The 71,911-nt window shown below is 42.2% G+C and overlaps 1 protein-coding gene across 3 annotated transcripts; it reads left to right on the top strand.

The window, feature by feature from the left end:
* The first annotated feature begins 13,714 nt into the window (after window positions 1-13,714).
* On the top strand, window positions 13,715-51,913 carry CXADR (CXADR Ig-like cell adhesion molecule). 3 transcript variants are annotated; one of them, XR_008463794.1, is made up of 9 exons: window positions 13,715-13,845; window positions 30,957-31,126; window positions 31,816-32,020; window positions 32,382-32,537; window positions 34,581-34,703; window positions 35,040-35,178; window positions 35,535-35,721; window positions 49,700-49,877; window positions 50,311-51,904. XR_008463794.1 is itself a non-coding variant. In XM_054185473.1 (8 exons), the coding sequence occupies exons 1-8, from the start codon at window positions 13,797-13,799 to the stop codon at window positions 49,739-49,741; spliced, it is 1,071 nt and encodes a 356-aa protein (XP_054041448.1). In that variant the 5' UTR covers window positions 13,715-13,796; the 3' UTR covers window positions 49,742-51,913. The 3 variants fall into 3 exon arrangements, 2 of the variants coding, with proteins under 2 accessions (XP_054041448.1, XP_054041437.1); XM_054185473.1 differs by having other exon boundaries at window positions 49,700-51,913; XM_054185462.1 differs by lacking the exons at window positions 49,700-49,877; window positions 50,311-51,904 and having other exon boundaries at window positions 35,535-41,610.
* Window positions 51,914-71,911: the final 19,998 nt, after the last annotated feature.

Here is a 71,911-nt window from a genome sequence, read left to right as displayed (position 1 = left end):
TTGGAAATCCCAGGACAAGCCTTTGCTCTGAGCCGTCAGCCTGCCGTCTCCCGGGGTGGTCCTCAGCGGGTGGCACAACCACCACACGGGCAGCTCTTTCCATCTGGGGAAATTTCACAGGGTCATAGTGTGCTTCCAAGGCATTTAAAACAAGGGTCAAAACCTCCTAATCCCTGTTTCCAACCTGATCAGCCTTTGATGTTTCTAGCATGGCTGTGTTCTGCTCGGCTTTAAGGTACTTGTTCATTTTATAACCATTACAAATATAAGAGATAACAAATGTGAGAGATAAGCAGTGGAAACATAAAGATCAGCATCTGGCTCAACTTTTTCCTCTCTGGCATGAAAGAATAGCATTTGAGGGGTTTTATTTGGTTTGGGGTTTTTTAGTAAATATATATCTTAACTGTGATACTGAAGAAAGAAAGTACTGAAAAGAATAAGGTTTATATTTGTGACAACACGGGGAAGTTTGAAGTATTTCTGGTGGAATGAGTCTTGGACGAGGTCTTGAGAAAAATCTTTCTTCTGCATATAGGTAACACTCCTTTTGCCAGCCACAGATTGTTACCGGTGGCCATGGAGGTCCTGAAGGTTGGTGAGAGTAACTGCTGTGTGCTGGGAAATACACAGATACTGTAATATTCATAACAGGCCTCCCAGTTCACATTTGTATGTGAGCAAGGAGAGAGCGGAACATGATACAGGCAGATACCTGAATACAAATTGGTGAGGAGAACACTCTGTGGTCTTCACTTTAAATCCAGGAAACAAAATATAAGTCCATCGAAACACCAGGATTGATTTGACTATCTGAAGAGGTACTAGCCACTTCAAAAATGCTCTAAAAGATACACACCTACAGAGAAAAGCAATAGATTTTATTTGAAGAAAGTGTAAGGCATCTGGAAAGGATCTGACAGGGCAGAGATGGCACAAAGTCTTATCCCGGTCCTGAGAGCACTACAGCAGTTTCCAGAGCCCAAGACACACTTCAGACTCAGTTTATTCCCTGTCTTCAACTAGTGGCGAATTGCATCTGCATTATAAGTAACTGCTGTGAAACTTCATGGAAGGCTTTTCTTAAATTAAAAAGTGTTTGCTTCTTATGTTATAGCAGGGTCACATGGATAATCTGCTGCCATCACTTTTCCCCCAGTTTAGCAGATACAATCTTGTTTTCTAAACTCCAGTATAAACACATCTTTCTTCCAGTCTCATCACTTTGACCACACCACCTCTGCTTTTGTGTCTCTGCATTATTTCCTTCTTTTCACCATGTCACAAATACCGCTTGATTTGGTCCTGTGTTAGCTGAGATCTGCTCTATCTATATTTTCTTATATCCTGTCAATCTTTTCACCTTTCTGGCCTCTGCTTTGTTTGGTGGCATCATCTTTTATTGCCCATAACACATTTCTGTTTTGATCCTCATTGGCATCAAAGGACAAAAAAAAAAGTATTAAAAAAAAAAAAGTAAGGCCACTAAGTTCATTTATTCCACATCCTTGCTTAAAGCCTCTCTCTCCCAGGAAACATGAATAGTTTGCTAGTAAGTAGGCAGTTAGGTGTTATTACTTGTATCATGACCACGTCCTCCTGTCCATCTCATGCTTACTTTAGAGGCACTTAGCAGTTCTCCTCTCTAGATGTCTTTTAACTTTTTGCATACATTGACTAAATTACAAGTCTATGTTATACCCTGAGTTGCTTGGTTTTGTTATTTACAAAAACGGTCAGTTCATTTATGGTATTGAGTATATTTGTAGAGAGAGGTGTACTCTCCATAGTTCTGGTCAAGATTATAAATACTTGGGTTTAGTTCTGATTTGACTGCACTGCTAAGGGGTGCCATGTATAAAATACTTAGCTTCAGGCCAGCCAAAGCAAATGATAAACATGTGCTTAAAAATAATAATAAAAAAGATACTTTATAGAGTGTCCTGCCCCACTCCATCCACTAAGATACCCCACCCCAGCCTCCAGCTGCCAAAAGTTATGTCAGGCAACAGCAGGAACAAAAAGAAGGGTTCTCCTTCCTTCCCTTTTCTGGTCACTGCAGTTCATCCTGAAGCTGATGAGCTGAAAGCTTTTTGACTTGATGGATTTCCAAACTAGAGAAGGTGAGGTGTGGATACACTTGCTGGTTTGCTGCTTCTGATGTTGGAGCAGTAATCTCTGACAGAGGAAAAACAAAAACATTCAGAATAGCACCATCTTAAATGACAGCAAAAAAAAAATATAAAATGCTAGGAGGCTACAGCCATAAGAACGGCCTATTATGAAATAAAGTCGCACTGAAAATCAATCATGTTTGACCTGGCATGAGGTTACAATGCCAGATCAATTATCATCTGAGTAATATTACTTTGTGGTAAAATTAAAGTACCTTATCTTCACTGAGAATGTATCTTGAAATACCTGGGTTCATTCCGATAGCTTAATTGTGCATCTTTAGGAGGACTAAAAAGAACCACTAGCTTCAGAGAACAGAGTAGAGACATTAAGTAGGGCACAGATCAACATTTTGTTGTGCATACTTAGTGAAATAGAGCCAGATTCATAACTGGAGCTTTCGGGCACTGCTGTAGCACAAACAAGCAATAGTATACATAGTTTTGACAGTCTTTTAACAGCAGATTTAGCTAAAATGACAATCACTTTAGCTGATGTAATAATCCCAGCCACATTGTCATCCTTGTCTTTTTGCAAAAATGATCATCTTGTGATGATGCCAGGAACGCGTAAGTTGATCAGAGAATCATAGAATCATTTAGGATGAAAAAGACCTTTAAGATCATTGAGTCCAAACATTAACCTAACACTGCCAAGTCCACCACTAAACCATGTCCCTCAGCACCACATCTATGTGTCTTTTAAATACCTCCAGGGACGATGAGTCATCCACGTCCCTGGGCAGCCTGTTCCAATGCTTGATAACCCTTTCTGTGAATAAATTTTTCCTAATATCCAATCGAAACCTCCTCTGGTGCAACTTGAGGCCGTTTCCTCTTGTCCTATCACTTGTTACTTGGGAGAAGAGACCAACCCCTGCCTCACTACAACCTCCTTTCAGGTAGTTGTAGAGAGCGATAAGATCCTCATATGCATACTCATAACCAGCGGTGAGTGATTCAGGAACCGATGCAGCAAGCAGGTAGAGACGGCCGGTGCCACCAGCAGGGCTGTGTTGGCAGGCGCCTAAGCCATCCCAAGCTGCTGCCTGGGGGCTGATAGGAAGCCACACTTTGCATGGAGAAGCTCTGATGGTGGGACCTGGGCCCTTCATTCCAGCAGTGCCAGGACTTTGTTGCAACCTTTACTTAGGTGAAGTATCAATAGCTTTCATCGATACTGACGTCTCAAGATAAGGTTTCACGAGACAGCTGAGCTGATCTCAAAGTTTGCTGCTGCTGCTGCTGAAAGAGGCAGGCTCCAACCCTCATCTATCCTGGCTTGGTGCTTCCTTCCCTCCTCCTGAACTGTGGGATTTGCCTGATCCCGTCTCCCCAGCGGCTGCAAGGCAATGAACACTGCCCAAGCACAGCAGAGTAGCACAGAGCAGTGAGAGCATGGGGGAAGGGAAGGGCCAGGACTGCTTCTTCCGATGTCCCTGCAGACCGAGCAAAAGCCTTTACCACCCTGTACTGTAAACAGATCTCTGAACTTTCAGTGCGAGGTCATAAAATGCATTAAATTGTCCCACAAAATGGACACTGTAGCACCTGTAACGTTTCTTGCATTTCCAGTATTTCCTGTATGAAGGAGTAGGACAAAGTGTTTTGCCAAGTATAAGTTTAGTTTTTCGCGTTGTCCCTTTCAGACAAGCAAATATTTAATTATACAGTTATTCAGATGAAACAACTGAGGAACAGACAGATAAAGCAAATTGCCCAGAGATTTCAACAAAGAGCAAAGCTAAGACTCTGGCTGTCCTGCCTCCCCACTCTCCTCTCCACATCATGCCATTTGGCTTTGAACTCCTGAATACATTTTGCTCATCCTCCTGGAGCGTTTCACTAATTGATGAAAGATTAAAATATAATTCGGGATGACATTCAGCACTGAAATCTGCCTTAACAAGAGGCAATAAGCTGAAACCATGGAGGAAAGGGATAAAATGCTTCCAGAAAAAAACCCCAAATAACAGAATTTGAAAAGTAGTTTCATTTCTTTGTAGAGGACTACTTGCAGGATGTCCTCATGTACACCACAATTCTGCAATAAGTGCCACTTTCAATACATAAAGGCATTATTATAGTTTGCCATTAGGTTAACAGTGCTAGACTTCCAGTTAGGGGCTACTTCTACTGGACAAATACTTACCTTTCACGGGCTCTCTGGGAGGCCATTTAAAACAGGTTTCACTGTAAATAGTTGCGCAAGACATTACAAAGGTTGTTATCAGTAAAAATATGTATTCCTTACACAGTCAGCATTTTTTCCTGAGCTAATGTAATTACAATGCACTACTGAAACTAACCAAGCCTGTTTATGCAGTAGGAAGGAAAATTACATAACCCTAAAACAAAAACCCCCAAGCCCCATGAAAAAAAACAAACCAAAACCTTCACCAAGTGAAATTTTTACAGATTTTATAGCGGTGTGATGTTAAATGATCCAGGAACATAAAAAACATGTCCAAGCCAACCTGGAACACAAACTGGAACTCTCCCTTACAACAGAATATTGTTTAAATGTTCTGGGCAGAGAAGAAAAATCTCAACAAAGGACACCTGCGCCTTTGCGAGGGCTTGTCTTCGGGTCAGTGAGCAACGTCCATTGCTATCTCAAGCAGCCAAGTCACACGCTCCCTTCCAGAAAGTTCTGTACAGAAAGTTGTTAGACCTTTATTTTTGCCTCCATGGGGGATGGCTCTTCCAGAACTTCCAACCTGGACAATCAGAAATGTAACTCTGGAATAAAAAATGTGGATTTCCTGGGCCAAAGTCCCTGCCGTACCCAGCGGGTGTGGCTGCGATGAGGGAAGCAATGAAGGGCAAAGGCTGGTTTGTGCTGCGCTTGCCAAGGTATCAGTCAGCTGGACCTACTCTCAGGGTACATTATCAGTAGCCAACATAAGGGAAATGGAGGACAACACAATGGAAGCAGAAGAAACATGGGGCCAACGGTATGACTATTTTACTCGCAGTTAGCTATTTAGGCTGTCATATCCATTTGTCTGCTTGTGCAGAACCCCCTTGATACACAACATAATTTAGAGCAGGGACATCTGTAAGTGGCTCGCAACAGCAATTTCGGGATTCTCAAGCTCCTAGGCACCGCTAGACAAAATTTAGTGATTTTAGGGATTGCCATAGTTAAATGTATCCTGGATACATGTCCACCTGGGAAAAAATGGAATTTAAGGAAGGGAACCTGAAGATGCAAGCTTGGGGATTAACCAGAAAAGGCAGGAGTTTGTGGAAATGATGATGATGATGAGGAGGTGGCATCCATCTCAGAAAGGGCTACGAAACCCTATTATGTAGTACTGCCAACCAAACACTTGTAAGTAAATCCCTTCTCTCCACACCCCCAAATACTGAGACTGCATTAACAAAAAAAAATCTTCTTCATAAAAGAGTATTTTTATTTGGTGGGGGTTTTTTTTGTGATTTCTGCAGGTCTTCTTCCCAGTCTATCAGATGCAAACAGGTTCTGATATTTGTTCTTTTTTAACGAAAGTTCTGTTTTTCATTACTGTAGAAGCTGATGCCTTAAAAGAAAAGACCAAGCAGCACAAGGCTTCAAACAAATTGGCGATAATTGCCATTCTTCAATGATACCACATATAGTGACAGTAGGTATTAGATGGAGGTACCATCAAAATCTTCATAACTGTGGGCCCCAACATACAGACCCTCAGCGTTATTTAACTATTCTGGCAGAAACAACAGCAGTTAACATTGAGATACGTTTGAGCAGCTTGGCTGTAGGAACTGTTGCAGTTACCCTGAAACACCTACACTCCTGTGACAAGCAGATTTGACAGCCCTGAGCTAACTAACCAGGCTTCCCTGGGGAAGGGGAATATCAGACACCTACGCAAGAAATATTTCAGAAAAGCAGCCAGATGAGCACAGAGTGTCTCACACGGGTAAGAGTGAAAGGTGAAGTGTGGGATGATGAGTAGTGTGTGGCATCTAAGCAACTGACTCTGTACAACTAGCCGATGGACCTGAAATGGCACCTACCTACCTACCTGTTCTGGAGGTCTTTAGCAATGAACACCTGCCTTACATCAGTTATCACAGATTGGATTGCCAGTACGAGATAAAACACTTTGTTTTCCCATCCTGTGCTTGCACTCCCCATCTCTTATTTTTGCCCTGTTGTTTTATTCCTCCCGCTGTCTTCTGTGCTGACACTCTGTTCTTCCATCCACCATTGGACTGTACCCAACCCTTCAGGCACGTGAGCTGGCAGGCCACAGATGTTAGGAGTGATCTGGGCATGCCTGTGGGATCTGGTCTCACTGTCAGAATAAGCAAATGAATGTCGGATGAAGTGAGCATTACATGCAGTTGGCTCCTATCTTAATGCACCTTCTTGTTTCTTCCGCTAGCTAATGGTTGTATCACAACACAGTTGTTAAGGCAGTCACTAGAAATACCACATAGCAGGCTTGTGCACTCCGGTCACCCTCATACCACTTAACACCTATGCCTCAAGCTTGGTATGAAAAGGTAATTTCCCCTGATTATAGAGGATCTTGCCTCAGGGGTTCTGGGATTTCATCTCAGGAAAGGGCTTTGAGCAGCTTGCTAGTGACTGGGCAACGTCAGGAGTGACAACCAGGAGAAACTGGGCCGCCTAGTAGGACAGTGGCAGCTGAGTAGTAGTTCAGAAAATGTCACTGGTGCCTTAAGTGTCAGATACAGACACCAAAGAGGTTAGCAAGTGCTAAAGCACCGTTTATAAAAGCCTTGCACAAACAAAATATTCTGAAAGTTCATGATGCAGTCCAAGCCACCATCAGCTACTAGTTCTGCACTATTAAAACTGACAGTTATTTTTGGGATTAGGTATGAAATGCCATTGCCTCTGGCATATCTGTGATTATCTTCCTGTTCAACTGTAGTCCCTGAAGGGCTGGAGGAACCCCTTCCCACTGCTCCTTGCTCATGAATGCTCTTGGTTTTCAGATATTGTTTCTCCTCTCTCTCCTGTGCAAGGGTAGATCCTGTTCCTAGTCTTGCCTGTTCGATTCTCACAAGATGATCTTTTTTTTCTCGGCACTAGAAAAACATACTACAGACACTCTCCTTCTATCCACAGATGCCAGCTTCTACAGTGCCCCTTTCAGCCTTTTTATGGGTTTCCATATTTCCCTTGGCCTTTTAGCTCTGTAAGGATCATTTCCAGCCTGGCCATGCAAGAATCCCCCCCAGTGCTGAGCAGCTCCGATTGGAAAACACAAGCCAAACCAAGCATAAGCCACGCTAACCCTGTGAGGAAGCACGTAACTGCTCTCTTTGGCTGTAATTTTAAAGGTCCATGTTAGGGGTACAGCCCCTGCATGGATGCTGGGTGTCCATGCTGAGATCCCTCCATAAACAGCCAGTTGTAGGAGTGGGAATGAAGCACTTCTCACAAGTGTAGTTGCGCTTCAACACAACTGCCCTATGATACAGCTAATTTCACTCTAAAGGCCGAATTTCATGAGGCAGCTGAGAACTAGTTATTGCTACAACCAACAAGCGTGGGCCTGTTCTTCCAACCCTTTCTTACAACTTCACCTCCTCTTAGCTTATGCTTGGGCTGCTTTTGTGTCACCAGCAATGGCCAGTAATCCATTCTGCAGGTAAACCAAGCTGATAAAAAAAAGTGGAGGGGAGTAATTATTTGCTACTCTGATGAGCTAAATTAGCTCACTAAGTTGTCAGATAACTATCACAGCTGGCGCAAGGGCAAGTCTCATGACTGCAAAGCTCCCAGTGGGGAGAGGGGACTGGGACTGTGCTTCTGTGAAATGCTGTCATACAGGCATCAGCAAATGTCACAGCTGAAATTCAATGCAAAGAGAGAGACAGAGAGAAAAGAGGGGAGAGGAATGTGCATGTTACCTCCTGTGGAGACAGCAAATCTTCATATCAGCTGCTGAAGAAGCACTTCCTCATCACTTCAGGAAATCACATCTATTTTTCCTCTTAAGGGAAGTTTTCTCCAATCAAGGTGTGGTGAATGTTAGCTCAGAAAAATAGTTTGCTACAGGACAGATCTGTATTGTCAATTGAATTAATGTTCCAGCCAACAGACATTGCACTTTTACTGCCATGCACATATACAATGAAAGTTTGAACACAAATAAAACTCTGATATATAGCTAATAAAAGATGTGTAGCGCTAATATTTTTATAAAGATGAATCACACAATGCATTCCTCTTTGGGATTTTAAACAAACAAAATCTATCTTATATTACACAGATTTTGCTTCCCTTTTACAAGGTAAGTATGTAGCCTTAAGTTTGGGTCAACTCTTACTGCCACTGCTAGGGAACTAGTGTTCCTTCTTTCTTCTTTCTGCTGTTTTTGTGTCTAAACAATGCAAACATTCAAGTAACCTCTGAGAAAAAAGTATTTGAGGCAAACTATATTTCTAAACTTCAATATCACAGCGACACAAAAGTGTAAATTGCTGCCCTCTTAAAACATCTTCGCCAAAAATTGTCACTCCAAAAGAGGAGCGCAGCAAGGTGTGAATTTTACCCTGATAGCAACTGTCACTTGATTGCGGTGCTAAATGTGAAAGCTGTTATTTTAACTCCGAACAAGACAGTCTGTCTGTTACATTAACCCAAATTAAGGATAATTAAACCCCAGCTATTGTAGGCTAATTTTTCCCTTTTTTCTCCTTATTTTCCTCAGTAATGGATTGAGTTTAGTTATCATTATTAAAAGGCAGCAAGCACATGAGAGCTTAATTGGAAACAGCCCAAGGTTGTTAAGGAACAAGGCAGAACATGGTGGGTCACCCCATGTGTGCAGATGGGTGGCTCCTCCGAGGCACCACCTGGGTGCCCTCCCCGTGGAAGCCAGGGTGAGGGTGAGGATGGCGGTACCCCCCCAGACCCGTCCCAGCAGGGAGCTGCAACTCCCAGCCACTGGAATGCGGTACCCCTCTGGTGCTCTGCCTGCCAGGACAGGACGCCCACGGCTTTATTTGGGAATGCTTCAAGCGCTCTGTAACTCCGCCTTCCAAAATCCTTCGCTGTAATCTAGCCATGCCGATGAGACCTTAAGTGTGGACTATCTCTTCACTCTGGCTGCTATTTTCAGCCTGATTTGCCTTGGGCTGGTTTCACGAATGCTGATAAGGAGAGCTAACGCCAAAAAGCTCAGCAGTACAGAAGTGCCAGTTCCTCACAGCGGGGCACAGACACCAGCATAAACAATGCTGAGAATTATTTTGGAAAGAAAACGGTTGTGCGAGCTAGACCTCGCCCTTCCTTACAGCTCTGGAGGTGGTGCCACAGCAGCTGAAACTGATCTGGGCTAATTCACTGTCCTGCCCTTCCCCTGACTGCCACTCAGCTCCCCCCCACACCCCCTTTTTTTTTCCTTGGTTTTTTTTTTTCTCTCTAATGCCAGCTGGCACTCAGGCAAATAAGCAGGAAAACAGTTCGGGGAGTGCAGCTGCCTGAAAACAAAAGGTAGTAATCTTTGGCCAGCCTGGCTTCCCAAACTAACTTATCAGGGAGCATAGTGAGCTCCAGTGCCAGCCAGCACGAGAGCACAGGTGGGAATACTGGGGCTGGGGGGAGAGCAGGACTGCGGCACCTCCAATTTACGTGACCCAGCTCCAGGCGGATTCACACCTAATGGCAGCAGCCTGCACCTACTGAACAGAATGGTCCCGTCCTCCTACCCCATCTCCTCTCTCCTGGCCAAACACCCTGTGGCCTCCCTTGTTGCCGGCTCTGGCCTGAATTACCAAGCAAACCAAACAATGGAGTCTGCTGATCCAGAATCACAGAATGGTTTGGGTTGGAGGGACCTTAAAGATCATCTATCTCCAACCCCCCTGCCATGGGCAGGGACACCTCCCACTAGACCAGGCTGCTCAAAGCCCCATCCAGCCTGGCCTTGAACACTTCCAGGGATGGGGCATCCACAGCTTCCCTGGGCAATCTGTTCCAGTGCCTCACCACCCGCACAGTAAAGAATTTCTTCCTCATATCCAATCGAAATCTACCCTTCTTCAGTTTGAAACCGTTACCCGTCGTCCTATCATTACACTCCCTGATAAAGAGTCCCTCCCCATCTTTCCTGTAGGCCCCCTTTAGGTACTGGAAGGCCTCTATAAGGTCCCCCTGGAGCGGCTCCCTCCTACAAGTAGAAATCCAAAGTTCCCAAGGTACTATTTGCTCCTTCTTTTTATCTTTCTTCCCTGTTTCTTTCCCTTACCCTTCTTGAGACATATTGTTGTCCCTGTTTGGAAACGCATAGCCCTGTGGGGAATTTCCCCTCAAGAACTGGGGTGGCTGACCACAGCACCTCCTCCAGCACAGGATGGAAACTGAAACAGAAAATAACCCCGTGTCCCTTGTGCAGCACAGTCCCGTCCCATGTGATCTGTGTAATGCAAGCATGGATGATCTCTGTTTCATGGTTTCTGTAGGTCCTGCCTATGGTGATACTCTTACACCCTTCCCCCGAAAAAAACCCAAACCAATAGTAATTTCACTTTGTGGAAGGTCAAGCAGATAAGGAAGAGTTTCCAAAGCAAAGAACACAAATTATTCCCAACCCGAAGTTGAAATTGGAGGATAGCTAAAAGCAGAGGGACGTTGCAGAAATATGCAAACCATTTTATTGTAAGTTCTGAAAAGTTTAGTTTTGGATATACCGCGTATTACAAAATACACCATTTTGTAAACTCATTTTACAATTTCTTCTGAATTTGTGCTTTTTGTGTAAAAACCTATTTAAACAAAAATAAAAATTGTATTGGTATTGTTTTATTTCAAGATACCTATAAATTTAGGCTCATACTGAAGTTTTTCTTGAACACATTAAATGATTTTTTCCCTATTTAACATAAATCTTAAGATCCCGGAGCATGAGAGAGCATTCTTCATAAAAGACGTGCTAAACAATTATCCATTCGCAAAATGTGGGTCTGGACCATAGGCCTCTGCACAGTGGACCTCTCCTCCTTGTTGACTGGATTCTGCCTTCACGAAGGAAAGAGAACTTGAGGAAACGGCCTCAAGTTGCACCAGGGGAGGTTTAGCCTGGATGTTAGGAAAAATTTTTACACTGAAAGGGTTATTAAGCATTGGAACACGCTGCCCAGGGAAGTGATTGAGTCACCATCCCTGGAGGTATTTAAAAGGAGAGTAGACATAGTGCTTAGAGATGTGGTTTAGTGATGGTTTTGTCAGTGTTAGGTTGATGGTTGGACTAGATGATCTGAGAGGTCCCTTCCAACCTAGGCAATTTTATGATTCTGTGATCCACCCTGGATTCTTTTTTGGGCTTGATCCAAAATGCTGGCATGAGTAGACATCTGTTCAAAGAGTTTTGAACTTGACCTTTTCCTTTGTTAGTGGAACAGCGTTGGTCGTTTTCACAGTTATCTTTTTCCCTCATTGTGTTTAGTGTACCAGGAAGTATAGGCCACTCAAAATCTACGGAATGTCACATCCTCTAATAAATCTGGTAGCTTTACACTTATTAGCCTGACCAACATCGGCAGTGGGGAAGCAGGGATTTTTCGCTTTCTAAAAACAATTATTCTTTAAACATTGTATTTTGATGTACTCTTAATTTGCAGGAGGTGAACAATGTTCAGGAGTGTGAACATGACTGCATCCATGGCGCTTTTGATTTAAAAGAAATGGGTCTGGCTAGGCTAGACAAAGTGTGGACCTCATGTTTCCTAAATGCAGTACAGTATTTATTTTAATTACTAGCCAGGATTTATTTCACAGAAGGGTGAGCATCTCCACTCTAATGACGAATCATTTTCTCTTTCTGTAATGACTGTGATTGCCTCATTATACTTTCCATGGTATATAATTTCTGTGTTGACACAAGTGGATGTACAGCGAAAAACCTCGCTCGTCCAGTCAGCCTAGGAGACTCCAGTCAGATTAGCCTTTATAGCACATATGAAACAACAGAAGGAAACAAAACCTGAACATCCCCACTTTGAGGTTCTGGTTTCTTTAGCTTAATATTGTACGAATAATATTTTCTTTCCTTCATAGAAGGGAAAGACAATTCTGTTCTGTCAAATAAAATGCCTGAAATCTCCCGATTTAAAATTCTATGCTTTGCATATAGTATCCAGCATCTTATTGGGTAGATTTGTTTCTAAAAGGAGATCTAACAGACACTGTGAATTGTCATGTCCTTATGAGATGGAAGCAGTACCTACCTGGACCCTCACGGAAAATGACAGTGCGTTTACCCTACTTATCAAAACGCTAATTCTGAGCTGGCAGGTAAAAGCTGCTGCTTTACGTCGAGTAACCAACCATTTTGAGAGACGTCAGTGCACGTTCACATATTCATTATTCCAGCAAAAATGGAGACGCCGCTGATTTCATCACTAGGAATCCTATATTGAAATGAAAGCTGTAACACTTCCTTTTTAGATAAGTATTTGGGAAAATACCCTTATGAGTAGTTACCCATTTGATCTAATGTTTTCAATAAGGGCAGAAAGAACTTTCTGTTTTAAACTCTCATCCCATACATACAGAACATAATCACATAAAAACGTATTTGACCTTTATTTATTATGGACATCAAAGGAAAACCAAGGAACAGTAATACGATTCCTTTCAAAATTTGTTTGGACTGAAAAATCTGGACTACATCGCTTTGGCATTTGTGTAAATATTTGGTTTTTCGGGACCCTTTCTTAATGTAGAGAGAGCTGTGGACATAACAAAGGAGATGGTACCCACACAGCTTAACCCTTTGCAAGAATAAACCACAGCCGTAGAGGCGCGTTTGTGCCAGCTCACAGCTTCGCTGTTGCAGTCTGTAGCGATGCGCGCGTAGCAATGAATTCACAGCGGGGAGAATAAACCTGGGCTTTAGCTTCTCACAAACGTAACTGCGGGTTTTGCCGCACGTGGAGTACAAACCATGGGCTTTTCTTCGGTGATCAGCCGGGGCTGCCATTTTGGGCGCCGTGCGGCAGCTCTGGCTGTCCCCTCTCGAGTGGCCCTTTGTCCCCTCAGCCACCGTCCCTCGGTTCCCCACCTCTGGGCCAGAAGCAGCTGCTTTCCTGCCAGGGGACCCAAGGCCCTGCCGCCGCGTTGCCATGGGGACCGATGGAGACACGCGGCTTTTTCGGGTGCCTACAGCAATGGCAATGGCCGGGAACCACCCAGGGCACCGGCCACCGCTCCCAGCGCCCCGGGACTCCCCGTCTGCTGTCACCGACACCCTTCGCCCGCCCGCCCGCTCGGGCCAACCCGCCGCCACGTTCGGGCGGGCCCCGGTGAGGCGCGGAGAGCCCCAACCGGCCCGGCGGCGGGCGCTGCCCCTCGCCGAGGTGCGCGGCTGGGCGTGTGGCCACCCCAGGGACGGGGAGCGGCGGCAGCCCCGCAGGCTCCGTGGCGGGCGGGGATCGGCGGCAGGTGCCGCCGCTGCCGCCGCCGGGGGCGGGCGTCGCCGAGCGGCCGTCGCGGGGGGCGGTGGTGGGTGAGCCGGGGCGGGTGTCGGCCGGAAGTGACGGGACTGGGCTGATTCACCTGCTGGGCGGTGCGCGGGAGGTGCCCGCCGGGGGACGGAGCCGCCGCCGCCGGTTGCTCGTTGCTCGCACCGCGCCATGGAGCCGCCGCTGCTGGTGGTGTCCGTCGTGCTGCTCTGCTCCGCAGGTGGGCGACGGGCGCAGGTGGAGGGGAGGGGACCGGACCGGACCGAAGGGAAGGGAGGCGGCGGCGGCGGCTCTGCCGGGTTGGGAGAACGGGCGGCGGGGGACGGCTGCCCGCCCCGCTTCTCCCCCGCTGGCCGGGGGCGCCGGCCCCTCCGCCGGTGTGTGAGAGAAGGGAGGTGGCTGGGCGGGAGACGGGGGGGCTCTGTCGCCGCCCGGCCTCTGCCCGCCGGCGGGCGCGGCCGGGGAGCGGCGCCTGAGGCGCGGTGCCTGAGGCGCTGGCGGCCGGGCGGGCGCTGCGGGGCCGACCTGGGCTTTGTTCGCCGCCCGCCGGCGGGGCGGCCAGCGCCGCTGCCGCCCTTCGTCTCTTTCACCTCCTCCGCGCCTCCTTCCTTCGTGGGGAGGGCGACGCGTCCCGCTGTGGGCGCTCTCCGTCTGCCGTGGCGTGGCGGCGGGGGCTGTGGGTGCCAGGCTTTCCTCGCGGCCCCCGGCGGCGGTGCGGTGCCCGCCCGGTGTCGCTCCCGCCGTCGCGCCCCGCTCCCCGCGGCGGCGGGTGGGGGGTGGAGGGGAGGCGGTGCGGGGCCGGAGCGGTGCCCGCTGCGGGCGTGGGGGCGAGTCAGCGCCACGGGTGGGAACCGAAGTGAAAGAGCAAAAAAAAAAAAAAAAAAAAATTAGATTTAAAACCCCAACCCCAGCCCCGCACGTGTGATATTTCCGTATTAACCGGGTCTGACTTGAAGGTTGGTCTTGTTTCGAGAGGGTGGAAGGGGCCGGGTGGCTTCCAGAGAGCCCTGGCCACTGGGCTGTCTCGGGCTCGGTGTCTGTGGCCGAGCTCTTTGGAGAAAATGGGAGAGAATTTGCGGGTGGGGGGAAAGGAGTTGAGTTAGATCGATCTAAACTCGTTTGTTTTTCTTGCCGAGAGAAAACAAAGGGGTAGATACTCTCAAACAAACAAACAAAAAACCCCACCAAAACATAAACCAAATGTGACTGGGCAACTAAAACATAGCCAAATATTTTTCATCTCAAACATTAGATGTTATGAGGTTCCTGTAATTAACTCAGTTGGAGTGCCATGCTAACATTTCCTAAAAATATCTTTTAAAAAAAACCCCACTAGTTTCCATTAAAGTTGACCCAAACTTATGTGAAAGTACAAAAGATGACAAAACACCTGTGGTGGTTCAGGTTCATAATAAAACATATATCAGTGGTGTCAGGAGGCCAGCTTTGTTTCCTGTTGAAATGTTAATGCCTTTGTTGATATCACTGCTGTTTTGGGAAGTTACGGGATCAAAATTGTGTCACTATAATGGAATGATGAACTCTGGTGTCCTGCATGAAAGGATATTGGTAGTTCTACATTAACTCTGTTTGTCTAAGCAGGGTTAGAAACAAGGGAGATGCGGTGTAAAAACTATGAGTTACTAGTATTTAGTTGATGAGGTTAGTGATTAAGATTTATGTAGAAACACTTGAAGTAACTAAATCTGTGGAAAAAAAGCTTTTTGTGAGTAGAATTATTATATGTACCACAGATGAGCGGGATCACTGCTAGGATATTAAAGGCTATGATACTATAAAGCTAGGAATAATTAATATATGATGAAATGTATAACCAGAACAAAATTTTACACTTCATCTTTACTGAAGTATACAGGTGTCTTCAGACTTCACTGTGAAATTGGGTTACTTTGTAAAGAAAGTAATATATCTGTATTTTGATTAAGAATATCTTTTACATGGTTATTTAGATGACTGTACCCTGAAAGACATACACTTCACAGTTCTCTGAAGGAAATAACTTAATAATCTATGTATCATAGGAGTTGATAGGTCATCTGAGTTTGCTTGTGGTGTTTTCCTCTGTCAGATTGAGTTAATATTTCTGGGTCTGTGTTTCAGGTAGACATTAATTCCTTCGCTAAGAGAATGGAGGTCAGTATGTTGCAGTTCTCCAAATGGACCAAACTTAGAGGAAGGAAGCTAATTTGTGTGCAGTTGAGTGAAAGCTGTTGGCAGTGGAAGATTGTCTAGGTGCTGAAGTCTTTACTTAGGTTTGTGGTACTAGAGTTATTTGTCGTGGTATTTTATGGTTTGCACTATGTGCTCTTTTCACAGCTTTTTTTTTTTTTGCCCTCTGTAAGCCCCACTTTCCTTGTTTCACTATTGCTGAAAGTACAGGATTCAACATAACTGATATTCTATAAATAAGGAGACTTACCTTGAATTTGCAGAATACAACTTCAGCAGGCAACAGGGCCATACCATTACGTGTTGAAGTAGGAAAGTGTACCCGAACTCTGCTCAGGGGTTTAATCCCTCTGTTAAGGTCAATTTCACAGTCATAAATAACTGAATGGGGAACTTCTTTCCTGTGCAGGAAGGGAAGAGTTCATCCGTGAGCACTTCAGGGTACTAGGGGAGAACAGTTCTTTTCTGCTTTATCTTTGTGATTTGTAATTAAAGTAATTCTCTATCTAAAAATGCACTCCAAGTCTGTGGTGACTTGATGGCCATTTGGTGTGTATTGCAGTTAAGTGTGATCAGTCATTTCAAGTAGCTGGGGATTCCCAAAATATGCACGTTCTGTTTAACTTCAATGGACAGAATCATAAGTCATCAACTTGTACTGGAACAGGGTAATAGAAATGATGTACCTCCTCAGATCTTCAAATATTTTATTGAGATAATTGATATTAAACTGTTTTTCAAAGGGCAGTACAGAATTCTGAAGAGGAAAGCTCAGTTGTGATGATAAGTGTTGCTGGATCGTTTTGTTAAATCTTATGGATGTGTCAACTGGTGTTCAGGTGTTGTTTTTCTTTTTTTATTAATTCTAAGCTTTCCAGAATGCGTGGTAATCACAAGAGCTAATATAAAGAAAGCCTATTGTTTCTCATCTTCATCGTCAGTGGCACTGAGCGTGTGTTTGCCTGTGCTGTGACTTCAGGGGAACTGTGTACATACTGGTGACTTTTTCCTGGTTATGCAGTGTTGGGGAAATCATCTCATTCCATTTGGAGCAGATTCAAGTTTCTGTAGGGTCTTAGAAGGCTGACAATAAATACAGGTGCCTAACTCGTGATCCTGATCTAACAAATAAGATAGTGACTTATGGCTGTTAAGCTTTTAAAAATGTATAATGGCAGAACGCAAATTTGCAATGACTATGAAATGTTAACATAGCTAGATTAGTATTATCTTTGTGTAAGTATAAAAAAGTGATTACATCTGTGGTGATCATTACAAAATATACATATATATAGCAATGCTGTGCACATAAATGCTCAAATTGATGATAAGAGTTTGAGTAGACTTTTAAGGTAAATAACTAGGCAAGAATTTCTTTAGTCTGTAGTGTTGTTGCTGCTTTCATGGCTTTTTTTTTTTACAGTAATAGTAGGAGGTAATTTTGTACTATATTGAAATGTTGCAATGTGTGATGCTTTATTCATAGAATATTAAGCTTCTGCAATGTGTGATGCTTTATTAATAGAATATTAATCTTTTAAATAAAAATAGAGTTCAGGTAAGCTTTGAGCAAAAGTCTGTGGTTATTGCCCACGTTTATATGTGGTTATCCTTAGAATGCAGGAGAATAACCTAATGCAGACATGGTAAGTCAGCATTTGGCGGCTAGTGCACTTTGCCAGATAGGTATAATAAGGAATTTAAGCCTGTTCATGTTTTTTATGCATGCAATAGGATCTTGCAGAAGCTTAATTTAGGAGAAATTTGACTACCACAGGAGTTAAGAGACTGGGATAGGAATGATCACTTCATTGCCAAACCTGGTAGGCTTCATCCCTTGCAGAGTAATTGTAACAATTTGGAGGGTTCAAGTTTGTCTTAACTTTTAATGTTAACAGACACTTATCACAAGTTCAGGGCTCCTTTCTGAGGTTTCCCAGATCTCAATGTTTCAAGAAGTATGAAAAACCGTAACGAGAGGTAAGTTAATCAACTAGTTACTGGTGTGACATTGACCATGAGATTTGGATTACAGTCATTTTTCCTTAACTAATTTTGTGTTTATTGGAAGGCATTTTATGCATTCAGAATGCTTCTGCACAGATTATTATAGTTTGTCACTTTGGTCTGCTCTGACTGCCCTCCCGCCGTGGTGGCTTCCCCTGGGTTGTGTCAAACCTCAGCTTCCTGTCTGTCTTCACTTCCAGCGCTTGTCACAGCCTCTTTGAAAGCTGTCTGCTTAATATAGAGATGAAACTACCACTCCTAAATGGCTGGATTTGCTTCCGTCGCTGCTTTACAAAAATTACATTTTCATACGAGCACTTGTATCCTTTGCTACTGATTCCATTCATGCTTCGAGAAATTCCTTGCAAATATCTTTCAATCTGCCTCAGTATTGGAGCGGTTTAAAACTCATTTGCCACTGTGCCTACGGAAATTCGTACAGACTAGGGAACTTGTTTTTGGGGGCAGTATTGGTTTCATCAAACTTCCTAACTAATTTAATCATTTGTTGTTTGCATTCATTCATAAGTTTTTAATGTCAGGGATTCTCTTGTTGCAATCTCTGGTTCATTTCATAGAGCTTTTAGATGCTATGTGAAACATAAATAAGAAGTTTCAACAGTGAAAAACATTCATACAAGCTGTGGCTCACCAGCTTGTATGAATGCTCCCCCCCATCAATTTAGTCACTACTAGACCACTAGCTAAATACAGAGTTAGCTTATGCTGGCTCTTCCTTTTTTTTTTCTTTTGTCTTTTTTCTTTTTAGGGAATTCCTCTTATTACTAGTTTGCATCTTTCAGGGGATGGTTGTAAGAAGAGCCATGTCAGCCTGTTGCCATGGGAGTAAGTGGCAGTGAAGCTGTGGTTCTGTGGAAACCTGTTTCAGTAGCGGCTTGAACGTGAGCAGCCCCGGCATCCTTGCTGGTCACTTCCTTTACTGAATGACTGCCTTAGCTGTGTGAGTGGGTGGTGAATGGGTCTGAGTTGAAGCTGCTTAAAACTTTCATTAATTTTTTTAACCAGTTAGCTTAGATTGCAGGATTTGAAACAAAGAGTTTTGCCAACAACTTGTCCTGGTTCAGGGCGGGAATGAGTGACAGGAGGGATGGCAGAAGAGCATTAGGAGGGAAACCCATTCTGCTTGGTCAGTATTCTCCCATAGGTGAGAAATGCCTGTATAACCTTGGCTTAGCCGGTGAGTCTGACTACATCACTAAATCAGGCGATCTGTTCAATGGCTAAATGTTACCTCAAAAATTATTTTTTTCATCCCATTTCATGTTTTACCTGGCATTCATCTGGTTTCATGGCGAGCCAGTTCAGGGAGTTTCAAAGTCAGAGAAATACTAAATTTTTGTACGGTCAGTTTTCTACCCATTTCTTTTGCTGATCCAACTCAGTGAGATGGACTCTGAGTTGTTACAAAAGAGTGTCAGCTGGAACGTGAAACCCATGCGGGTAGAGTATATTACTATTGACTTTTTTTTTTTTTTTTGGTCACCTACTTGTTGGGCCATATACTCAAAACTTGTGATGTGACAGAGAGGCAAGATTTGGCACTTTGTTGGCTGTAGGCTGGAGTCATTCACCAGTGCTGTGGTGTCCTTTAGCTGCTGTTAAGCATCTAAGGTACTTGATGGTCACGAGTTTTGCAGTTTCACTTACTGCTACATTTTTTAAATAGATGTGTTTTTCATGCCCTGTAGCTAAAACCTACGCTTAATATGTAGAAAGGTGATTAATCAACAAGAAATGTGGTGTGCGTAGAAGGAAGGATGAGAATTTCATAAATTCACAACTGTTTTAACTTTTGCAGAGTAACCTTGTATAGGTAATTGAAATTTCATATGTTCACTGATCCTGCGTTTTCAGTTCTTCCTTTTAGACGTATTAACAGCATAAGCTACAAGGAATGTTTAATCTCGGTTGTTTAAGGCGTGTAAAAATAATGTGTGTGTATATATATTTTAAAACTTCCCTAAATTTTTAAATGACTAGTTAACTTTGTGTCTAGTTAGGGTGGATGTTCTATTTCTTTGAGCTTATTCCTTTCTGTCTGTTTCTTACATGGGGGGAGGGGCAGGACAGGGACAGGGAGGGAAGCAAAAGCAGGCAGACAGCCACTTCTGTCATTGTGATGCTTCATCTTTTTATTTTAAAAACCAGCAACAACAAAACAAAACCAAAAAACCCAACCCTGTGTTACTGAATGAAATCACTTTTAATGCGAAGCGTGCATGTGCTGGGAAAAAGCATTGCTTGTTCAGTAGCTCGGAAGAGCCAAAACCCCTTTACTCAAGTGAAAATAATATGGCTGCTCAGTTAAGTGTTTGATTGTACTTAACTCTGTGATGCATTGACTGACAGATGTGCCTAACGCATTCACACTGCAAAAGAGCTGCTTCATTCAGTTTCCTTTTAAATGCCATCAAATTGGCAGGAAAAAAAAAATCGAATTGTGTGACTTGATTGCTTAGTTACTGCGTAAGCCTTCAATATCAGTTCGTAATGGGAAAATAAGTGGCATGCAGGGCTAAAAGCAAAAACAACCCATGCAGTTGATGTGAACTTGGGTAGAGGAGAGGCAGGCTTTTTATGAATAAATCATGTCAGGATTTGGGTTCTGATTTTTTTTTTTTTTTGGCTGAAAAAAGTCTTTGTAACCTCTGGCACTCATTTCATTTTACACTTCTTCATACTATTTCTGAATGGTTCCTTAATGGCTCTTAAGTGCAGTCTGAGGGTACAGTCTCACGTTACACCTAGTCACATTACGGATGTGATGCGGTTACATCTGGTGTCACTTTGTGTGCCCGTCGAGGTTGTTGCTGCTTCCAGTGATGGTGTTGGGTTCCTTCTTCCCTCCCTTGTGTCAGAGCAGCATCAGGCAGCTGCTGCGCCAGCCCGTTCAGCTGATACAAAAGAAAATGCCTTTTTTTTTTTTTTTTTTGGAGTATGTTGTTCTCCTATTGGGCCAGTTCCCGGATTCAAACCACTGGGTGGCTGCGCGGCTGGCTGGGAGAGCTGGCGGGAGCGTGGCTGGTGTAGGTGCAGTGTGGAATTGCTCTCTGCAGCTGGGATTTTCCCTGGCAGCACAAACAAATCCTAATGGAGGACTATGGCAGCATCGCTGCTTCTCTGGCCTTGTGCTCCCACCAACCTACCTTGTGCTTGGGGTGGGGGAGTGTCTCCTTCAGAGAACCCCACCTGGAGAGAAAAAGCAAAGCTTCCCATGCAGTGTCAGTTTTTACTGGAGTCAGCTCTTTGTTCCGGGTTCCTGCCTTTTTGCCTAAAGTGTTATACTGGCACAAAGGGAGGTGACGGGATCAAGCCGGAAGATGAGAGGGCAGGACCTCAGCAAATCCAAAATATTCTCGTTGTCGTTCCCTTAATACTGCAGGTTGAACTAGATCATGCTGGATCATTTAAACGTGACCAGGCATTAAAAGAACTCAGCGATTTTCCGTAGTTATTGGGCTAAACGGTACTCTCATGCTTAAAATTAGTCTTAATCCCGATTTGTGTTAGAATATCCCCCCAACCCCTTCGTGTTGCCCTCCCCCAAAAGCGTATCCTTTCCTTCAGTACTGGGATACAAATGCTCCCCCTCTCAACTTGATAAGCACGTCCCTCTTCAGTAAGGTCATCAACTGCTGCAGTTGCTAGGATACTCGGCTGGTGACTTCGGGTTTAGCAACAAAAAAGCTTCAAGAATGTGCTGAACAAGTAAGGAGCACAAGGACAGTTGGAAAGGGACATTGGATAGAAACTGAAGGCAAAAGGGGATGTCAGGGAAGAAGCGAAAGTAAAGAAGAAAAGTAAAAGATCAGTAAAGCTTTAGCCATGATTTTTAGTTTTTCTTGGTTGCGTGACTGTTCCACCTAATCTCAGTGAATTGCGGTTGAGAATGAAATTAAGCTCATGCTATGTAGTTAGCAGGGTTGGGGTTATTTGTAGTTCTGTTTATATAAGTCTTAAGAATTTTTTTAGTAGTTTGGGAGGAAGAGTAACTTCTAACTTAATTGAGCTGTACGTTTTAAACTGCAGCATGGGTACTATATGAATTAGAGCCAGTTATTTAATGCTGTCTGAGGACATCCAGACTGAAAGAACACTTTATTTTTTCTGTCTTTGATGCAGTATGCTTAGTCCGTTTCCTGTTGTTTTAGGTTTCTTTTTTCCTTGTGTGATTTGACAGAGGATTTGTGGATTCAGGTGAACTCTGGTAGATACTCAGTAACTTAACAGTTATTGTTGAATTGATGTATTTTGTCACATTTTTCAGGCTAGACCAATGCAAGATTGCTTCAGCTTTGGCTTCTGTTCGAAGCAGGTCACCGTAAGGTAGTGTTTGTGGCATTCTGAAGGGGAATAGTTCTTTTTGAGCTGTTCTGCAGAAATTGTGAGCTTAGAGTGGCAAAAGTGCCATTTTTTAGAACCAGTCAGATTTTAGTGGTTGCTGTTTCTTCTGTGAGTCTGGGGATCAGACAGTAGAAAGGAATATCAGACTTAGTAGTGGAGTCCTCTTTAATTGTGGAAGCAGATGAAAAAAGTCAGAAATAGGCGGGGAGGAAGTAAATCTATGATTTAAAGTAATGTCACACTGGTTACTTAAAGGGTTACTGGTTACGTACAGCGAAGAGACTTTGCCTGGTAAATGTGCCTCAGAAAAGTGGTGCTTCCCCTCCAGTTAGTCAGAGGAAGTTAAGTTTTAGAAACAGAAACTCACTGTTTTGAGACCCAGCAGCAGCAGAGTTGATTATCCAGGTGGTAGAACTTTGCCAGACTTATTCTGACATGCAGGTTTTTAATGTATTTTGCTTTAAGTGCTGCTGCTTTTTCATCAGCCTTCTCTTTGTAGCTTATGGCCGAACCATCCTCCATGCACGTAAGTCTCTTAGCTGCACAACCTGGGGAAAAAGTGTCCTGAAAACTTAACCAGACCAGAGCTCTGGGAATTTGGTCACTCAGCACCTTTCTGCAGCTGAGATGAAATATGAAAGAGAGGGATTTAAAATCTTGCATCTACTAACATGAAGTGTCCATGTAAAACTCAGGCTCTTTTCTCTGGAAATTGCTTTGTGGATTTAGTTTCCTGAACTATTTTTATATTTAGTCTGGGACTAAATGGACTAGGAAGGAGGAGACAGTGTTTGGAGAAAGGACTGGGAGCCAAATATCATCTTTTCTAGGTGAGTGCTTTGATTCCTGGGTTGTCTTCACTTTCTCTGGCTCCATAAACTGTATCTTTTCTACATAGTAGAAGGGCTTCACTAAGATGTGTGACTCTGATTAGCTCAGAGCGCGCTATCCCGGGAGGTATGAAATGCAGGTGTGAACATCTTTTGTCTGAATGTTAAACCTGTGTCTTCGGGGATTAATCCCTGTTCTGCCTAGTTGGACTTAGGCTAGTATAGGGAGGCAAGTTTTTATCTTCTCCATAACCTTTTTGGTTTGGAGCTTTTTGAGGTTTAAGTAGAGGGATATGTAGTATGTTAATGTCAATAACTTTGGAAATGTTAGATTTAGAAGTGCTTGATGCTTTTGCGAAGATGGTGTGGGTTGGTTGTGGTTTTGTGGTTCTTTTTTTTACCACTTACAAATTTCATAGAAAAGCACAGTTCAGAGTATTGAGCATTGTATGATAACCACAGAGTGTCAAGTGTGGGAAAAATGTGGTCTGTGGAGCATATCAAAGATTAACTTTTTAACACTTTTGATACTAGCAGGACAGTACTTTCTTTGTTAGAAGAAGCTGTTCAATTTGCCTTTATCAGCAGTGGATTATCCTAAAAAGCTGAATTCTCTGCAGGGTTCTACAATTATTACATACTAAAACCACACCTGCTCTTTAGATATGTATCCACTAGAGACTCAGGTGCAGTAATGCTGAGACATTTTTTCTTTCTTGTTTTGTTCATTGCTGCATGATTACTTAGCTTTTGGTAGTTCATTGCCTGTTGCTTGTTAATTTCCCTCATCTCTTGCTTATTCCTACCTCAGATAAGGTTGCTGTGAAGGTTAAATGGTCTTTGGTACCTAGGTACCTGGTCATGGAAAAAACAGTGAAGTTAAAGGCAACTTTTAATCCAGTTACTTCATTAGCAGCACCCTGCCTTGCAGAGGCTTATTTTGGCATCACTTGAGGATACTCAAGTTTTGTGTAGTGAGGAAGCAGGAGAAGATTATGAGATGGTGGCTTCTTGTGGGGATTTCAGCCATGAAGGAGACTTAACATTTGTCTTGGATTGCACCAGTAAACACTGGGAAGTCTCCCTCAACTAGGGACTCCGCAGTGTGTACCTGCTTTGGTGTGTACTCCCTACTTGCCAAGGCTGTACATTTGACTCCCTCATTCTGCAGGGCTTTATTTCAGAAATGCTGTTTTGAAATAAGATGTTGTAGAACTTCTGAGTGCATGTGGTAAAGAGAATTGGGGAACTTTGCTTTATAATATCATTAGAGCTAGCTGAATAAAGTAGGAGATTAACTGTGGATGAGAGGCATATTCGGAAGTAAAATGTGGGTGATGGGAAGGTGGTTCTTGAGACTGAAGTCTATCAAGTGAAAAGATTTGATCACAGGTATGTCTGTAATCTGTATTTGGAAGAAGAGTCTAAGCTGAAGCATCTCTTAAGTGAATTTTATAGCTCTAAGCACTAACATGCATTTCTGGGTGTCATTGTTATTTGATACTTAAGGCCTCATTCTGCGAAGAAAAACATTTTTGTATTTTAAGCCATTCCTTGTTTACAAGCAGGTATTGGCAAACAAGATGGTTTTTGGAGAGCCTACCAGTAAAGCTGAAGTACTGTGCAAATGCAGATTGCAGATGGATGACGTATGGCTTTAAGTATAGCAGCATCTCTTTACCCCATGTAGAAGCAGTCTGTGCTTCTTTGCACTTGTGCTCCTCAGTGATTGCCATTTCAGACATGAGTTTGAACCTGGCAGCAGTCCTGCTGTTGTGATGCTTCTCCCCTGCTCCTGCCCCTTGGCGTGTCAGCCGCTATACCTTCTGCTGTCCCAGCTGATGGTCTTCCTCCCCTGTTACCCATTTAGGGAAGGGACTGTGTCAGTTGGGCTACGCAGCACTTCTGTAACAGTGCTATCTGATGCCAGGAACATTCATGCCAACTTTGAATGTATGCTTAAATTTATGTAAGCCAGCAATCCAGAATTTCAGTGTATCCTGAACTTGTAACTTTTTAAATTAAAATAAGAAAACACTAAATGCATAAGTAATTCATCTAATGAAAATTTGCCTTGTTATTTCTTAGTATGCATCACAGCTCTGTATCTGTGTTGAAATGGAGGAAGCTTTGCTCCATTTTAATTTTTTGTCTGCTTTGTTGAAGATTCTTTTATACTAGAAAGCAGTTTTCATCAAATTCTATCAAACAATTCATTTCCCTAGATTATTCTTAAAAAATCGATAATGTAGTTTGCTAAGCTGTATTCCACTTGAGTGGTATTTGAAGGTGTGCCCAGATATTGAGAAGGAAATACAGTTTCTCTAAAGATGGTATAGTGGTTTGTACCCCTTCAGGAATCATGTAAAAGACTTGTTCAGTCATGCAGATATAGTTTGCAGTGCTCGTCAGGGTCAGTTTCCCAGAGAAAGAGTATTTTATTCCACATTAAGAAACTTAAATCTGAATGCTCAGAATCCAAAATGTGTATTTACCTCTTACCTTCTGATATAAACCTTTATAAGGGATAATACTTATTATTCTACATCGAGGAATGGTACTTACCTCTTCTCACCCAGTCACAAAGGTTCATTCTTCTGTTTGCCCTGGCAGAATATGGCATATGTTCTTCTTGGAAAATATTTGGAGAACAATATACATGCATTTGGACCAGTTGCACTTCTATGTTGATTGTAGGCACTTGTTTTTTGAGGATCTGTTGCATGCTTCTGAGTCTTAAGTTTGCAGTGCTTTGTTTGACACAATTAAAAATTATATATTTTAATGCTGAGCATCTTTGAATATCGGCATAACTGATTTGAGGAACCCTCATCTTTCTGGTGTGTTAAAAGAAGTCTGAAAAAGGTCTGAAATTTTATCCATGAAACCCTGCTAACCAAAACAAATACAGATCTTCACTCAGCTTGATAAAATGTCTGCCTGTCATGTACTAGCAGTTAGATGCCACAGTTGATCCACTCGTGTTTTGAGGAGCATACTAGGGGAGTGAAAAGAATCTTCCTGATTTGAGTGGAAACTGAAGGAGGCAAGGCTTGGGAAAGCTTGGAGAAAATACCATCTTGTCACTATGTGCATTGGCTTCATATAGATCTTTAATGCACTTACAGAATTGTTTGTGTTGGACGTGACCTCAGTCATCCAACCTGCTGCTCCAAGCGGAGTCAACACTGAGTGCTTTGGTCTTGTCTGTGTCAACTGTCACTATATCACCTGTCCTGTTTTCCTTTTTGATTCTTTACTGCTCTTGCGCTAGTAGAAGCTTTTAGAAGCTAGTAGGAGTGCAAGTAGAAGCTTGCACTGAAGTCCGCCAGTGCTTTCAGTTTTGGTTGTGACTTCCCTAGCAGGGATGCTGCATGCCTGGGCAATATTTCTGTATTGCTCCCTTGGTAGACTGTTCTCGCTTCCTCCTCCTTAGGCAGAGGTGCTTATTGATCTGCTCATTTTCCCTGAGTGTTGGGATGTACTTTTCATGTGGTTAGAAGCAGTGTCCTTAAATTATCCACCAGCTTTCTTGAGCTGTTCTACCTTTCAGACCTGGGTCCCACAGAATTCTGCCCTTCTGAAGTTCAGGGTCTGTACTGGATGTGCCTTCCTCATTCCGCTGTTTCATGGTCACTGCAGTCAAGGCTGTCGTTGATCCCATCCCCAACAAGTTCTTCCTTTTTCTGTTGAAAGCAAGTCCAAGAAAGTATCAAATGGGTCGACCCATACAGCATCTGTTTTTTCCTGAAATCTTCCAGAAGCCTCCTAGATTGTTTGTGTCCTGCTGTGTTGCCCTTCCAGTAGATGTCAGGGAGGTTTAAGTGTCCCACAATAACCAGTCTGTGATTTTTAGAGACTTTATGGAATTGCTGAAATAGACTTTGTTACCCTGATCAGGTGGTTTGTAAACTTTGACCGTGATGTTGCCCATATGGACCTCTCCTTTAATCCTGACCCCGATGCTCTTAACCAGCCTGTTGTCCATCCTGTAGAACAGCTTTTTGTTTTCCAGCTGCTCCTTCAGGTAGAGGGCAATTCACCTGCTCTTCTTTACTTTCTGGCTTTCTTAAAAAGCTTGTATGCGTCCTGACAAAGCTGTAGATGTGTGAATTATCCCATGTGTCTCTGTTACTCCGGTGTCATAGTTCTGTGTACAGATACTTGAGGTGATACTTTATACTTGCCAAGGTCTCTCTTCTTCCCACCAGCCTGACCTGTGTACTTAATATGTCTGAGTCTCTATTCCCTCCCTTAACTGCAAACTTCCATCACCATTTCCTGGTAAACCTCTTATTTAAAGTGCTTGTCACCAGATTTGATGAGGATGTTCCTAACCTACTTTAAGTGCATCTCATCTCTAACATAGCAGCTGTTATTATTTCTCAGGGGTATTTGTGGCCATAAAAATCGAAACACTGCCAGTCCTGCAGCAAGTAGCTAACTCGCAGGATGTGTCTCCACAAGCCTTTTCCCCGTCGCATGAAACAGCAAGGAGAACAGATGTCACCTGGGGTCCGATGTCCTTTGCCTCTGGAGTTTTCTAGTCGCTCTTGGTTTGCTCCAGGTCTCCTTCATTAATAGCGTGGGTGCCTGTGTGAGTAGGTAGTAGTGATGGGGGGCGAGGTGCGGAAAAAGGTCGATAGTGGTGGTAATAATACAGGCTAGTAGTTTAATACTTCATAGTCCAAGGGTCGGAGGACTCTTGGCAATCTCTTTAACATGCTGAATCTGTCCAAACCTTCTTCGCCAGCATATCTGGCAGCAGATGTGTGTCTCTCCTCTGCAGAAGGGAATCTCCAACTAGTATTACCTGCCACTCCCTCATACTGCTAATGCTTAATTCAAACTGAGCTAGCTCTGACACCTACTTTAATTGAGATTCTTGCTGCTTCTTCCTGTCATTCTGATGTTGGGGGGGAAAAAAAAGTGACGGTGGAAAACAGCTTTATATGCTTGTGTTTTTAGCATAAGAAAGAGAGTGTGGAGCACCAGTATAACAAAAATGAGGTGTTGGGAGGTGTGTAGGAAGAAAGGAACTGAGATTTTATGAAAAATCTCTGAGACTTAGAAGGCTCAGGCCAATGTTTGGGTAGCTCTCATGACAGCTAATGTGTACTGCAAGCTTCACATGCAGGAATGATTGTTGAGAGCTATCCTGAGGTTCGCGTGCTCTGTCTTGGAGACATTCAAGGCCAGGCTTGATGAGGCTCTGAGCAATCTGATCTAGTTGAAGATGTCCCTGCTTACTGCAGGGGGGTTGGACTAGATGACCTTTAAAGGTCCCTTCCAGCCCAACACATTCTATGATTCTATGATCTTCCATTGACAGGTTTACGTGTAGTCAATGTGCATGAACATGCTACTCATATTTCAAAAGTTTTAATTTTTGTAACAGTCTTCTATGTTGGATATATTTCCAGCAAGTCACTTCAGGCTGTTGGGTTCTGCTTGTATTTGACTTATGGTTCCTATGCTGTTTCATGTATTTTGGATCAGAGAAATGAGTGCTGTAGTAGAAGCTGAGACTGAAGTGTTTGCTATTTGTGGCTTTCAAAGCGCTTTAAGCAAGCTGCCATGTGATAGGCAGGACTATTGGAGCCTAGTCTCCTAGGAGTGTGTCTCTGAAATGTAGTACAGCCAGCTTTTAACATCACTTTTCTTCCCTATTCCCAGTGTCCCTTTCTCAGTGTTATGCCATCTGAATGAGAAACAGTTTGTGTAATGTCCACTTTGAAATTATGCTCACATGGAGTTGTTTGGCGATGAAGAGGCAAGAGATAACGGAATAATCTAATGCTGCTTAGCTGTGTCAGAACAAATTAATAACTTCAGGGACTTCTGGTTTCACTGGACTGTTATTTCGGCTTTTGTGTTTGTTTGAAATTGTCAGAGAGATGAACAAGTAATGACAGAAGAGTGAGAGAAGGAAAGTAGGAGTCCTGTTTGTTTAGAAAATTAGTCAAAAAATCAACATAGGCATACTCACTTCTCTAGTTTGTTTCATCCGTGTTGTGTGTGTCAGCAGGTATCAACTAAAAATCAGAGATTTCATACTTTTTAGTAGTACAGATGTGTCATAGCATGTCCAAAAGATGAATTCCGTTACCTGCTACCCACTGTGAAGAGGCAGATGTCATTGTGTTCCTCTTACCTGAATTACTGAACGCTATGTGAAATCCTCAGCAGGTCCCCTCGTGGGGAGGGGAAAGCAAACGTGTGTTCTGTGGTCATCTGCTGTGGAGCTTCAAGTGGCAAAGTAACCGTTGCCGGAGATGCTGTCACAGAGCAGCAGTACTGCTTCAGTGATTAACTCTTACTGCAGAATGAAGGCTTTTGATTTCCTGGGTTATAGACTTGAGGGAATTAGTTGCTCAGATGTGTTTATTGTGGTCAAAAAAGAGGCGATACAAACCTGCTAGAACTATCTTTGAAAAGATGTTTGTGGGTTGGTGAGAAACATTGCACCTATATCTCTTTTGTACCTCAAAGTGATGTTTCTTGGGTTTTGTTGGGGGTTTTTTTTGTGTTTTGGGTGTGTGTTTTGTTTGGTTTTTTCCCCCCTGGAATGAAGGTAATACTATGCAAAGTAATACCATGAATGGTAGGAAGCAAAATAATCCTACCTATTTTGTAACTGTATGTTTGTAATTAACAATTATGAAGGTAATTTCTTGCAGGCTTTTGTCTGGTATTTAGTATGTCAGGTGCTTTCTCTTTCTAAATGTTTTCATTTTTAAATAGTTGTTAAAGATCCCTTTGTTTTGACATCAGGAAGACAATCCAGACTTAATGCAGAGCAAAATTTTAATAAGGCAGAAGGATAGCTTTTGCAGTGGGATCTGTATGGCAGAAGTGCACTACAGCTTCTCTACTGTATGGAGGATTGCAAGTTAGATAATAACTTGAGCTAGCACAGCAGCGCAAGTTAGAGCATAAATGCAGTGTTTATAATAGTTTTAAATTTTATTTCATCTGAGGCTATGATTCTACAGATGCAGCGAAACAATCTATCATCTTCGCACGGGCTGTCTTGTGGCCTTGTGTCTGTTGTTGCTGTGGTAACATATGTGGGACCATCTTGCTATGATGGGCAGCAACCTACATGTGCAAAATGACGTGAAAATCTAAGTTTGGTACCCAGCAAGGTGGACAAAACAGTGGATGTCCAAATGCCAAACCTGTTTGCATAATGAGCAAAGGGAGCTTTCCATGTCTTGACTGCGATGTATGGGTCTGTACGCTTCATGAGGGAAGCCTGTGTTTGTTGTAAAATGGGGGGAATCTTGCTTCAGGCCTTTTGAGTAAGTCTGTTTGTGTCACTATCTAGATTGTTCTTTATGGCTGAATTGAGGAAAATTTGTTGTTTGGAAATGTGTTTTGCTTAGAGGCATGCAGATCAGGATTAGACAACCAGAGGGGGTGAACAAATCTAAAAAAACTCATTGAGATTTTTGGAAGGGATTCATTTGTCCACTCCCTGTAGGTAGAAGAGACCTTATACCTTAAGGCAGAGGTACTTAACTTGCTCTAAGCCGGGACTTCACGACAATTCTGTCCATCCTGGTGGACTTCATCGCTGTTCCGTGCTTTCATTCTACAGTGAGGCAGTAGTGGTGAAGTGATTATCTAATAACTTGAAAAACCTGCTACTGAAAATTTTTTGATAGCTTCGTATGGGACTTGAATTGTAGAGAAAAAATTGCATGGTTTGAAAGATGTAACTGCCTGTTGGATGTGATTCCAAATGGACAGTACATGACTTTGCATTGTGTTGAGTAACAGACTGCGCAGGATCTCTTAAGTGGTGACAAGTCTGACTAATGGCATGATTTTGATACAGGAAAAGTATATGAGGGATTTGAATATATACTAATATATAATCATGGCAAAAGCTGCACGTGAAGTATTTTTTAAAGCATAAAATATGTTTTTATAGGTCTAACAAGAAGCCTAAGTATAACTTCAGTTGAACAACCAATGGTTGAAAAAGCACAAGGAGATAAAGTTACATTGCCATGTACTTTTGTACTCTCAGAAGAAGATGAAGGCCCACTAGATATTGAGTGGGTATTGATACCAGCAGATAATCAAAAGAAGGAACAAATAGTAAGTAGAGACTTTTTTGGATGGTGTTAATTCAGTTGTTTGAGTAGGTCAATGTATGAACTTTGCTACTGACTTTAAATTAAACTTCCACCTTTTCAGGTTGGGATGTTTGTGATCTTAAATTACTTTGAAGGACCAGTCATATGAAATATAGTGGAAGTTTTGGAATAGCAGATTAAGTATGAAATATCAAGAAATCTGTCACTATAAACTTGTCTTCTAAAGAAGAATTCTCAAATTAAATACACTTTGGTTCCAGAAAACAAACTATGCTTTCGTACCTGCATTATTTTCCTGACTGAAAACTGATTTATGAGGATTTAATATTAAATGTATTAACTCTTTTAGTTATTAATCCTTCCCTTTCTTTGTAAACCTTGTCAATAAGAGGACTCCTTTTAGTAGACAGATCTTACAGAATGAAATTAGAGCAATTTTAAACAGTTTTCGTTCAGTTAAAAGTCAATGCTGATATATTGCTGCTTGGACAGGTGTTTGGTTGGAGTATTTATTAGAGTACTGTGTGTGGTGATATTTTGAAGATTGAGATATTTGGCTACGTCATACTTCTGGGATTATTTCAAACAGTAGAAAGAAACTGTCAAGAATCTGAAGATACCAAATTACTTTGAATGTTTACATGCCAAATGGATTTCTGAATCATATTTCTTTTTTTTTTTTTTTAATAGATAATTATGTATGCTGTAGACAGGATTTATAATCACTATTATGCTGCTATGACTGGGCGGATGCAGTTTACTAATCCTGATCCCAGATCTGGTGATGGTTCATTGGATATCCTGAATTTAAAGGCAGCAGACACTGGCACCTATCAGTGCAAAGTGAAGAAGGCACCTGGAGTTCAAAGCCAAAAAATACAGTTGACTGTACTTGGTAAGATAATGCATTTATTGAATTTTCAGTGGCATTTTTTTATGTGTTCATTTGATCCTGTCGTTGATGTCTAAAATCAAAACTTCTGTTGGGGAAAGTCATACTGAATCTATGATGATGCATCCATTATTGATGCTTTGGGAGGGGTGGACATCATTCTGTTCTGGGGGATGAAGAGAATAATATTCAGAATTTTAAAAAATTTTATGCCTGGCTTGTATTTCATAGAAAATCTTTCCATGCATAGAAATGGTTTGTTGCACAAGCTTTGTCTCTAGCAAAATGGTCTGACCTACTGTACCACAACTAGTAAGCATTTTGATTGTGGCTGTCACTAATTCAGTCATACTTTGTTTGTTAGTAAAGCCAGCAAGAACTAAATGTTCCATTGAAGGATCACAGGAGATTGGAAAAGACGTTACCTTGAAATGTGCATCACAAGAAGGATCCCCGCTTTTGTCTTATGACTGGAGGAGAGTATCTGGCAGACAGGAACTTCCTGCCACTTCGACGCTGAGTACTGTTGAACTTTATTTATTATTCTCATATACTTAAGAAAGATTGCATGCATATTTTTGGCTTATCTTGACTTGTGGGCATCTCACACTTGATATTAGTATAGAGTAGTCAAGATAAGTTGTCATTTCACTGGGTGATAAAACTGACTTTAAAAGAAGTTGGTTTTTTATTTCTTTTTAGTCATACTGGGAAATGTTTCAAGCATTAAGTTGAGATTCTTACCATTTTGCTGCAGAGTCATGCTCACCTGTGCCTCAGTGTTGTGCGTTTTCTTGCTTGCTGATGTTGGCCGCTTTTGTGCTCAAGCGGACAGTAGGAAAGTGTCAGAACAGAGTCTAGACTAGTGGTTAGAGCTGTACTCAGGGAAGTGGAGATAAAAGCTTGAATTTTGTGAGAGACTGAACTGAGGTCTTCCCTTCCTGATCAAGTGACCGAACTTGCTTGAAAAGGGGTATGTGTCTTTAGAAGAAAAGTTGTCAAGAGTAGCAGAGAAGAGAAGGCTTGCCCTCTTCTTACAAGAACTGATGTAAAGGAAAGAGTTATATATTCTGAATTTTAACTGATGGATTCCAAATTATTATAGTGGTGGTATTGGATTTTTATTGTGAGAACTTCATTGTAGAAGGTTAATTGGTGAGTTTTGGCTTTGTGAAAGTTATTCTGGAACATTTTTTGGAAAAGTACTGCTCATTACCGGTTCTTTTTGATCTTCTCTGTAGTTGCGAAACCTTAAACCTTGAGATGGTGGTGGTATTTCATTGCAGATGAAGCAGTTTAAGAATCTGCTTTCAAATAAACATATTTTAACTCAGGTTGTCTAGAACATACAGGACAAAGTGGTATCGTGTCTAAGAGTAACAAAAGTGTATGTCTAGGGGAGAGAGAATAAGAAGTTGTATGGCTCTTCCTCGTGGGGGTCTCCTATCCTCGTGTAATTTATGCCTCAGGAAATTCAGATGTGGCTTCATTTTAATTGACTTAAAAGAAACAAAAACTGACTTCTATGAACTTCTCCAGTTTCCGTTAAACTTTCAGAGTTTCTACGAGACTACAGTATGTCTAAAAATCACATATGAAGAACCTCATACTGTTCTTCATTTTGAACTTGCCTCCTGGTAGTACTGTCTGACATCTCTTGTTTTTTGTTTTGACAGTGAACATTTATCACTAATGTCCTTCCCTGTACCACTCAAGGCCTTAAGCTTCTGTTGTTATGACCCTTCTTTCTCCACAAGCCAAATTGTCTTATGATAACAAAAAAAATCAATTGACAGTATCAGCACTGGGCCATAATGAGTGAGGAAGTACGCAGAAGTGACATGTAACTCGATAAAAGAATGTTTGTTTTGGGCTTGTGAGTGTTAAGTTTGGGGACACTGAGCATGTTCGCAAGAACTGAGACACTACCTAACTTGTTCAGCAGGGAGAGCTAAGTATTAGTGCGGTGCCTTGTTCCTGTGATGTAGTCTTTTGCAGCCGATTGAAGTTCACATTGCAGCATCTCACAAAGGTAGCTGTCAATGGCTTTGAAAACCTTGGGGAAGTAACTGTGTTTTTACTGATTGTTTCCTGGGCTGTCAGTATAGCTAGACTTCATTGGTCACCCGTTGGAGGGCTGTGTTCAGGTTAGATCCACCTCATGGGTTCTGCAGGCATCTGAGTTGGTTTTTCAGAATCAGTTTAGACGGAAAGAAGAGGAGGTGGTATTTCGGGGATGCTGGTAATATTTTGATTTTTAGAATTCTATGTTAGAATGAGAGAATTGGCCGTTTTAAGCATCTGTTCCCATCCATTGACAGAGCAATTAGTTTGTAGGCTTAATATTAAGTCAAATGCTGTGGAGTAAATTTCTTTCAAGGTAAAAGGCTTTTACAAATAATAGTATTTTGCAGCAAGACAGACTTTTGTTTTTATTTAAATATTTCTAATATGGCATTTTTTAGTTAGTATTTCATCTATGTTCCAGATTAATAATTATGTAGTATTGAATGTGGAAATAAACTTTGGAAAACGATAAACATCTACCTTTTGTTGTTTGTAGATAAAAATACAGGGGAACTTCTCTTGAAAAATGCCTCTCAAGACTACTCTGGTACATACCATTGTGTTGCCTCAAACAGAGTTGGCACAGATGAATGTTCTGTTGAGCTGAATGTCACCCCTCGTAAGTGTTTGCTGTGTAACGGTCACATAGTGTTTTGTGTATTAAAACTGAATAATCCTGTTTCTCTAAACTCCTAAAAGGTTAAGAAAGCAAATCCTGTTGTGTAACTGATGGGTGCTGCTTCAAGTCTTTACTTTCCAAAATGTTGCTTTTTATGCAGAAAGCTGCAACTCTTATTATTTTAAATGCATGCAATTGAAGCATACCCTCTGTGATTCAGTGATATATTATTAACCTGGATCATGTGTAAACATACTGGTTTTAACGTTAAGAGAAAATAAGTTGGTCATATAAATTTGACACTTAACAAACAGTATTGTTATTTATCTATTCTAGCTATAAATACAGCTGGTATAATTGCTGGAGCTATTATAGGAACTCTGCTGGGTCTTTCTGTACTGGCTTTTCTTGTCTTCTGTTGCTGTAAGAAACATAGAGAGAAGAAGTATGAGAAAGAAGTACATCATGACATCAGGTAACGGCATAGCTCTAGTGTCAGAGCAGTATTATTTGAAGATTAACTTTTAAATAATGTATTTCTGCAAGTAAGATACTTAACAGTCAAAATTTCTGTCTTAATCTGGAAAGTTTATTAGCATACTAACAGCTTGTCACAGAACTTTGTTTTGAATATGGTGTGGGTAGTCATGTCTAATTTCAGTAAAGATTTTCAGGGCCATGAGTACTTTAATTTGTTTTAACTTAATGTGTGAGCCTCTTGGCTACTGTGTCAGAATAAAAAGAAACAAACAGAAAATTTGTTTTTGTAAGCTCCCACGTAGTAATGGTGACTGAACTTTTGTTCTGCGACCGTTTGTTTATTTATTTCAGAGAAGATGTTCCACCTCCAAAAAGTCGCAGTTCAACAGCCCGCAGCTACATAGGCAGCAATCGTTCTTCTCTGGGTTCAATGTCTCCCTCAAATATGGAAGGATATACCAAAACTCCGTATAGCCAAGTCCCAAGTGAAGACTTTGAACGTCCTCCTGGTCAAAACCCAACCTTTGCACCTTCAAAGGTAGCTGCACCTAATTTAAGTAGAATGGGAGCTGTTCCTGTGATGATTCCAGCACAAAGCAAAGACGGGTCCATAGTATAAAATATTATTAATTTAAATGCTGGTTTTTACGTGTTCATTGTAAGTATTAGAGAAAACTACTGTGTTCCACCCCTCATTTAAACAATGGCATGCAATTTTCCTTGAAGAAACTGAATGAGTTAGTGAAAAGCCACCAATTCTCATTTTTAATTTTAAACTTACTAGTATATGACAGTTGAACTATTTGCTAAAAGCATTGAAGTTCCTAAATATCGGACACTGAAGGTATTTGGACCTCTGGTAGGTTGCTGAAGAGACACTGTCAGCTAATGTGCAGTTCTGAATATGTAACAGCGAGACACAAGTGAGAAGTAACAAAAGCATTTCATTTGTAGACCATGATGTTTCTCAGAGTTCCTGAAACTTTATCCTCAATGTTGGGATAACAGAAATATTTGAACTCTGCCACTGTCTGATGTAGTTGCAGGGGGCTGAAGTACTGAGGATGACTTTGAATTCTGTTCAAACTATTTCTGCAGTTCTTTAACTTGGTAGTGTTTGTTTGGAGCACATCTTGAGCTCTTATTTCAGGGGCTGCCAGTTATTTGATTGGTTCAATTAATTTAATGCGTCTATTCTGAATTTAAAATTTCAGTGAGTGGAAATGTGACAGGAGACCTTGCAAGCGCTTTGAAACATTAGTTGTTCTGTAATAACTAGTTCTAGTCATGTCAGATTATTATCTGATGCAAGAGGTCCTGTAGGGTTGTTGGTAGTGGTACCTAAGCTTTAAAATCTAGAGATCAACTGTTACTGTCACAGTAAGAATGAATATGTATCTTTATACAGGTTTTAAGTTAATTGTACCTTGCATTTTCCAAAGCCTGTTTAGATTCCAAGGCAGTGCTCTTTTTTCCAAACCGATTACCTGGAAGCTCCATGGGTTTTTAATGAACACTGTTAAGTAACTGGTATTTGATATCTGTCCTCTTGCTCTAACATCACTGTGGAAACATCTTTTCCTCCATATACATGTAAGCAGTAGTTAGCCTTTACTTAAGATGCTGTTATCTTTCTGCATGAATTTGCGAGGAGTTTAAAGCTCATTTTTCCTTGCCTCTTCAACAGCACTAAATATTATAAACGGACATTTAGACTTTTAAGAGCAAGAGTTCTATGCAGCCAGAATCTGAGAGGAAGTAGTTATCCGGAATTGTCGATACAAATCCCGTGTTTCAAGATTAAAACCCCTTCTTCCCAGTTTCGCAAATCTAAGGCATTACAGGAGGAGCAGAACAATTCCTTATCTTACTTCCGCGCATACTTCAGGACTTCCGATAGCTTCGGATGACTGATACTATATGCCTGTGGAAGCTGGATTTAAAGCTTAGCGCAGTTTGAATCTTTGTGGATTTTTTTTTTCTTCCTTCCTATTTTCTGCTTTCTTCTTCATCCTGTGGTGTGGGAGGGAGTCCCTTTGGCTTTTTTTACCTATAGATGTTAAACTGCAAGGTATTTTGGAAAACTCTAAAGGCATATAGTACGTGGCACTGATGTTGATGAAGGAAATATCTGAATAGCCTGTTGAAAGATGTTAGAGGATTATTTGTATGTAGCAACAGTGTGAGAGAAAACGTTTCCCTAGAGTTCTAGGTTTAGTGTCTGCTTTTTTGTAGCTGCTTTTAGATCTGTGATAAATTCTTTGGCTTACTAAATGTTTGTCTTATCTGTAGGTAGGTGCACAATTTCTGACTGGCACTATTAATGTAAAGAACGTACCCTTCATACTGAATTTAGAAACTTGAATGACTATTAAATATTCTAGACTTACGATTTTACACATTTGGGACTTTTTTAGATTGTAAACTGATACTGTTAGAGATCAGATTTTTTTATCTTTCATGTGTGCCTTGTCAATAAACTTTGCCTGATTGTAACTTAAGTTTTTATGAAATTTCTGGTGCCTAAACTTAACTGTTCGAACAGGTGCTTAGATGATGGTACAGTTCTTAAAACATGACACTGTGATCTGATTTCTTGACTCTTATGTACTATTTATACCTCTTCATGCCTATTTTTGGATGTGACTTCAGTGTCTCTCTCTTTGTATTGTTCTGTATTTCAAAATGTCAGTTACTCCTTCAATTGCTAATCATAATCTAAGTGTTTATATTCCTGAAAACTGTTCAGTTGTACCAATGAGATGGGTGATTGACTCTTATTTGTGTGGTAAATAATAGGTTTAGTAACTGTGCCAAACGTATGCTTATGAAGAACAGTAGATGAGGAGACATTGTCTTGCATCCAATTATTGTGATAGAAGAGACTTCCGAGACTTTAATCATGCACTGATTGTCTACCTTGAAACTAAGGCCTTCCTTAATTAAAAGGGTATAGTTATTATAAATACAAGTTGAGTACAAAACTAAACAGAATCACAGACTGAGAGATAGCTATAAACCTAAGCAACCAGGCAACAAACCTGCTGAATTTGGTTCTTAGCCATCTGTGGACATACGTGAGATTAGATGTGGTTTTTGTTTTTTGTTTGTTTGCTTTTGGTTTTGGTTTCTTTTGGTTTGGCCTGAGACCCTGTACTTAGAGTGAGGTAAGCCCTAGGACACTCGAGAACAGAAACCTATCTCACTAAAGCCTACAGAGCAGAGTTTACACACGCTTAATGCTTTGTCAGCTTGTACAAAATAATAAATGGACAGAACAGAAGGACAGCGTGATGTGCCCTCAGAGCCTAGCTGTTAGGCTTAGCAGCCTTGACAGTGTCTGTCTATTTATGTAATTGCACGGAAAATAAAAGAAACAGAATTTGACATAGTCCTTATCTGAAATAAAGAACCTCTGACTTGGGGTAAGCTTTGCCTCAAGTTGCTATCATCATGCCTTTCTGAATGGATGCGACTATACTATGAAAACATAACACGGTTATAATTTATTTCTTTCATCAATAGATTGTTCACTTACACTGGATTATGATTCTCGAAAGCAGCTACTATAGTTTAGCAATGATTTCTAGCTGTGTAGGAGATGAACTGGTTAAACACGTGAGGTGTCCGATCTTACAGATAGCTCTGCTAAGAGAACTCTTTTAGGAAGTAATGGCAGCTGATATACCAGTTAGAAGGTGGCATTTTTAATGTCTCATTTTATTAAAAAAAAAAAAAAAAGGGGGGGGTACTATTATGTAAATACTTTAAGTGAGCTCAAGAAACCTCTAGTTAATGTCATGACTGTAAACTTGCCTGTTGAGGACTACTATATATAGAAGAAACCCCTCAATTTTAGCATGGTGTGAATAAAGTGTTAGACTTGTAATGCTGTAGAGGTTACGTAACACTTGTCCATACATTACAAGCATTTTCATAAACTTTCTGAAATGGATATTTAAAGATATTTGTGTGAAACTTCCTTACCTAAAAATGAATACTTCTTCCAAAACTGTGTAGTGCACAGAAATGCCTTGTTGGAGGGGTAAAATATGACTTTTGAAAGAAATGTACAATGCATACATCTTTATCAACTCTGATAGTCGCATTCGTATTAGATGTATGCGTCCTGCTTAGTAGTACAAGTACGACTTCTTAATTGCAAGTTTTTGTGTAATGCTGAATATTGTATATTGCTGGTTTCCATGATAAGCTTCTGGGTTTGTTCTTAACAGCGTATATTCTGGATCACTTTAGATCTTTGTTCCAGTCTAAAGACATAATACTACTTGTGTCACTTACACCTTGTTTTATACACTTGATAGGTGCTTTATGGGACCCTTTCGTTATTGGTCCTCTAGCGTTGAGGCACAGCTCAATTGAAACTGGAGCAATAATATTTCCCGGAATCCAAAATGTTACGAAGTTACGTTACACTTCTCATGCACAAAGCATGGACTTGAATATTGATATGAATTTCAGTATGAGGTTTTATATTCACACTTTTGGGGGAATGGTATTTTAAAATACAAGTATTGTGAGTGAATTTGTAAAAACAAAATCCAAAATTTTAAAATGCTGTAGTTCCATGACAGACTTGTGTACTTTTTGAAATAAAACTGTTGGAGAAAACAGTAGTCTGTCTTTATTTTAAAGTAGCACCCGTGTATGGCTTCAGCTTTCTCTTTATGTAATTGGAAGTGAATTAATAAATATGGCTGTGTATACCACGCTGGCATTAATCATTTTATTTCTTGCTTTTTCCCCCCTGTTAGTTTCTAAGGGAAATAGAACTTTAGGTATTTTAAAACATGCACTTATTTGTGGTTTCTAATGGTAGATACACAAATGTAGTGATTGCTATTGAAAACATAATGGAGTGATCTCAACAGTTATTCTGAAACATAAGGCTGGAAAGGGACTTCCGATTAAATTTCATCCCCCTTCATCTTGGGTAGAACCAAAAATTCCTGAAAGGGATAAATTCTTGTCTTTTAAAATTCAAACAACCAGGTTTACAGCACTCAAAGCGTGTTGTTGCCTGGTTCTGTATTGTCAGTTAATGGGCATCTTTTTTGATTCAAACGAAGTTGACTTGAGATACTGACTTGAGATACTCCGAGCCCCTTGGCCTTGCAAACCAACGGATTACTGTCCTTGTAATTTTGCCTGAGATTAATGCAACTTCTCCAGTGTCGTCTTGGGCACATAGTTTTAGGTAACAAAGTCTGGCACGGGCTCTGTTTGCATTAATGCCACCTGTATCATTGGAGGCTTAATTAGCTTATATTTGTTCATAATGTATGCATATCTTTATATGTTATGATGTATGCATATTTTCATATTTTAATGTGTAGCTGTGCCATGCTAGATGTGTCAGTCACTTCTCTGTATATATAAAAATCTGTTTGATACATATGTGTACAAGCATATGAAATTAAATGGACTACCAGTGGAAAAACCTTTAGGATTTTTTTCTATTTCAAATTAAAATTTGTGCTTAAATGCAAAAGGAAACCTAATAAAAAATTAAGGTTGAGGTCTGTCTCTTTGTAGAGCTCTAAGAAACCTTTCTACACCCTTTTAACGTGAATGTCAAGACTTAAGCTCAAGACTTCTGTCCTTTCCTAAGGTGGCAGTTTTGTCACAGGCGGCACTGCTGTGTCTCAGCTGCCCCAGGTCTTTTATTTGGAGATGAGATGATTGTGAATCAGAGAAGCTGAGTACCTCCAGCTTGTCCGTGGGAATTCCAACAAATCAGCTAGTGCTTTCTGGAGAGCGTCCTGAAAGAACAGAGGCACTCATCATGTGCTAGTTCTACAAAACCTTTGCAGTCTTTTTATATATGTATTAGATAGTGCCTTGGATAAAGCTTCTTAAAAGGTCTGTCTTGATGGTTGTTTTTTTTCTCTGAACATCTTTGACTGTGTACTTTGAGCTTACTGTTTTTCTGTTCTCAGCTGGAGAAACTTGGGTTCTTTCAAGCTCTATGATAATGCTGATAGGTGATTAATTGTTAGGCTGTTTTAGAAAACAGTTAATGCCGGCGACTTAGCTTTGCTTTCTCGTGTGTAAAACAAAGCCAAAAGATCTTGTGAAGAAAATAGCTGAGCAAGGAGCAAAACCAAGCTATGAAGGCTGCCTATCTTTCCAAGTCTGAGCTTATTCTGAAATTACCTTTACACTTGTGGGATGACTGTAGGTGATTGCTCCTTAATATAAAAAATAATGTGTTTGCTCATGTTACAATGATTCTGTTGCTTTTTTAACTTGCTTTTTGCAGAATGTTACAGGCTCAGCTATCAGGAGAAGAATATGAACCTTTAATTTTATAAAATAACCACTCTGGCAGCAAACTGGCCCTGAGGATTGCTTTTGACTCCCATTCAAAGTCAAGTTCCTGAAAATAGGGATCCTTTAAGGATCCTTTGATTTTCCTGTTGTAAGTCAATGTTAGTATCACCCTCTAGGTTTGAAAGACTTCAACTTTCGGCCGTTGAGTGCTGCTCAGGTTGCTTTGAATATGCAAAGTCAACGGGGTTTAGTGGCAGAAGCTGCTAGCTGGGTTGGGTCCTCATTTCTAGTGCTTCAGCGGAGTCATTGAAATTTCCTTTTTTTTTTTTTTTTTTTTTTTTTTTAATACCATTGACCCAGATGAAGGACGCCTCCAGCACATTATTCAGGAACCATTAAGAAAGTTGTACAACTCCTCCACTGGAACGCTGTGTGATGTCAGGATCGCTAGATGGCAGAAGGGAGGGGAAGGGAGTAGAAGAACTTCTATAAAGAAGCTGAGCGTGTTGGTTACACAATTTGATTATGTAACAATTTCAAAACATGGCAATATTAGAAGAGACATTAACATCTGAAAGCACATCGTTTTACTTTTGGTGATCTAATTTTTTTTCTCTTTGGGGGTGGGGGAAAAACCTCTGGAGGCAGCATGTCCAAAGGCTGTGTGATGCAGTGACAGTCGTCCCACTTCTCAGGGCTGGAGGCTGTGGTTCTGCCAGCTGCAGGGAGGCAGGACGGAAGCAGAGTGCCGTGTCTGAAGGGTATCGGACTCTCTTTCCTGGAGTACTTTTCCAAATTGTGAAATGAGGAGGGGAAAACGGCGAGTCTAATGGGTTAGTGGGGAATTTTATAGAAGGGATCCGTATTTTGGAAACACGAACTGTCCAACTCCTTAAAGTATTTCTCTGGTCTGGTTTCCAGCAGCATCTGATGTAGGGGGTTTCAGGCAGTCTGCAAAACCTTTTTGCATTTCGAATTCCTTATATATATATATACACACACATATATATAGCCAGCATATCTTCATCGCTTAAATTGCAGGGTTTTGTACTCTTCCTACTATGAAGTAATTTCTGTATGTGTTGGTTTTGGTTACATTATTGCTAACACTACTGTATAAAGAAACAGAAACTGTAGACTAAAGTCTCCTGAAGGCCCCAGCCAGGGCAGGTGGTGACAGCACGGCTTCTTGGTGCTCTGGGCACAAACATCTCCAGGGGTGCAGTGGGCACTGAGGTTAGGTACCAGCTCATTCAGAATGTGGTGTCGAGGAATACTAAATCAGATGGTAAGGAGCTATAAAAGTAATTTAGGACCATTAGTGTAATAGCTTCCAATTATGTCAATTTTGCAAATTACGTTCTGTGTGAACAGGAAAGAGACTTGAGGTTTTGTTTCTTGTGGCCAGCCACTGTTGCACAGTGAAGTAACACCTTTTCAGAGCGTACGATTTGCCCTGCTCCGTGATTTCTAAGTGAAACTATTGTCCCATATAGGAACCTGAATCCTTATTTCATATCACTTGGTAATGTTTTACTCATGAAACAGCAGTCGGGATTAGTCAAATTTCATAGAAATTGGTGCGCAGCGGAGCATCCATTCTCAGGGTTTAAGGTGTCCTGATTGCCACCAGCAGCGACTCACAGATGACTCACTCACTAGTCATCCCAACGGGTGGTGTTTCATAGAATCATAGAATGTGTTGGGTTGGAAGGGACCTTTAAAGGTCATCTAGTCCAACCCTTCCCCCCCCCCCTTGCAGTAAGCAGGGACATCTTCAACTAGATAAGGTTGCTGAGAGCCTCATCAAGCCTGGCCTTAAATGTCTCCAGGGATGGGGCCTTCACCACCTCTCTGGGCAACCTGTTCCAGCGTCTCACCACCCTCAGTGTAAAGAACTTCTTCCTAATGTCTAACCTAACCCTACCCTGCTCTATTTAAAACCATTGCCCCTCGTCCTATCGCTACATGTCCTTGCAGACAGCCCCTCCCCAGCTTTCCTGTAGGCCCCTTTAGGTATTGGAAGGCTGCTATGAGATCTCCCCAGAGCCTTCTCTTCTCCAGGCTGAACAACCCCAACTCTCTCAGCCTGTCTTCATAGGAGAGGTGCTTCAGCCCTCTGGTCATCTTTGTGGCCCTCCTCTGAAAGAAGATTTGCCAAAGTCAAAACACTTGTGCTGTACCTTACTTGTAGGAAATCAAGATAAAATTATTACTGTAGATTTCCATTTACTACTAGAATAACTCAGGTGGGGGGGAACTGTTACCCGTAGACCAGAAATAAAGGCAACTGGTGGTAATCCATGAAGCTACTGAATTGCTTGTGACTGCCAAAGAAGGTGACAACTCTGGGGCACAGCTGGTGGTTTGCGGAACATGTCAAAAAGCTTATGTTGTGGCTGCTAGCACTGAACTTCTTATCCGGATAAATAAAATGCCCTTCCATGTCACTTCCAATCCTGTAACTGTCAAGAGCAGAAACAGTTCATCTAAGCTGTAAAATACAAAAGAAAGCTTGCAATTACTACAATTTAATATGTATTTCCTTGTTTCTTGTTGGTACACAAGAAAACTTACAGCTTACTAAGAGGACACAGCTTCAGATGAGCTGTTTGATCTTGCCCTGGTTTCGTCTTTATATTCTTTAATTCAATACGAAATTGCTTAAGAATTGCAATGTCTCTTTCTCTCGCTTTGGACTTGAGTTGTGGCTTGTGTGACCTCTTTAGGTAACCTTTTTAATTTAATGACCGTGTATCCCTATTTAAGATGGGGGAACTCACTGCGTTTAAAGCACAGAACTTCAAAAGAAATGTATGCCGTCTCCAGCCCACTTGGGAAAAAAACATTTTATGGCTAAATATGAGTGCTTTGTATTGAAACGAAGCAATATATTTTGTGTTTGGCAATACTGACCACCCTTGCGCAGCTGGCACTTGGGCGGCCTGTGTCCCCTTCTGCGGCTCAACGCGACCCAGCGGCTCTGCTAAATGTTAGGTTTTCCAACAGAAAGCAAAATAACTTTCTTAGGTGCCGGAAAGTTATTTCCTTATTGCTTACCCAGGAAAATAATTTAGGTAAGAAAATGGTTATTGTAATCTGCATCATATTTAAGATGTTTTTCTGTATAAACTCTGACAAAAAGCTGTGAACTGTACAGAGATCACTAAAGGAAATGTACCGCTGAGGTATGAATGTAGTTTTTGATAGGTTTTACCAGTTGCGGTGAGGAACGCTATATTTATATTACCTATACGCACACTATCGCTAGGCTGGAAGTACATACTTCTACATCCCTTTCATTTAGAATAGAATCATAGAATCTTCATGGTTGGAAGGGACCTTTAAGAGCATCAAGTCCAACCATACACACACGCAAAAAACCCCTACAATCTCTGTCACTAGAGCATGCCCTGAAGTGCCACATCTAGACGTTTCTTAAACACCTCTAGGGATGGTGACTCCACCACCTCCCTGGGCAGGCTGTTCCAGTGCCTGACCACTCTCTCAGTAAAGTAATTCTTCCTAATATCTAATCTAAACCTCCCCTGCCGCAACTTCAGACCATTTCCTCTGGTCCTGTCATTATTCACCTGGGAGAAGAGGCCAACACCCACCTCTCTCCAACCTCCTTTCAGGTAGCTGTAGAGGGCAATGAGGTCTCCCCTCAGCCTCCTCTTCTCCAAGCTAAACATGCCCAGCTCCCTCAGCCTCTCCTCATATGCCCTGGTCTCCAGACCCCTCACCAGCCTGGTAGCTCTCCTCTGGACACACTCCAGCACTTGACTTAACAAAAGAAAAGTGTAACTGAAGCCTAATTGACCTGTATGAATCAGAGCTTAGAGTTAATTATTAAAATGTCTATTTTCCTCAGACTGAAGTGAAGGTCACCAAGGACGCTGCTTCATTTGCACTTCATTCAAGAAAAAAACATTCCTCAGACACATCGTAATTGTATCTGTTGGTTTTCTTCTAGTAGCAAGACAATGAAAATTGTGATTCTTGTACAGATAACGTACAGTTCTGATCACGCTAGACTTGCATACTTGAAAGGCATCGAAGTTCTAAACATGAATTACATGTTTTTAAAATCAAGGTTATGTTGCTACTTGAAGTATTTTAGGTGTATTATTTAAATATGTGTGTATCGGTATGATTTTTTTTTTAATAGTGCGTGAACTAGGTGGGCAGGCAGGAATCTCAGACACCCCACTAAAATCCTTTATTCCTAGATGAAAGAGCTGGAAGGGGTGTTAGAGCCTTTATGCTCAACAGTCCTTTTTTGTTGCCTGAATTAGCATAATTTCCCTGCCCCTGGTGTTACCTGGGCAGCTCAGATTTTAATCAGCGCTCCGAGTGGGGTATCCAACTGACAGTGAAAATTGGGTCATTATATTACACATGTGAATTTTATTCTGACAACATTCCATGTCCGTGCCAACCATATTAACTAGTTAACTTGCTGCCGGCTTTACAGTTTGTACGTGGCGGCCGGGGGGGAAGTTACTGAACATGCAAGGAAGCTTAGGACATCCTTAATGTTCAAAATGGCTAACAGAAAATCACTCACCTACAATAATAACAATAACAAAAGAATGCCAAGGCAAGAGGGTCTGGTTAGCGAAGTGAAGGATTGATGTCCTGGCTCTGTCATGGTTTAGCTGTGCGAGTTGTTTGGTTTTGTTTCAAATGTTGGCATCTTCCCCTTATTCCTCGGCTTCCACATCTGTTAGAATGGAGATAGTTCTGTGGACTTTCAGGGACTTTTGGAACTAGAGGTTCCCATTGCACTGTCATTTTTTTTTAAAGCGATCCTTGATGAGTCTTTTCAGTCTTCACCAGCTGCCCATCTAGTACTTATTTTCACTTCTTTCATAACCACAGAAAACTTTCAAATACATGTATTTGAAGATACTTGCCTTGGTCAGCACATCTGTGTCTGTCTTCCTCCCCTGCTGCTTGCTGGTTTTTGATACTATCCTGACAGTAGTTACTCTTCCAGTACTTCTAGCACTACCTGGGTATTTCAAGTTGTAGTAAAAATGACAGTAGGGCAGATCTCATTAGGCAGCTTCTTGAGGGTGAAAGATCCCCCAAAACCCACTGCCAGTGCAAGGGGAAACGTCTTTCCTCCGCAGGCTTTGTGGCAGATCCCAGCTCGGACGCCTGCTTGCCATCACCTCGGGAGGAGGCGGCTTCTCTCTCCTTCCACTCAGTGGCGCGTAGGAGAGCGTCCACCCGGGCTGGTGTCCTTCGTCACTCAGCTGGGCCACTCGGCGCTCCCTCGCTGCCCTGTTGTTCCCTGCTGCTCAGCTACTAGCGCGTTGGGAAGTGTTCTCAGGGTGAGGGAACTCATCCCATTTATTTTGCAAATGCAGAATCAAGATGTGTTGAGTACTCCTCTTCATCATTACTGATATTGGAGGTACCTAGTTGTGTATGCTGCAGGCTGAGGCATATAAAGAGACATATAAAACTCCTTCTTGTCTTCATTGCACTGGGCCTGTCAGCAACAAATTACTTATTACTCTTTTTTTTTTTTAATACAACTTTTCTCTGCCTACAGCTTCCCTCTTACATTCACGGCTGATCTTCCTCTTTCTATTACATGCTGCCTTTTTATTTCTGATCGCTGGATTTATATCGCCACTGAAGCAGGATGGATTTTTAGACAGTTTTTCCCTTTTCTGGCTATAGTACATGTTGTTATTGAACACGCTTTTGTGGAAGGTTATTCCTTTTACTGATCTCTTCTGTCACGGTTTTTGTTCCCAACCAGTTCACTCATTTATGAGTCTCTGCTCTGGCAGGGGGTTGGACTAGATGATCTCCAGAGGTCCCTTCCAACCCCCACCATTCTGTGATTCTGTCATTAGGCACTTTAAACTAAATACACCATACATTGTTTTTCAGACTGGCCCCTGTTTTTCCAGCTTAAAAAGTAATAAGGTTATGATTGTGAGTACCTGGGGAAACAGCAGTTTCTCATTAATTGATATTGTTCCTTGTGAGATCCAAAAGAGTTACCACATCTTGTTTATAAGTTACAACACTGGTGGGTGGATTTTTTTTTTTTCTTTTTTTTCTTTATCACAGTTGCATGCATAACCTCTAGCTGCATGCTAGGGTTCACTTGCCAGGCTGCGTTTTTCTTTACTTTTTTTTTTGTTGTTTGTTTGTTTGGGTAGGGATTTGCTTAGATGAGAAGGAAAGAAGAAGAAAATCAAGAGTGAAAGTATGAGGGCAGTGCAGGCGAAGGAGAATGGATTATGTTGCGTTTGTTCCGTTTTGCCCTTCTAACTCCTTTAAGCATACGATTTGAAAAAGATTGGGCTTTTCCAAACATCTGGGGGATCGAAAGGTCTCACCCCATCCCAGCTCATCTCTGTGTGACATAGAGCAGATATTTTTTTTAAGTAGGGTATGTTAATTGTCTTTTGACTCATTCATGAAAAGCAGCGAACGGGACGTGTTTGATGGAGAGCCGTCGTTACGTGAGCCCCCACTCACCCGCCTGCCTTATCCTGGAGAACAGCTAAATTTATAAACGTTTTGGTGTGCGAGAGCTCTGTTTCTTCAGGCTTTCCCAATGGAATGGGTTAGGATGAACTGTGAGGGGAGCAGCTTAGTCTTTATTTGGAAGGCATATGTTTGCTAATTATTAACTAGTTATCTGTTCGAGAGCTATTGATGCAAGAGGTCGGAAATAGGAATGTTGCGGTAGCTGTGGTGCAAAGATGGGAGTACAGACAGAAAGGACACCTCTCCCCTCAGTGTTCAGTCCCAATTAATGTGCTTCTTACAGAGTATCAGTTAATTTGATCAAGTACAATTTCAGGCTGATACTGGGGTTCTTGTTCCTGTGACACTAGAGCTGAAGATAAATGTATTAGGTTAGGGTGGAAAATAAGTTCCGGGGGGGGATAAAAAAAAATAAGCAAAGCTGCCAAAATCTTCCACAATGGAGGAAATGTTAGATAACTGATCCCGAAAATATACTTTTACATTGTTACCTTCCTTAAAAGAATAAGTATATAAAAAGTAGCCAGGACAATGTTGTAGAACAGATTCTCATGCTAGATAATAGCTTTAAATAGAAAGCAAATGTGGTGATTTAATGCTAAGCAGTACTCGGTACTGGTTTGAGTTATGCATCCAAGCAAGGTTTTGTGAAGGTACTCGATTATTTTTACTGTCACGTGCAACTGGAAGGTTTTATTTGATGTGTAATTCTAATTGCAACGTGACAGTTTGCAGGGAAGAACGTGCGATGTTACAGAGGTAGCCTGAGTCAGTTTTTTTTAATTACTGGTCTTATGGAGAAACTATTGTGGCATTGAGGCATGTTGTAAAAATCTGTGAGGACTGGTATAATAATGCAAAAGCCTGTAATAAGCTGAAATGGTGGAATAAGAAAATTGAGATGTTTCCAGTAAATGCAACATATCCATACATGTTTGTGGATTATTAATTAGGAAGAGTTGTTTTCTGTTGGGAAAATTAATTTCACGTTTGGAAAATTAATATTGGTGACTGTCAGCAGAGTTTGAGTACAGGCAGCATATAGAAAAGGCAGTTTTTCATCATGGAGCGGTAGCAAAAATGCTTAGTTACCCTTTTTTTTTACAATATCAGTCTTGGAATATTGAGTCAAAGAACCCAGAGCTGATAAAGAACTGTAACTGGAATGATGACGTATTTTTTTACTATCTTTCTGCAAGAAAGTATCCCCAGAAAAAGTAAACAAAAATAGTCAAGGAACTAGAACTGACTTCTAAGGAAACAGTGAAACAATGAAGCGGCAGATTGGGGCGAGTCACAGGATTCTTTAAGAACACAGAGTGTTTGTAGTAAACAACAAAAATGTGTGGGTCTTTGATAATTCGAGTTACTGGTATGAAACTGAGGAGAGAGACATCTAAACAGGCTTTAACAGATACTTTAAAAATTGATGGCAGTAGGTACACCCTGGAAAGTCCATGAGGATTATCAAATAACCTATGTGAAGATACTGAAAATTTGCTATTAAATTAAGCATACAGTCATTTAAAGTCCACTGGTAAATGGAGTCAGTTTGCTACTCCACTGCACTGGTTTTCTGCAAGACACTAATCTGAGAGACCATAACTTGGGTGATGATTGGAATCATGCATTTAATTACTCTCTATTACAGTAGCTAGCCTCTTTTTAATAAAGTTTAATGATATTCTTTCTTTTTATAGTATGACATCGCACACAAGATTGGTGACATAACAGTGGTATAAACATGAAGAAACAGGCATCATGTTTTGCATGACTTTCAAGTGTGGTGAAACTGAAGTACATTATGAAATGAAGTGCTGGTTTTTTACCTGTTCTCACTTTAGAGTCAAGATTGTTAAGTAGGCTGTATTCGGTTTTGTAAGTACCAATTTTTTTCTTTCACGTGTTTTTAATGCAGAGTTTACAAAGTGACTACCAGCGTTTTTCTTGCTAGTTCTGTACTGTGAAAAGCGTGCACAATCACTCCTCTCTGCCCCACCGCCGCGGAGATTCAAAAGCTCACGAGGTTAACAAAATCAACTCAGGTCGTAGAAAATATAGCCTTAAGCAGTGGGGCGTTCGAAAGAGATTGTAATCTGAAATAGAGTAGTTTTGTTTTTTCCTAGCTTTCTGGCCTGCTGATTCGATGGGAAGTGTGTCACCTATTCGATGCTGTAGCGATACCAGCGAGGTCTTACAACCCATGTGTGAAATGCGCTGTATTTTGAGATTGTGTATATTTTATAACACTTAATAAAAAGTACTTGAATGTTGCAGTTCACACGCGCTTCAGCATAATCTGTTAATGCAGGTGTTGTGGTAACTTATGCCTGTACACTGCCTCATGCCTTCTGCTCCCCAACATACCCGGCAGGAGACTGGAGGAAGAGTGCACTCTTTAAACCAGGCTACTTACGGGCTACTTGTTGCCTCCTCCGGCATGGAGACTTTGGGGATTCACTTCCGAATGAAAACACTGATCTACCTAACCACGTAAAGATGAGACCACTGTAGACTGATCCCGTCGATGGGAGCATAGTAATTAATTTTTGGAGCCTGGTACCCCGCTGGTACTCGGGCATTTTTTTATCTGTCACAGTCCACATAAATCCGAGCACGCTGAAGGACACCCCAGCATTTAGGAACTAACAGCAAACATATGCAAAGTTAAACCTGTCTTTGATCAACTACATCTTTCTGTGTTCTTGAGAAATGATGGGTACATGTGCACATAGAATCACAGAATGGTTTGGTTTGGAAGGGACCTTAAAGACCATCTAGTTCCAACCCCCCTGCCATGGGCAGGGACACCTCCCACTAGACCAGGCTGGGTTTTTTGCTGTTGTAGATCTGTAGATACTAATTTAAAGGTTAATCCAGTCATACCTGCTATGCTGTGCTCTGAAGGCAACCATATAATCCATCAGTGAAACTGGTGGTTATAATGCTGATAAAATATGCTACTTATTAATTTATTTCGCTTCTGGTTTTTAGAAGTGCGCAGCTAATGCTAGAATAAATTCAAACTCAGATGCTTTTGACCAAAAGTTCCATATGATTGGTTTTGTCCCTGTACATGAAAAAACATGTAAAACCATCTAAGGATATGGTAATATCTTCTTAGGAAAAATGAGTGGAAGCTTTCTAAATGTCACATGTTTTAAGTAGCCAATTTAAAAAAAAATATCGTTCCAAATCTAATTTCAGTTCAATATTATAATTACAGGGAAGATACTTTGCCTTTAAGAAGCTCTTGTTTTTATGCCAAAAGATTACATTCCTCATTCTCTCCTTTGCCTCCAATGCTGCCTAAACTTGTCTGCGAGTGAATCTGGCAAGTAATTAATCAGGGTAAAATTCCATTGGGATCAGTATGAAAGTTGTCTGGTCAAGAACCAGCAACTGCCTGTTTAATCATAAGGTAGTGATTTATAGATGTAGCTTATCTTTTTTGCTACTGTGTGCTCCATATAAGATGAATAAGTGTCTTTTTCCCCCCTAATGATCACCATCAGCTAAGTGCTTAATTGCTGGTTGTTTAGGAAGGGAGGAAAAAGGTAGGAATCACTGTGCAAGCTTATAGTGTTGTTTAAAATATGAGTTTTGTAGAAGAACTCTCTTTTGCAGAAAAATCTGCAAAACTTGATGCACCAAAGTATGTTCTTGAAGGAATAAGTGAAATAAACTCTTTTTTGTACTCAAATTCCTACCTAAATTAGCTTTTAATGTGTATATATTTTAAGTAAAAAAGAGGTAAGTCACAAATGCTGTCATTGAAGTTAAATGTGTGTCCATTTTGGAAAGGAATTTGCATATAGTTTTTCTTCAAGAAACTTGTAACTGGACAACTACTTTGTCATCTGTCTAATGAGTTGCGTGGCTAATCCACATGTTCTTACCAGGTGTCCTGATACCAATACTGAGTCTTTTGAAAGGTACCGTGTGCTGGGTATTTGGGCCAGAACTCTGCCCCGGTGAGGTCACCGAGTAAGCGTTGTTAACTTCGTGTTGCTGTGGTGTAAGCGGGGTACAAGTTTGAAAGCTTCTCTGAGGCCACACAGAAAGTCTGAAGATTGAGTCTGTCCCTCAGTCTGCTTTCTGCCACCTTTCTCAGGCTTGGGAGGTACAATAATGAAGCCTGGAGGTCGTGCCCGTATAGATTATCATGACCTGGTGGCTGTTTAGGACTGCTCGTAGATGTCAGGAAGCATCTTTACTTGGTTATAGGTGAATTTTTCAACCGTTTATCCTTTGTATCTAATATGCATAATAGCTTGGCCATGCATGGTCAGCGCGTGGAAAACACCCTGGCTTTTGTGCCAACGCTATTAAATGAGAAGCAGCAGTGCATTTCGCATACCTGAACTTCTTGCCAGGGCTTGCTTTTCATAGGAAAGTTCAAGCAGGTACTTACTTGGTAACTGTGCTCCAGTCCACACCCAAAAGTATCTCATCTGATGTTTTATATGCAAGCTAACTGGCCTGGACCTAGAGAGTCAGACAAAGCCTAAATGTCGCCGATACTCAGTAGCCTGCATCTTTCCCACAAAGCAGATAAACTAACTTGCAGTGCTTTCCCGCCATCCCTGCGTAATGTGGTGTTCAGTCAATGCGAATTGTTAGATCGAGCTGATACCTTACTCCATTTACTTGAGACCACTTCAGTTTCATTTCTCTAAAAGCCAATATAATTACAGACGTCTGAAGAGTGGCTCTGTGCTCATCCGTTCTCACTCACCCTCTTTGTTATTACCAAACCTTGCAGTCATGTGGGCCTTTAGGTTTCATGTAGGCTTTGGAAAATGTATGTTGCAAGCTGTTACCAAGCTTGGTTGTGTGGGTTCAGGCTGCGCCGGTGGTGTCTCGCTCGCTGGCTAGGGTTTGGGGCGAGCCAGGTAGTTCACCGGGTGAACTTTCCCATGGTCTCGGGGCTGATTCAGATTCAAACTTTGCCCTACAGGCAACAGGGATGCAAAATGGGAAAATCTATGCCAGCGCAAGGCAATTTCACGTCGCTCCAGCTGTATCCATGCCTGAATTTATATCGTCGTAAGGATTTGCATAAAATTAAGAAGCCTCAAACCGTGACTCTAGCATATGCAGTTTGAATGTCGGAGTTCAGCACACTATGGAAAGAATTGGCCCAGCCTGTCTGGCTCTTGGCTTTTCTTTCCTGGCCTTGGGCTACCTCCTATCTTGTCAGCATAAGCACTGGTGCAGCTGCCATGAGCCACATCAGAGACATGATATAGTTTAAAATTACTGACATACGCTGTAGTGTAGTTTTGGCTCAGGTACGTTTGTCATTTCGGTTCACCAGGTGGCTGCACCAGTGTTTGTGCTGACAACAGGGGAAGGAGGCAGAGTGAAAGTGGGAACAAGGATCAAAGTACAAGGAAGAGGCGGAGGACTGCTTTCTGCAGCAGCACTGAAAGGGCTCAAGGCACTCGGGTGAACTCAAAGGTGCTTCCAACTTCAGCTCTTCTGCGATCCTGTGAAAACGATGCATGTGCCCAAATTCTCTCTGCGTCAAAAAATGGTGATCCTCAGCTGCCGTGTAAAGTTGAAGGTGCTGGAAGGCTACAGGCACCTCAGCTTTTGAGACTGATGTTTCCAGGCACCCCTAGCTTCCTATCCTGCCCCTTGGTCTGAACAGGATGCACAACTTGTGTTGTATTGCGCGTGCATCCTGCTGGTTACCGCATATACGAACCCTCACCGGTGTCCACAGGTATCCAGAGCGTGTTCCCAGGGCATCCTGCTCCAGTCAGTGATGGGACAAAGCACACTGACTGGGCAGCAGCTGCCACTTTTCTTTTATTACTTAGAGAAGATGGTAGTTGATAATGCTGATGTTGTCTTCAACTATGAGCTTGCAAAAATATATGCAGCTATTTTATGTGATTCTGAAGTAATTCCGAGTCTCTCCCTAAGGCACCTTGTGAAACAGGTTCACATGGGCAAATCACTTTTGATTTCAGTGGCCGTGCAGATGGGTCACTGGCACTGCAATTCTCTCTGCAGGCCCCAGGTCTCCTGTGTTCCTTAGAAAATATAGATGGATCGAATAAGAGGAATAGCTTGCTTCAGTCTCAACTCCAGTAAGATGTGGAAGGTAAAGAGGGAAACCATTACTTAAAAGGAAAACCCACCATTTTTCACAACAGTTTGGTGCCATGTTCAACGGTTGCTTGCTGAAATCCTCATACTTGAGGCCCATCTCAGTGGATTTTAACATGAGTAACTACAACTTTAGTGGGGTTCATTCCAGTTCATTTGTATTCCTCATGTGACTTTCATTGTTTACAGGAAAATGTAATACGTTAGGAATCTCAAGTAATTTATTTTGAATTGCTTCCTTATATAATACAATGCAGGCTGCATTAATGTTCAGGAAGCAGCTAGACGTGAGCAGGAGCCTGAGCTGATACTGAATATGCAAAAATGTTTACAATGCACGGGATGTACTGTGTTCTTGGTTAAGTGATTTCCCAGTTACAAAGTAAAGGTCATTAATTCCAATTATCACAATAGCAGCCATGAAAGTTTTGTCTGACAAGAAAATAATACTGGCATTACTGCCTTCTGCATTAACACTGGGTCATGGTGCATTTTACCATCTCTGAGTGTCTAGCTTGCCAATGGCTGTTCTCTCTGTCCTCGTGATTGAGGCACCATTAATACAACAAGAATTTCCTGTCTTTGCAGAAAAATCATATTCCCTTTACATACATCTTTCTCAGCTTTGAACTTTCTTCCATGCAGTCCTCCTACCAGAAAACAAACTTTTCCAAAGGCTCTGATAGTCCTGCTCCTGAGGTTAACAGAAGAGAAGGTGGAAAATTTAATAAATCTGACATCATGCACTAACATGGAAGTGAAGTGTGCGCGAGCCTTGCAGAACTCCTTAAAGGAAGCTATATGTGAGTTGCTGAAACTAAGAAAGAGAGTCCTAACACACTGAGGCCTGTCCTATTACAGACAGAAAAGTTTCATACTTTCAAATTCAAATTTTCATGTTATTTTATAATTTAAATTGGGAACTAAAGAATTCCATGATGGGAGTTCTTAGAAGAATCTAGACTAGTTTCAAGCCTTAGAGCAAAATTTTACTAGACTGACTGCCATGAACAATAAGCATTGCCAGTCATCATCACTATGTAGGCAAAGCATTGGTCCGTAGCCGTCGTCCCCTGGATGAGCTGTGAGCGTGCGATCCCAAACCACAGAGTTGAACCTCTATAGTCAGCAGCGCTGGCTGCCATCCCAGGCCGTTTTAGTCCCAGAGAGAGCTGTTGGGCAGGGAAACCACAGCTGAGGTGGGGGACTTCTTTTCTCTGCCCTTCTGCCCCTCTCTTGAGTCAAAATCTTGGCCTTTTACAAGAAATTTTGAGTTTCCAGGCAGTTCCTAGCCCTTGGTCTTTCGCCCTGGACTATGTGCTGCAGAGACCTGGGGAGATGGGGTGGCTACTTTCCTAGGACATACAGCAGGTATCCTACATTTTGCTCAACTTTTTTTTTTCTTCTTTGGCTTTTTTCTTCTTTTCTTAAAGCAAAAGGAGTCTTTTGTCATCTCTCAAGGTTGTATTTCAATGACCAGTGTTTGATCATCTGAGGGTTGTTTATCATTCTAGGGCCTCTGCTTTGGCTTCAGCTACTGAGGATGGATTAAATTAGCTGCGGTAGATTTTTGCTGGACTAAGTTTGGTGTGTGCATACAATTTCTACTATGCCATCAGAACTACCTGGCAGCAAAAAGGAGCTGGTGGGGAGGCAATATCTTCAGCTGCTCCATCTAGATACGGAAGAGGAGATGCTGTCAGGAAGCTGTCGTGTTTTAGGCCAGATCGGCCAATGACAACGGACAGATGTTCTCCCCCACCTCTCACTCCAAGGAGAAGGAGGACACAGGCAGAGATTTACAAGGTTAGAAGGAACTAAACTACTTTAATGAAATATTTATAATTAAATAAAAATAAAATAATAAAATAGGTACAATGTATACAAAACCTTATCAAGCTCCCAGGATGATGTCACCGGCAGGCACTGGGGAAGTCCCAGACTGGATTCGGCAATGGATGGGAACTGGATTCCAGATCTGGAGTCAGGAATGCGTGGATCGGGATGAAAGGCAGATGAACAGACAGAGTTCTCCTCAGACATCGGCCAGTGAAGAAAGAGGCTGACCCCTTCGGTCCCTCAGCTTTTATACTGAGCATGGGGCAGATGGAATGGAATACCCTGTTGGTCAGTTTTGGGTGACCTGTCCTGTCTGCTTCTCCCTGCAGGTGCGACCCCTCCGTGCTTTTCTGTTTCCAACCCTCCAGCAGGTCAAATAACAAAGTTAGCTGACCTTGGTTGTTATAGCAATAAGTATAAGCAAGAGCCTCTCTGCATACCATTCCTTGGCATAAACTATAAACACAGGTCTTATCACTCTGAGAACAAAGAGTTTTCTGCACAATATGCTGTTAATTGCAGAAAATTAGAAGAGGCCTAGCTGAGAAGAAAAATTACTGAACAGAAAGTTGGTTCTGTTCTACCTCAAACCAGGACAGAAGCACCTCTGTAGAGCAAAGGTGTGATAAGCGATGGGTCTGACTTGATGTCATGATACAAATTCTAATGACTTGTGCATAAGCTCTGCAGTGCTGCCGTTGGCCTAGTTTATATGGTAGGAAGCAATGGAAATGCTAACATACAAAAATCCGTATTTGTAGTACAAAGAGCCACGCATCTTTCTCTACATAGCTAACCAGAAGGGAAAATTGTAAGAATTTAATCTTTATTTATAAAGTTTTGAGACGTGTAAGAAAGAAACTTTGTAATTCTTTCACTAAGGTTTTATCAGCTTATTTGATGACGAATATGGTTTTTTTTAACATATGCTTGCAACAGCAGTCCCCTGATTACTTAATCCCATTGACTCTTGTGTGCGCCAAGCAGCTCATAGTTCAGGGCTCAGTCACAACTGAGTGGCTTGATTGTACCACTAGCAGACACTTAGATGCTCTGTGATCCTTCATAGTGGACGCTTGGTCTCAGGGGCTCAGGGGTCGACCAAGCACCTTATTCTAGAGTGCAGCAGTAATGCTTACTGCACACAGGGGACTAAGGGAGCATGTATGCAACTAATGCCCTCTCTCTCTGTCTTTCCGGTGCAATATGGCCACTCACGGACAGCCTACATCCCTCTCTGCACATACTCTTAAACCCATGCCACCAAGAGCACTGTCTGTCCAAAGCTGCCTTCTTGTCTCCTGTAGCACATTATTATTATTTTTTGAAAGAATCAAAGTGGTCATCCAGAAGGAATCATGGAGGGACTGGAGGGGAGGATGATGGCTTCCCCCATGCAGCTTGGGTTATATGTATATTTCTAGCAAGAAATGAACTTGAGCACCGGACCTCTGATTGCTTGGGATGGGGGCAGGGAAAAGCTCATTTTCTACTACAATTTTGGATGCTCCAGTTGTTATCTTTGAGACAACTTTGTTATAAAAAGGAATCAAGGTGGACAAGCTGTAGTCCAGGGACTGGACCTTTGCCCTGTCTTTCTTAGTGGTACGTACGTACCCTGCGACCTGGCAATCTCAGCTTCCTTCTGGCTTGCTGATCGCTTCTGGGGGTGCCAGAAGCATCAGGAAGGCATCAGATGGGCGTGCTGGGCTCCTGTGCCACCCACGGCTGGGGCCAGAGGGGACACCGGTGGCATAGGCCAGGGGAGGATCCCGATGGCATGAACGAGAGGTTTTTGCATGCCCTCTGGTGGCACAGTCTCCTGTAAAAGTGTGCTTATTTACCTTTCCCAGACTCCCTGGCTACCTGTGCTGCTGATGGAAAACTCGTGTTTTGCTTTTTTTCCCTTTAGTAGCAGGAAAGTGGCTCTCACGGGATGGAGCTCCAGGAGACCAAGGGGAAAGCGTGGGCTTTCAGAGACACTTTGCCTGACTCTTAGGACTAGCTCCACTGATCTCTTCAGCCAGAGAATAATCCCAACTGTTATCTATCTGACCTAAAATAATGCTATTATTATTCACGAAATGCATTGTACGCAAGTAAATCATTGTCCTGCTCTATTACACTAAAAAGTCAGATTTTGGCATGTCAGTGGTTTGCCTGAAGCAAGAAAATGTATAGAAGAATGTAAACGATATATTGTATGTTGCTATTGGTGGCGGCTTCCCTTCCGTTGTGTCCCCTGAATGTACTGGCTTGGCACTGCGCTTTCATGCAGAAGAATGAGGATTAGGTTTGTCCTGCTGCGAGATGATTCATGTACAGGGAATGTGCATATTCAGGAAGAGTGAGATTTCAAGAGTACATCACTGAAGAGGGGCTTGTGATAAGAATCAATAATAAACTGATAGCTGAGCAGGGAAAAAAGAATTTAATAAAAAAAAATTTAAACTCAAGTTGAGATCTCAAGCAATTATGATTGCTTATCTGACTATTTTTGCTGCTAAAGTTGTGGTTCCTCATTATTTTTTAATTTTTTTTTTTGTAGATATACAGCTTACTCTGATTTTGGGAAATATATACATATTTATTTATATTGGATACTCTGTTTTATATGGATGTGTATATATATATATACTTATATAGCTATATAATAAACCCAAATACATACTCCCTGAGGTGGTTTCCCAATTTTATTATATGATTTTGCTTTAGGAGAGCATCAACGCTTACATAATACTAGAACAGGGCTGGATATTTAAAGTTAATATAACAGCAACTGGATGTCAAGCTGTCTCTTCCTTTATCTAAAAATGTCTAAGTATTAGCTAATATTTACCAAAATAAAAGCGTTTCCCAACTTCAGTATTATTCATGCTTTCCCAGAGATGTTAACATAACCCTGTAATTGGCATTAATTCTATCCAGCAGTGAGCACTGTAGGAAATGCATTTTATGTTTGTTACTTGTTGTGTCTTTTTAAGGAACAGTGGAAATTCATAGGATGTAACAAGCTTTGCATTTGCATATGGCTGATTTTCTTTCTGTACAATTAATTTATTCTGAAGTGAAAGGGAACATCAAGCTTAACATGTTTCTCGGTAGAAAGCCTTCTCTAAAAGATTTTCATTTGGATATATGGGCCTAATTTTGTTATGTTAATCTTAAACGGACACTTTCAGAAAATCTCCATTTGAACTCTCTCCTCAGGAAAAATAAAAAAAAAAAAAAAAGAGAAAAAAATTGACAGTACACAAACATAAAGCTAGAAACAGTTATTCTGCTCAGATTTCATCTCTCATCTTCATTGTGAGCAACCCAGGCATGAGAAAATGGTTCTGGTGTACAAGCCCTGAAAAATAAGATTTACAAAGCAAAACCACAAATAAGACTGTGGTTGTCTTTAGCTTGTCAGTTTGACTCCTGTCTAAGAGGATGAAAGGCAAGCGCTCATGGAAGACTGCTTGGAAGCCTACGTGAAGCTTGTTTATGCCTCTCATTTGGGTTCCCACAGGCCAGGTAACCTCACCAGAGAGGCCCCTTCTTCCAGCCCCTGCACATCCCTCAATGTGACTGTTGGTCACGAGTGCTGGGCTGGTAAGAGCTGGTGTATAGTACCAAAGGAAAAGCATGTCAAAAAAAGCATCATCATCTCCATTACTGCTAACTGCTGCATGGGAGAGAGCCTCCTAAGCCTCCTGGACCCTGTTGCTGCTCTCCCTGCTGGCCCCTTTCCTTTTCCCCTCTTCACCTTCCTGTCTCTCTCCTCTTTTTTTAATTTTCCCTGTCAAGTGACTTTCATTATTAGAGTCAACGTATGCCATAACTTACGGATGCTGCTAATAAAGCCCTGTGCCGGTGAGCTTGTGTGGCAAGTACCCATTTCATTTCCTTTTTATTTCTGTTGGGGCACAACTTGTGGACAGGATAGGCATCGAATCAAAGGGAGGCGAGGCTAGAAGAGCACTCCCCTTTTTGCTGAACTCCATGATGATTTTTTTTTTCCCCCCATTTAATTTGATCGAGTAGGATCGAAAAACAAAGAAAGCCGAATCCAAACCATTGTTGCTCAGGCAACGAGATGTAGCTAAGAATGAAAACTGCAGCTTCATTAAAAGCGATGCAAAGGACGTACTCTAGTTGTCTATGGAAATCTGTGTTGACCAGATTCTGAGATCTAACCTGGGTGCATTATGAAAGCATCAGTTTCAGTCAGTTTCGCTACAGAAGCAGCAAAGCTTGCAATGGGAAGCTGGTTTGCATTTGCTTATATGCATTTGACCACTGCTGCTCTTTGGAAGTTACTGTAAGGAATCTCCATTGACTCTTCAATGTATTTTGGCAGCCACAGAAGAGAGAAATGTCGTCAATAGCCTCTTGCCAATATTCAGTTCTGCTGGATGTATCATACAGCCATCTAAGAAATCTGACAGGCTTCATAAAATTAGGCTCAAGCTAATTAGTAACATCAATGTTTTTTAAATGACTGTTAATATTGTTGCTGTACCTCATCCAGAAACTCAAGTGGACACCAGCACCCTGTGTGTTCGCTAGATATGGCAGAGTGTCCTAGCCGTGAATCAAAAACTTTCTGAAATCTGAAAATATTACTGTCCTCTGTACTCCTCTGTTCTCAGTTTGTAATTCTGATTTATCTTATGGGTTTAGTTAATGTTAACTTAATCTACGTAACTGATGAGAAAAAAAAAAAAAATACGACAAAACTTTCCTCCCTAATCATTTATTTTGATGTTATACATTCTTGATTATGAAATGGTACATACAAATAGGAAGAAAGTGATAAATTCTGCAGTCTTAATGTATCTCATGATATTTGATATTTTTGCCACTTTAGTCTCTAACTGCTGGAATTGTTTAATAAAAGGGCAATTTATTGGGGGAATATTTGATTAAAAAGGTGAAACAAGTATGAAAAGTAAAAGAAACCCACAAGATTTTATATACAAAACCCTCACACACACGTACAATATTGTTACCCCTTATGATGTAGTTAAGGAATAGAAATGTAGTGAAACACAAACCTACTAATGTTCTTCTTTCAGATGCTAATTCGGTTAAAACGTTAAACATGTTTACTCTTACCACTAGCAAATAACGTGCAACTGCCATACTTATGGTAGGGTCGAGTCTAAATATTCCGACCCAGACTGGCCCGGCTGTGTTAGACACTACAGGCAAACAGTAAAAAACCCGTCCTACCCCATAGACCTTATAGTCTAAACAGTGAAGACAACCAAGTGCTGGGAGATGGAAGGGTGGGCAGATGGTTGTCTGTCTTCTACAGAGGGGGAACCGAGACAGGGGTTGGTTAAGTGAGATGCAACGGATCGAAAAGGAGCCTTGCAACTGAGAGATAATCCCGAACCAGGCTTCCTGTAGCAAAGTCCAGTGCATCCACCAGGTCAACATTCTTCCAGCAACAACAGCTGTACAAGTCAAAGAAGAGGAAGGATACCTAGGCATCAGTTGAAATGATTGACGGAATTGTGACTCATTAGCTAAAAAGAGGAAACTGGAAGCTGGAGGATAGGATTATGGATAAGCTAAAAGCAAAGCTTTTAATGTATGAACATTCCCTTCATATATATTTGAGGTATGGCTGCCAAAATAAGACGTTTATTATAAGTTTATTTCCAGTCGGAGACTTTATAAAAACGTGTGGATCTTATTTTTTTCAGTTTTATTTCATCAGCTGTTGGAAAGACTGTGCTGTCTCCCAGTTTCCACAGATCAAAGTGCAGGCAGTGAAAAATAAAGTAATCCGCCACTTTGGAATAATTTGTAGCAGCAGGCATTCCCATTTGCAGCAGTGCAAATCGGAGTGCAAATCAGATGGTGAATCAGTGATCTCAAAAGAGGATTACTTTGGATTAGTTGTCCAGTGAAGCAGGCACTTTGTACAATGCAGCAGACAGCTCCAACGTGAGCCAATTCATGGCTTGTTTGTGGGTTTTTTGCTTTGTTTTGTTTTCTTTTTTTTTTTTTAAGAACATTATTTTATCAAATGGATTTTCACACTCCAATTAACAGTATTTTGACAGTGTTTGTCTCTAGGAGACAGATTACGTGACATACTACTAAGCAACTGAAAATTAGTGGCCAGTCTTCTGGGAGCGGGAGGAGGCATGGTAGGAAGCAGCCTAAGCTGCACTTTGGTTGACAGCAGTTGCCGTGTAGGTTTAAACACTGCTTTGAAAGTTATGTCTTGATTGTACATTGCAGTTTACAGCTTGATTTGTGAGCCAGGGAGAAGGCAACGCTATCCGACCTCATTCTCTAGTTAAAGTCCCTCATATTTTAGTGATGCTTGAAGAAGAGCTTTATTACCATTTTACTAATAGTGTATGTTGCTACATTAATCCGTCTTTCAGTTTAGTAGGGCTGTCATGATCTAAGTAACAAGGTGCTTAGAAACACCATCTATCCATATATAAACACTAATGTCCTGTTTCTGTAGTTTAATGCTTTAGTCCATCGTGCCTGTAGCTGTGAGGTCATCGTTTTACACAATAAATCAGTGTGCTGCCTCCCTGTTGACCTAGGTTCTGGCCACTTATTAACAGAGATAAAACTATTACTCTCTGCGTTTACCACCTCCCAAAGTCTACTTGCTGGCTGAAGGAGCACCGTCTGCCCAGAACCAGGCTTGTTCTGGGGGGGGCTGGAAAGGGATGGGAAGAGACGTGAAGGACAAGAACTCGGACATTATGCACTAAAAGGAGGGAAATTGTACACGTTTTGTGTATGATATTGGATTTGTTTTGGTATGCAAGGAAGGCAGGCTTTGAAAGAAAGCTCAAATTTTCTTCTTCTGGGCAGTATAAAATCCCTGTGGAAGAAGAGCAGAAGTAGCCAGCCGTTATTGTGAGGATGGAAATAAACACGTGCTGAAGCTCTAGATCCAGGCAGCTTTACATTAAGCCCAGCCCAGGTCCAGCAGCCCCATTGTCTCCTCTGGAGCAACAGTTCCAGACCGTAGTCCTGGCTGTATCCTCACCCCCTGACACACTGGGGAGAGGCGCAAGCAAGCTAAAACTGTGGAATTCACTGATGAAGTGCATTTTTGCACCATTGTTTCTGCGTTCAGAGCAAGCCTGAACAAGCGCTGGGAAGCTTGGTCCCTGCTCCAGAGAAAAGTCAGCCAGTTGCTTCTGATTCAGTCCCAAAACTTGTTGTTCTGTCAGCGGTTTCCTCCCCCGTATCATCGCCTTGATCTCTTCTTTGGACTCTGCAGCAGGCTAGAAGTAAGCAAGAAGAGGAGAAGACTGCAATCGCTCTTGAAGCTTCTTGTGAAACAGGCGAAGGGGTTGTTTCCCCAGTGCCTACCATCCTAGGTGAGACACCAGTTTCAGCAATGAACAAAGTAATATGAAAAGTGACAGGGAGGCTTACACCTCTAAACTGCTGGGATGGAATGAGGTCAAGTTTGGCAAAATGCATTACATCAGCTGGAGTAATCCTCCTTTAAAATAAGACTCTTGTTGGCCATATCCTATCTGTATTCTACCCTTCCTGTTCAAAACGTCCACTGGCAGCCTCTTTATCCACCAGGGCTGTGACAAGGGTGTTCAGGTGTCTTTCTGCAATAAGCAGTATAAATACATATTGTCTTTTTTGTACATTTGTAATGCAACTCTGTATGTTCTCATTCATCTACAGCGTGCTGCTACTGGAACATACCAGTGATCTTCTGCCATAAAGCAAACATCAGAATCTATCTTTTTAATACAAGAAATACTTATCCAATGACATGGAAATGCGGGCTTGCAAGAATTGATAGAAGGAGTATGATACAGGACCCAAGTTTCTTGGTTTCTTTAGGAGTGTTGTAAATCCACCTGTATTTAGAATATATTGTTACTAAACATTAATGACAAACTTTAGAAGAATAACAAATAAGACTTAACAAGTTTCCCCCTTGTGACAGATTTGAAACCTGTAGATGTGTACGTGACAGAGAAAGAGTTGACACCAGATTCTTATAAAATATATTTTCTTCTCTTAAAATTCCTCCAAGACATGACAAGGTGCTAAAGGCCCCTGAAACCTGGCATGTGCAATCATTTGTTATCGTAATAACAGTAAACAAATTTGCTTATAAAATCCTCCTGTCCCCGCAAATAATTCCAAGCTGCCTGGGTATCAGTATAGACACGTTCCTAAGCAAATGTTTGATTTGTACTTATGAACAGTTTTACCGAAATCGTATATCTGGAGTTCTGCATGTGATTTTCCCAAGCTTGTGTTAGTTCACTCTACAAAAAGCAAAAGTCAAATCTATATATATACATGTGTATATGTGTGTGTTTATATATGCACACATATATATCAGTACAAAAACCACTGATGTATATGGCAACCTCATAACAATTAGATGAATTTTTGAGCATTACCCAATTGTACCGGACTCCAGCCTCTCCCAGCTCCCTTCGCTATGCGCACCAAAAGGTACAAATAGGTCGGTGAAATGAGAAGGCAATTCTGTGAAATCCATCATTCACGCGATATGATGAATGACAAGCCTGTAGCAAATACAGATAAATACCTAATAAGGAGACAGCCATAGTATACCTATTTGAGTGGCAGCTGATTTTTTTTCAGTGTTCAGAGATAACTGGGCTGTAGTTGACAGACAAGTAAATATTATATAAATGCAAAGAAGCAACACAGTCTGTGGCTTAGCTTTTGACTTAGAGACAAAAGGATTTCTTGGTATCATGTATTTTTGATCTTGTAGATGAGGGTTTTTTTATGTGGGACATATTCCCCAAAGGAAGATGCATAATGATATTATGTGAAAGGATGAGAAGACATATTGTCTTACAATTTATTGCTAGCTTCACTAACACTATCCTTATTAAACCTAAGGATGTGAACTGTTGATGTGAACCGAACTCAGAGAAATCACAGTAAGTTACACAAGCCATGGCTACCTCTATCCCTCTCCTTGTTATATTTCCACATTGGAAGTGGCAAAGGAATTTAGAGTGATAGCTGCTCAGCAGTTGGTGATATGTGTAGAAATCGGATTTGAAAGTAAGCATGTTTTCTGCTCCAAGCTTCTTCCTGAGGCTGAAAATGCAACCAGCTTATATTTTGCTGTGGTAAGAAATTGTATCTGTAAGAATAGATAAATCAACGGCACTCAGGGTAGTTTCTGTTTCCTGAGGTCCTGAATGTCTTCGGGTTTAATGTCACGTATGGAGCAGTCATAAATATCGATAGGATATTTATCTGGAGTTTTCTGACGTCACAGCTTTACACCTTGTTTCCAGTTTAACATCTATACGCTATCAAATCCCAAATGTCTGCAGCGCTGTTCAACAAGACAACACCCTACATTTTGTTCCCTGCAGCGGTGTCACTAGTACACCTTGGGGGGCCGGCTAGAAAACCGAGTGACAGCACTTGGCTGCCCAACGCGTACGGCAGAGGAAAGGAAAATGCAGCTACTGAAATCTACCACCAGAGGGAGCTTTTGTCTCGGGAACGTTATCAGGCAGGCTACACAGCGCTGCACTTAATCTCTGCTTTTCTAATGAAAGTTTTTATACGTATTAAATTATTTCTCTCTGGATACCAGGAGGAGAGCAAAGAATCGAAATCCACGGCACCGATAGGAAACATAAATGCTCCGTGTCTGTGAGTGTACACATGAGTACAAGTCATTTTTATTGCACACTTCATCCTATGACAACTGTTAGGAGACCTTAGCAAATGCTAAAACTAATGACAACTGGGGGGAGCCCGGTACAAACTGAATGACTGGTATCTACAAAGGTCATAATCTGATAACGGTTCCTTTGATTTTGGCTTGGTCTCCCGGTTTGGCCCAGAGAGTGAGGGGCATTTTGTGAAGGTGGAACTGCGCTCGTAGCTGAGCTGGCTGAGTGGGGTCCTACGCTGCACATTTCTCCTTTGTCATGAAATCTCAGGCATAATCTCACTCTGGGAATATAGCTTTTGGTTTCCACCACTGACATATGATACACTAGCAGAATATTTCTTGAATGTCTGTGAGCACGTCTTCCTTCAGATTTGAAATACTCTTTCTGATCACTCTGGATTTCTTAAGTAGAAAACCAGCGTCCATGAAATGGACAAAACTTTACAGTAATTTTTGTTTCACTTTTCATTTGTCTGCTTGGTAGAGCTTGGAATATACTTTACCTGATGTCTCATATTTTTTGTGGCAAAGCCACCAGCATTGTCTCAGGAAGAACAGCGGGTGGGTCGAAGCTCTGAAGCTATTTCTGGGAAGTGTCATGACACATTTGCAGGCTTCCTGGCTTCTTTCCTGGGTGTATGATGTTGCAACGATGACACCGGGCAAAATGGACCTTTGCTGTGGTCCAGCATCTCCACGGACTTTGCATGAAAAAGATGAAGTGCCGTTCTCACCTCCAATATCCCTTTTCCAAGGGTAATTTGCAATTTTGAAGGTGAATGATAGCATCTTCCGTGATCCTTCTGAGCTCTATGCGGAAATGGACAGAGACCTTCAATGAAGCAATGCTGTCCTCTGTTCTCATAGGAAGATCATTGCTATTGTTCAGTTCTTTCGTTTAACTGGCCCTCACTGGTCCTTCCCATGTTAAAACTTCAGGGACTGCAGGGGAATAGGCATGTTCAGGCCTGTAAAGAAACTCTTCTCGCTGCAGCTAGAATAACTGGACCTGCCTCTGTACTTCTCCAGAAACTGTCTTGTCCTAGGAATTCCTGACCTAGGAATTTCATAGTGTCTTTTAAATACTCTTCATTGTAAAGACACAGTGAACTCAACACCTTTTTATTTTTTTTTCTTTTTCTTTTTTTTTTTTGGTAGAAACAGATCAAACAATGTATTAAATGGCCACCAAAGGAACACATATCCTCTAAGTGAGCCAAACACGTGACAAAAGTCCACACAATCTAACCATATGTACACGCGGATATCCAAGAAGCCCTGAAGAAAATGAGCGTGCTACAGGTCACGTGAATTATGCTGGCAGGTTGTATCAAGCCAACTTAATTATAGGTTGTCTTTAATTCTGCGTTCTAGGCTTTTATTTTGTGTGTGTGTGTCACTAAATAAATAACAGCCAACTAAATAAATGACAGCCAACAGCTTTTCTGAAGTCCTAAAAAACCTAAGCTATTAATTTTGTCTTGGGTTTCATATAAACAAAGCTTCAAAGTTCAGCAATTCCTCCCAGGAATGGGCGACTGTGCTAAAGCATCCTACTATAGAATCAGGCTCTAATTTGTTTTGCTTACTTAAAAAAAGAAAACATTGTGGCAGTAGGTGCATTCCAATGTAGTTTTCAAAAATTTATTTTAACAGAAATGGGCCTCCTAGATTTATTCCACCCTAGTTTTCACCCTGTAGTGAGCTCTTTATTCATGAGCGTTGCATTAGCTGCTTGCTGTGAGTCCTGTGGTATTCCAGCCCTTGGCATCACATTGCTGCACCACTTGGTTGACCAGATATGTAATCAGGGCCGAACAAATAAAAAAAGTCAGCTCCAACTGAGGTTTTAGAGTTGTTACAGTTCAAGACTGTACTTCAGCGAAAAGGTGAAAAGTTGTCTTAAATAAAACAGGATTTGACTCTGCAAGATACTGAACACTTTTGATAGTATATGAAATTCTCCGCTTACCCACCTTCATCATTCAGAGTAAATGATAATTAAAGAAATCTTTCCTCCTGTCATCAGTCTGTCTCTGCAGTCTTCTTCAGCCTTTCTGATAATTTCACGGAGGGCTCAGCGCGTGGGCAAAGCACGCCTTCCCTTCTCTCATGCCACCGAGTTTGGAGCTGAGAAAGCACATGCCCCAGTGGATCCCTTGCTAGGAAAATCTCCAGGATGCCCTTGGACTTGTCGACACGCGGCTGTGTTCAGGAGACTTGGGCACAACAGCTGAAGGCGTGCAGGTGCTGACCGCTCCTGGGGACACCTGGTCCTTTTAACTGAGATGTAAGGGTGTGACATAAAGCATTTAAAAACTTCAGCGGACTGGCTGTCTGGCTATGTCTGTGGATGCAGTTCAGCCCTTTTGCAACCGCTCTACGACCTGCTCCTGTACACAAAGGGCAAGGTGTGATGCCAGAGCTGGGTGTTGCCTGGGGCATGGACCCTCCCTCTGCCCAGCAGTGCACGCTCACAGGGCCGGACGGGTGAAGCTGCCCGATGAAGCAGGGTCGACACAACCATTTGCCAGACGGCACTGTGTATCAGCTCAGGGAAGTGATTTGTTTGAAAATAAGCCGGCGAAACGCAGCGCCACGGGGAGCTCTGCCCACCCACCTGCAACAGCAGAGGAGGAGGAGATGTGGAGAAATCTGGGAAGGCACGAAGCCAGCAAAGACACACCGACCCCCTGGTTAAAACGTGCCTCAGTGTGAACAGCATTGTACCTCTTCGACTTCCTTCGTGTCGGAAAGTCAGCCCAGTAAGCAGTTAGCCCGGTACACAGGGTGTGAGCTGGCAGCACGCACCTCCTCAGCCCGCCTCATGCCCCGGGGCAGGCACGGAGCATCGACCGACCGGCTGCACCAACTCACCCCCATTGCCCGCCCGGCCTTCCTCCGCCCTGCCCGGCCTTGGGCACTACTCCGTGAGCCAGCGGGACTGACCGCAACAAAGGTGGCAGCTGGTTTTCTGCCTCTTTAATGGCTGGCAAAGGCCAGGGCTGGCTCGGCGGTGGCGGCGGGGAGTCAGGGGGCTCCAGTGCTGGCGGAGGTGAAGTGGGGCAGCGGGGACGCCTTCGCTGGGCTCAGCTGGCCAGGAAGGCACCGTGCCAGCCTGGGGTATCCTGCTTCAAAAGCTGCCAGGCCTGCAGGCTCTCGGTTTGCCAAGAAAGCGAGGCATTGGTGGAGTTGCACCCTTGCTGGCTGAGGGCTTCTGGACTGGGTGAGAAAGTACCCTCCATTTAACAGTGAGGAAGAAAAGCCCCGAAAACAACAGGGACTCCAGCGGTCAGGATGTCTTTTCAATTACGCTGTCATCCCCCAGTGTGCCTGATCTGTCTTGTTAGATTTCAACACTTCTTTTCCCTGCAAATGGCTCCCCCACCCTTTCCAACTGTACCTTTGCGGAGTTTATAAAGGGAAAGTGACACACCAGACGAGCTGCTCTGCCTGGCTTTCATAAATACCAGTGCCAGGCTGAGGGTTTACACTGGGTTTTTGAAGCAGAGAACTGAAAAATTACTTCCTCTTCTATCAGTGTTTTAGCCCGGGGCTTCCAGTTGCAGCATGTTCCTTAGCTCAACACATACTACGAGGTAAAAACTAGCTCCAAAGAGCAGCAGTTCAGAATAAAAGTGGCATACAGTCTTGTGATATAAAACAGCTGACTCATATCAGAGGGAAAATAATAGGAATTTTTACAGCTAATTTCATGCAGCAGTTGTGGTGGGAGGAGAAGCAGAGGAGGATTCAAACTGCAGAGCAACACAAGCAGATTTACCTCTCTAAGGCGGCGAAATAGCCATCCTGTCATGGGTGACCAGGCACCATGCTTGCTTACTGCTATTTAATTATTGCTTACTGCTTTCAGCAGTATGGACATGTATGGACAATGACAGTAGTTGCCACTGGGTCTCAGGCAATTTTGAAATTACCAAAGCAAGGACTGTATTGCACAAAACACCTTCTGTTTGTGTTTTGGGCTCCACACTTTGTAAATAAGCCTGAAGAATGCTGCAGTCCATTTCAGAGACTTTCTGGAAAGATTAATCCTCCCTAAAGGCTGAGAAGTAGTGAGTAACGGCACTAGTGCATATCACACAGCCCTAGAGGCTCTCAGACATATATAGATTAGGCTTTGCGATCAAATTCAGTATTGCCACATTTTGTAGTTGAAGAAACAAGCGCAGATAGGTTACTGGTAATGGATTTGCATACTGTCATCCCCAAAAAATCCAGTAACACAGCTAGAAAGAGAGCTCGTAGACGAAGACAGTTTTACAGCCTTGCTCAGCTCAGCTTTGGCTCCAATGAGGAAAAGGATGATGCAAGACAGTGCAACCGTGACAGGAGGTGACAGTGAAAACCCTCAGTGTGTCCCCAGCATCGTGGTAGACTGACGAAGGTCAGTAGTCACAAAATGAGTGGCTTTATTACTTTGAAGGAGCTTTAGCCTGAGAGTTCAGTGCTGGGCTCCCCAGTACAAGAGACGTACTGGAGAGAGGCAAGTGAAGTGCCACAAAGGTGATTAAGGGGCAGGAGCATCTGTCCTTCGAGGAAAAGCTGAGACATCTGGGACTGTCCAACCTCGAGCAGAAAAGGCTCAAGGGGATCTGATCCATGTTTATAAATCACAGCATCATAGAATCATTTAGGTTGGAAAAGACTCTTACAATCCAGTCCAACCATTAACCTAACACTGCCAAGTCCCCCACAATACCTGATGAAGAGGGCGTAAAGAAGAGGGAGACAGGCTCTTGTCAGTGCTGCCCAGTGACAGGACGATGGGAGGTGATGGGCACAAACTGAAATGCAGGCAATTTCACTTCATGTAAGCAAACACTTTTCTTCTGTGAGAGTGTTTGACTTCTGAAAGAGAATGCCCAGAGAGGCTGTGGAGTCTCCATCCCTAGAGATATTCAAAACCCAGCTGGACATGGCCCTGAGCAACTTGCTCTGGCTGACCCTGCACTGAGCAGGGGTTGGACCAGGCCATCTCCTGAGGTGCCTTCCTGCTTCAGCCTGTCCATGATGGTGCCGTGTGTGTGTGTGTGTGTGTGAGAAAGAGCGACAGTCAGCACGAGGGCTGTGCAGTGGCTACAGTCATAGAACCATAGAGTCATAGAATGTGTTGGGTTGGAAGGGACCTTTAAAGGTCATCTAGTCCAACCCCCCTGCAGTAAGCAGGGACATCTTTAACTAAATCCTATTGCTCAGAGCCTCATCCAGCCTGGCCTTGAATGTCTCCAGGGATGGGGCCTCCACCACCTCTCTGGGCAACCTGTTCCAGTGTCTCACCACCCTCATTGTAAAGAACTTCTTCCTAATGTCTAACTTAAACCTACCCTGCTCTAGTTTAAAGCCATTGCCCCTCGCCCTATCGCTACATGTCCTTGCAAACAGCCCCTCCCCAGCTTTCCTGTAGGCCCCTTTAGGTATTGGAAGGCCGCTATGAGATCTCCCCAGAGCCTTCTCTTCTCCAGGCTGAACAACCCCAACTCTCTCAGCCTGTCTTCGTAGGAGAGGTGCTTCAGCCCTCTGATCACCTTTGTGGCCCTCCTCTGGGCCCGCTCCAACAGGTCCATGTCCTTCTTGTGCTGAGGGTTCCAGAGCTGGACGCAGTACTGCAGGTGGGGTCTCACGAGAGCAGAATAGAGGGGCAGAATCACCTCTCTTGACCTACTGGCCACAGTTCTTTTGATGCAGCCCAGGATGCAATTGGCCTTCTGGCCTGCAAGCGCACACTGTTGGCTCATGTCCAGCTTTTTATCCACCAGTACCCCCAAATCCTTTTCCACACGGCTGCTTTCTATCACATCATCCCCCAGCCTGTATTGATAATGAGGATTGTCCCGACCCAGGTGCAGGACCTTGCATTTGGCCTTGTTGAACTTCATGAGGTTTGCACAGGCCCACCTCTCTAGCTCATCCAGGTCCCTCCCGGTCAGTGCATGCTACTCATTTCCAGGCTATAATTTAGTCCTTGTTTACTGGGCAAGCCTCAAGCCTGGCTTGGGAATTAGGGCTCTGTCAGAGCACCATGAATTTGCCTTTCCCATGAGTGTAAGCAAAGATGTCAGCACGATAAGTGTTTCTGGACAGATCTGATCTTGTGTCTGAATATGATGCAAGAAAGGGAATATGGTTGTTTTTCTCCTGTCTTAAAAACAGCAGCAGGGCACTGTAAAAGGCACAGCACATACAGCTAAATCTGCAAAACGAGGGGTTCTGGTTTGCCATGACAGAGTTAAAGTTAGCCACA

Source organism: Rissa tridactyla, chromosome 1 (assembly GCF_028500815.1).
Source record: "Rissa tridactyla isolate bRisTri1 chromosome 1, bRisTri1.patW.cur.20221130, whole genome shotgun sequence".
NCBI lineage: Eukaryota > Metazoa > Chordata > Aves > Charadriiformes > Laridae > Rissa > Rissa tridactyla.
The sequence above is the reverse complement of the archived record's forward strand: the minus strand, read 5'-3'. Positions and strand labels throughout refer to the sequence as shown.

Bases quoted from the DNA above. Each gene is read 5' to 3' on its own strand.
- CXADR (XM_054185462.1), top strand. From the start codon at position 13,797: ATGGAGCCGCCGCTGCTGGTGGTGTCCGTCGTGCTGCTCTGCTCCGCA. The intron at 13,846-30,956 runs GTGGGCGACGGG...ATGTTTTTATAG, and splicing joins CGTGCTGCTCTGCTCCGCAG to GTCTAACAAGAAGCCTAAGT. The intron at 34,704-35,039 runs GTAAGTGTTTGC...TATCTATTCTAG, and splicing joins TGAGCTGAATGTCACCCCTC to CTATAAATACAGCTGGTATA.